This window comes from Pholis gunnellus, assembly GCF_910591455.1.
Source record: "Pholis gunnellus genome assembly, chromosome: 7".
In the NCBI taxonomy this organism is placed as follows: domain Eukaryota; kingdom Metazoa; phylum Chordata; class Actinopteri; order Perciformes; family Pholidae; genus Pholis; species Pholis gunnellus.
The window spans coordinates 92,795-164,883 of NC_136533.1; the positions used below are offsets into that span (position 1 = coordinate 92,795).

Here is a 72,089-nt window from a genome sequence, read left to right on the forward strand (position 1 = left end):
TAAAACCTTAACCCGTGGAGACCCTAATACAAAAAACTGTGTATATAATATTTCATGCAAACAGTGCAATATACAATATGTTGGCGAAACTGGGAATATGCTCTCCACACGCTTTGCCCAGCATAACTATAATATCACCAGGAGGAAGAATATGGCCACACCTTTGGTCAAACACTTCCTCATACATGGACTGGCAGCACTCAGCACCACAGTTATAGAGTGCAATGAGATGTGGACCACAGCCCAGAGAAGATCTGCCGAGAGACGATGGATTGCCAAACTTGGCACCAAGGAACCGCAGGGCCTGAATGAACGTTGAGGGCCTCGGAGCTGAGCTCAGTGATGGACAGTACACCGGGGGGCCGGGCTGTTTTTACAGCACGGTCCTCCAAAACCCTAACCCAACCCTGACCAGTCCGTGCCTCCTGTGCTTGGCTTTGAGTTTCCTTTGATGTTTGTTCTATTTCCTGCATCCCTAACCCTGACTCTAATCTCAACCCGGTCCTGATCTCAACCATGACTCTCAACCGGACCTGACCTCAACCTAACTCTAACCCTAACCATAACCTGACTCTAAACCTAAACCCAACCTAACCCTGGACCTGCCCTAAACTCAACCTAACCCTGGACCTGCCCTAAACTCAACCTAACCCTGGACCTGCCCTAAACTCAACCTAACCCTGGACCTGCCCTAAACTCAACCTAACCCTGGACCTGCCCTAAACTCAACCTAACCCTGGACCTGCCCTAAACTCAACCTAACCCTGGACCTGCCCTAAACTCAACCTAACCCTGGACCTGCCCTAACCTTAACCTAACCCGGACCCTGATTCTAACCTCAACCAGACTCTAACCCTTGCCCTAAACCCAACCTAAGCCCAACCCTGGCCTTTACCACAACCTGACCCTAACCCTGACCTAACCCTAAAACCTAACCCTGAGGTTGACCTCTAACCCTAACCATTATACTTACCGGAAGCCCCACCCAAGGACTCTTCATATATTCAACAAATGTACTATACTTACCTCTCAATATGTTTAAATGCTCTCCATCACTTTTATGGATGAGACATTCGTTCCTGTAAATAACAATGTTGTTCACAAAATGTATGCCTCCTTTTATTTACTTTATTGATTGTATTGATGTACATAAGTTGTTGCCTGTTGCACAACAAAATGGCAAAACATGTTCAATATTTATACATTTGTTAGTTCCATGTTCTTTTTCCTTACTACTACTATGTCATCCATATTTGGACATAGGATGTAAAGCTGGTTACCGTAAAGTAATGTGAACCTGACCTTTTCGCGCCAGGGAGCACGTGGCCTGTGACCCTATGTAAATCCGACACTGGATTCATTTCCTTCTTTTTCCAGCGTGTCTAACGAAGAACGGACTCGAGACATCGCGCTCTTAGTTATCTGTTATTTTTCATGTTTTATCAGCCTGAAGAAGATTTATTATAATCGAAACGTTGCTGTATTTTTCTTTTATTTCATTTGTTCATTGTTTCACTGCTTGACAAATAAAAAAGTCAAAAGTGCTTTTGAAACTTTTTTTGACCGCTACAACGCACGAGGCCATTAGCATCATAGCATGAGCTACCACGGACGCCAACACAGGAGTGAGTGGACCATGGTGACCAGCAGAAGGAGCCGCCAGGGACGGGACCGCAGCGTGGAGCGGTACACCAGACCCACTTCCACACACAGAGGTAGGGATGCATCCCATCACTACCGCGGAGATTTGGCCGAGGAGAGAGGTACGAGAGGAGAGCATAGCGCACGGAGGGCGCGCGCACCTGAACTGCGCCGCGACGCGCCTCGCTCTCCCGACCGTCGTCGAACTCCCTCTCGCCACCGACGAAGAACCTACGCTTCGGTGACCAGGACCGGCCTGCCCATCCACGACCGGGTTTCTCCCCGACGCAACGAGTCTCGCCAGGATCAACGAGACCCATCTCTCCACCGGCGCGTAAGGCGCGCGCCCGACGCGGAGAGCAGACGCCGCCCGGACATTTACAGCGCATCCCAAGACCGCACACATGGACACTACTCGGACTACAGGCCGGAACCCCCACGCAGAGTGGACGTGATCTACAGAGGGGATTCTCCGAGCCGGGTTCACCATGACTACGGCAGACGGATCTCGCCGCGCCGCTTTGACTTCAGGGAAGACGGCTGGAAGCGCGCAGCACCTACGCGGCAGCGGCGGGAGCCCCAGCGCAGAGACGCACAGAGACGGAACTTTACGCAGAGGGGGACATGGAACGACCATCAGCGGACCACAGGGGGTCGACCGGTACAGAGACAGGATGAAAGACCGATGTCTGATGATCCAGACTTTGCCCGCAAATGCCACGTGTTACATCGGATAATCAAGGCATTTCATCACTTCTCAAATGTGAGTACAGATAATACCCCAGTGTCCATCAACAGGATGATCAACCAATTAACAACATTGATTAAACCGGCAATACCGACCCCACAGACACTAGATCTGATTTTAGGTAATGCCAAGAACTGGGCACATACAACACTGGTGATTCTCTGTGACCACTACGAACAGATCATAGAAAAAGAAATCAATGAACTGTATAACTTTGGGACACCCGAGTGGCAGGCCCCATTCCAAATAGCGTCCACCTGGGCCAAGAGGCACTTCGGCCGAAGATTGCTGCCAGAGACACTCACCGAGACGGAGGAAATCATCACGGAGCAGCTGATACGGCTCCAGGTGCAGAGTACACCACCTACACCGGTGGACTCAGCCCCCCGAGACAACACGACGACGGACCCCCCACGACAGGACCTGGGCCTTAGCACAGCTGCAGCTCCGACCCTCACTACAGCGCTGATGCACGCGCCAACCACTGACGGGTCCCCCCTCTCGCTCCACACACCAGCACACACCCCCGTCCCCTCAACACGAGAGGAGGAGCGTACTGCTCGCACTCGGCCTCTCTCCGCAGCAAGGTCGGAGCCATCGCTGTCGGTGATTGAGGACACACCAGAGGAGAATCTCCCCACGACGACTCCTCATCGGGCTCTGCCACTACCCCAGAGAATCCTTAGAAGGGTTCCCACAGGCCCGGGTAACGCAGCGCGGCCCGCCCTGCCTCCCCCGTCCAGCCGCCGCACCCTCACACTGGGGAACGGTTGCGTCGCACACGACGTAGATTCCATTCAGGGACTGTCGCCCACTCACCACACCACCCAACCAGAGGAGGAAACCAGGGTCAGTGAGTCTCGTCCTCTCAGCAGGGGTCCCACCATCCCGACACCCAGTGTAACTGACACGCTGCAGACAGCAGTGCAGTCCACTCTCACCCCTGCAATAGCAACGGCCCCACTTTTCATACCACAACCAGCAGGCCTGTTCCGGCCTTCACGGCACATGACGTCGGCCAGGAAAATTAAAGACTGGCACCTCAACATGTACAGGAAATGGGTCATTATGGGAGACTCCAATGTGCACAGACTGCCACCACACACCATAGCTGATCTGCAGATTGACTCTTTCCCAGGTGCCAACTTCAGGAATGCGGAGGGGATCCTGGAAAACACCACAGAATCCATCCCAGTGGAGGTGATCATCATGTCCTTCGGCATCTGCAATCGGGAGCAGAAGGTCAAAGAGACATCCATCAAGCAACTACAGAGTATGCTGAGAGTGGCGAAGCTGTACTTTCCTCAAGCCAAGATCCTCATCCCAGAGATCAACTTCTCCAACAGCCTGCCGGCCAAGGAGAAGAACAGCCTGACTCACCTGAACTCATATATTGCATTGCTTGGTGAGTATATTCCCATGCTACCCAGCGCTCTATTTAAAACTGATCCAGACAATGTCCACTGGACAAAGGAGACGGCACAAGCCATATTTGACCACTGGTGCCCATATTTAAATTAAATATCCCCACAAGCCTACCATTAGTGGAGGGGAACAAATCGGTTATTAATTTAACAAAAAACTTCAAATTAACGACTGAACAATCATCCCTGCTCTCCCGGGGACTCAATTTTATTCCCACTAAGGGCACAAATAAGGACATCATTCCACAAACTAAATTTGATATACAACAATACCACAGAACACTCAAATTAGCGGCCTACTATGAGCACATGCCTCCTAAAGAACGACTGCCATTTATTTGTAAATCCACTTGGACTCCTCCCATAACGGCTATACCAATAGAAGTGAATAACATCATTAAAGCTGACGAGAGACACTTTGACAGGACATTTAAAGTCCACCGAGTTCCTCCTAATCTGAGCCAATTAGAAATTAAAGCCCTCACACAGTTGCAAAACAATAAACATATTGTTATTAAACCGGCAGATAAAGGAAGTGCCATAGTTATTATGGATAGGGAGCAATATTTGTGGGAAGGCTACAGACAATTAGAGGACACTAAATACTATGTAAAACTGGATAAACCTATATACCTGGACACCATTCCTGTAGTAAATAAAATCATCAAATCTCTGCATGAGAAAAAATTCATCAATTCAAAACAAAAACATTATCTGATGGGGGACTCCACACCCAGAGCCAGAATCTTTTATATGCTCCCAAAGATCCACAAAGATCCCGAGAAATGGAGCTTACCAAACAGAATTCCACCTGGTCGACCCATTGTCTCAGACTGCAGCAGCGAGACCTACCACACGGCGGCGTACTTGGACCACTTTTTAAACCCTCTCTCTACCACACATCCCAGTTATATTAAAGACACTTATCATTTTGTAAACATAGTCAAGACACTTCAGATTCCAGAAGGAGCCATCCTCTTCACTTTGGATATTGACAGTTTGTACACTAACATAGACATTAAGGAGGGTTTACAGGCCATCAAAAACGCCTTTCTACAACAGCGGGACATCAAAAGACCAGACAAAGAATTACTGCAATTATTGGAAGTTAACCTGACCAGAAATGATTTCCAGTTCAACCAGGAGTGGTTTTTACAAATTAAAGGCACAGCCATGGGCAAAAAATTCGCACCAGCGTATGCAAATATATTCATGGCTGAATGGGAGGCTTCAGCACTACAGGCCTGTGAGAAAAAGCCGCTCTATTATTATAGATATTTGGACGATATCTGGGGAGTATGGACCCATGGCAAACAGCAATTTGAGGTATTTTTAAACACACTTAACACACACAGGGACTCTATCAAGATTAAATCCACCAGCAGCCGGAGCTCGGTGGATTTTCTGGATACGACCACCTTTAAAGGAAACAAATTCCAAAACACCCACTGCCTAGATATTAAAGTGTTCTTTAAGGAAACTGACACCCATGCTCTCCTATATAAAACCAGCTTTCATCCAAAGCACACCTACGCTGGCCTAATCAAATCCCAACTTCTTAGATTCCACAGAATTTGCACTGAACAGAGTGATTTCCATGAAGCAGTCCACATCCTATTCCGAGCATTGTCCACCAGGGGGTACTCTAGGTCCTTCTGTAGAAAAGGTCTCAAGACTTTCCTTCATGTGAAACCTACCATACTTACCTCTCATCTTCCGCTCATCACCACCTACTCGCCGTCCACCAGGAACCTGTCAAATCAACTCAGAATTAATTTCAATACACATATTAAGGGGTCTCTCACTCTACAAAACCACAGCATCATCCCAGCATTTAGAAGGAACAAAAATATACAAGACTTTCTAGTTAAAGCCAAAATACAACCACTCTCACAACCAAGGCCCAAAATACAAAAGGAATATTTCAAACACAGAGAGTGGCTTCTAAACAACAATACAGGAGCAATATTTAAAACCTTAACCCGTGGAGACCCTAATACAAAAAACTGTGTATATAATATTTCATGCAAACAGTGCAATATACAATATGTTGGCGAAACTGGGAATATGCTCTCCACACGCTTTGCCCAGCATAACTATAATATCACCAGGAGGAAGAATATGGCCACACCTTTGGTCAAACACTTCCTCATACATGGACTGGCAGCACTCAGCACCACAGTTATAGAGTGCAATGAGATGTGGACCACAGCCCAGAGAAGATCTGCCGAGAGACGATGGATTGCCAAACTTGGCACCAAGGAACCGCAGGGCCTGAATGAACGTTGAGGGCCTCGGAGCTGAGCTCAGTGATGGACAGTACACCGGGGGGCCGGGCTGTTTTTACAGCACGGTCCTCCAAAACCCTAACCCAACCCTGACCAGTCCGTGCCTCCTGTGCTTGGCTTTGAGTTTCCTTTGATGTTTGTTCTATTTCCTGCATCCCTAACCCTGACTCTAATCTCAACCCGGTCCTGATCTCAACCATGACTCTCAACCGGACCTGACCTCAACCTAACTCTAACCCTAACCATAACCTGACTCTAAACCTAAACTCAACCTAACCCTGGACCTGCCCTAAACTCAACCTAACCCTGGACCTGCCCTAAACTCAACCTAACCCTGGACCTGCCCTAAACTCAACCTAACCCTGGACCTGCCCTAAACTCAACCTAACCCTGGACCTGCCCTAAACTCAACCTAACCCTGGACCTGCCCTAAACTCAACCTAACCCTGGACCTGCCCTAAACTCAACCTAACCCTGGACCTGCCCTAACCTTAACCTAACCCGGACCCTGATTCTAACCTCAACCAGACTCTAACCCTTGCCCTAAACCCAACCTAAGCCCAACCCTGGCCTTTACCACAACCTGACCCTAACCCTGACCTAACCCTAAAACCTAACCCTGAGGTTGACCTCTAACCCTAACCATTATACTTACCGGAAGCCCCACCCAAGGACTCTTCATATATTCAACAAATGTACTATACTTACCTCTCAATATGTTTAAATGCTCTCCATCACTTTTATGGATGAGACATTCGTTCCTGTAAATAACAATGTTGTTCACAAAATGTATGCCTCCTTTTATTTACTTTATTGATTGTATTGATGTACATAAGTTGTTGCCTGTTGCACAACAAAATGGCAAAACATGTTCAATATTTATACATTTGTTAGTTCCATGTTCTTTTTCCTTACTACTACTATGTCATCCATATTTGGACATAGGATGTAAAGCTGGTTACCGTAAAGTAATGTGAACCTGACCTTTTCGCGCCAGGGAGCACGTGGCCTGTGACCCTATGTAAATCCGACACTGGATTCATTTCCTTCTTTTTCCAGCGTGTCTAACGAAGAACGGACTCGAGACATCGCGCTCTTAGTTATCTGTTATTTTTCATGTTTTATCAGCCTGAAGAAGATTTATTATAATCGAAACGTTGCTGTATTTTTCTTTTATTTCATTTGTTCATTGTTTCACTGCTTGACAAATAAAAAAGTCAAAAGTGCTTTTGAAACTTTTTTTGACCGCTACAACGCACGAGGCCATTAGCATCATAGCATGAGCTACCACGGACGCCAACACAGGAGTGAGTGGACCATGGTGACCAGCAGAAGGAGCCGCCAGGGACGGGACCGCAGCGTGGAGCGGTACACCAGACCCACTTCCACACACAGAGGTAGGGATGCATCCCATCACTACCGCGGAGATTTGGCCGAGGAGAGAGGTACGAGAGGAGAGCATAGCGCACGGAGGGCGCGCGCACCTGAACTGCGCCGCGACGCGCCTCGCTCTCCCGACCGTCGTCGAACTCCCTCTCGCCACCGACGAAGAACCTACGCTTCGGTGACCAGGACCGGCCTGCCCATCCACGACCGGGTTTCTCCCCGACGCAACGAGTCTCGCCAGGATCAACGAGACCCATCTCTCCACCGGCGCGTAAGGCGCGCGCCCGACGCGGAGAGCAGACGCCGCCCGGACATTTACAGCGCATCCCAAGACCGCACACATGGACACTACTCGGACTACAGGCCGGAACCCCCACGCAGAGTGGACGTGATCTACAGAGGGGATTCTCCGAGCCGGGTTCACCATGACTACGGCAGACGGATCTCGCCGCGCCGCTTTGACTTCAGGGAAGACGGCTGGAAGCGCGCAGCACCTACGCGGCAGCGGCGGGAGCCCCAGCGCAGAGACGCACAGAGACGGAACTTTACGCAGAGGGGGACATGGAACGACCATCAGCGGACCACAGGGGGTCGACCGGTACAGAGACAGGATGAAAGACCGATGTCTGATGATCCAGACTTTGCCCGCAAATGCCACGTGTTACATCGGATAATCAAGGCATTTCATCACTTCTCAAATGTGAGTACAGATAATACCCCAGTGTCCATCAACAGGATGATCAACCAATTAACAACATTGATTAAACCGGCAATACCGACCCCACAGACACTAGATCTGATTTTAGGTAATGCCAAGAACTGGGCACATACAACACTGGTGATTCTCTGTGACCACTACGAACAGATCATAGAAAAAGAAATCAATGAACTGTATAACTTTGGGACACCCGAGTGGCAGGCCCCATTCCAAATAGCGTCCACCTGGGCCAAGAGGCACTTCGGCCGAAGATTGCTGCCAGAGACACTCACCGAGACGGAGGAAATCATCACGGAGCAGCTGATACGGCTCCAGGTGCAGAGTACACCACCTACACCGGTGGACTCAGCCCCCCGAGACAACACGACGACGGACCCCCCACGACAGGACCTGGGCCTTAGCACAGCTGCAGCTCCGACCCTCACTACAGCGCTGATGCACGCGCCAACCACTGACGGGTCCCCCCTCTCGCTCCACACACCAGCACACACCCCCGTCCCCTCAACACGAGAGGAGGAGCGTACTGCTCGCACTCGGCCTCTCTCCGCAGCAAGGTCGGAGCCATCGCTGTCGGTGATTGAGGACACACCAGAGGAGAATCTCCCCACGACGACTCCTCATCGGGCTCTGCCACTACCCCAGAGAATCCTTAGAAGGGTTCCCACAGGCCCGGGTAACGCAGCGCGGCCCGCCCTGCCTCCCCCGTCCAGCCGCCGCACCCTCACACTGGGGAACGGTTGCGTCGCACACGACGTAGACTCCATTCAGGGACTGTCGCCCACTCACCACACCACCCAACCAGAGGAGGAAACCAGGGTCAGTGAGTCTCGTCCTCTCAGCAGGGGTCCCACCATCCCGACACCCAGTGTAACTGACACGCTGCAGACAGCAGTGCAGTCCACTCTCACCCCTGCAATAGCAACGGCCCCACTTTTCATACCACAACCAGCAGGCCTGTTCCGGCCTTCACGGCACATGACGTCGGCCAGGAAAATTAAAGACTGGCACCTCAACATGTACAGGAAATGGGTCATTATGGGAGACTCCAATGTGCACAGACTGCCACCACACACCATAGCTGATCTGCAGATTGACTCTTTCCCAGGTGCCAACTTCAGGAATGCGGAGGGGATCCTGGAAAACACCACAGAATCCATCCCAGTGGAGGTGATCATCATGTCCTTCGGCATCTGCAATCGGGAGCAGAAGGTCAAAGAGACATCCATCAAGCAACTACAGAGTATGCTGAGAGTGGCGAAGCTGTACTTTCCTCAAGCCAAGATCCTCATCCCAGAGATCAACTTCTCCAACAGCCTGCCGGCCAAGGAGAAGAACAGCCTGACTCACCTGAACTCATATATTGCATTGCTTGGTGAGTATATTCCCATGCTACCCAGCGCTCTATTTAAAACTGATCCAGACAATGTCCACTGGACAAAGGAGACGGCACAAGCCATATTTGACCACTGGTGCCCATATTTAAATTAAATATCCCCACAAGCCTACCATTAGTGGAGGGGAACAAATCGGTTATTAATTTAACAAAAAACTTCAAATTAACGACTGAACAATCATCCCTGCTCTCCCGGGGACTCAATTTTATTCCCACTAAGGGCACAAATAAGGACATCATTCCACAAACTAAATTTGATATACAACAATACCACAGAACACTCAAATTAGCGGCCTACTATGAGCACATGCCTCCTAAAGAACGACTGCCATTTATTTGTAAATCCACTTGGACTCCTCCCATAACGGCTATACCAATAGAAGTGAATAACATCATTAAAGCTGACGAGAGACACTTTGACAGGACATTTAAAGTCCACCGAGTTCCTCCTAATCTGAGCCAATTAGAAATTAAAGCCCTCACACAGTTGCAAAACAATAAACATATTGTTATTAAACCGGCAGATAAAGGAAGTGCCATAGTTATTATGGATAGGGAGCAATATTTGTGGGAAGGCTACAGACAATTAGAGGACACTAAATACTATGTAAAACTGGATAAACCTATATACCTGGACACCATTCCTGTAGTAAATAAAATCATCAAATCTCTGCATGAGAAAAAATTCATCAATTCAAAACAAAAACATTATCTGATGGGGGACTCCACACCCAGAGCCAGAATCTTTTATATGCTCCCAAAGATCCACAAAGATCCCGAGAAATGGAGCTTACCAAACAGAATTCCACCTGGTCGACCCATTGTCTCAGACTGCAGCAGCGAGACCTACCACACGGCGGCGTACTTGGACCACTTTTTAAACCCTCTCTCTACCACACATCCCAGTTATATTAAAGACACTTATCATTTTGTAAACATAGTCAAGACACTTCAGATTCCAGAAGGAGCCATCCTCTTCACTTTGGATATTGACAGTTTGTACACTAACATAGACATTAAGGAGGGTTTACAGGCCATCAAAAACGCCTTTCTACAACAGCGGGACATCAAAAGACCAGACAAAGAATTACTGCAATTATTGGAAGTTAACCTGACCAGAAATGATTTCCAGTTCAACCAGGAGTGGTTTTTACAAATTAAAGGCACAGCCATGGGCAAAAAATTCGCACCAGCGTATGCAAATATATTCATGGCTGAATGGGAGGCTTCAGCACTACAGGCCTGTGAGAAAAAGCCGCTCTATTATTATAGATATTTGGACGATATCTGGGGAGTATGGACCCATGGCAAACAGCAATTTGAGGTATTTTTAAACACACTTAACACACACAGGGACTCTATCAAGATTAAATCCACCAGCAGCCTGAGCTCGGTGGATTTTCTGGATACGACCACCTTTAAAGGAAACAAATTCCAAAACACCCACTGCCTAGATATTAAAGTGTTCTTTAAGGAAACTGACACCCATGCTCTCCTATATAAAACCAGCTTTCATCCAAAGCACACCTACGCTGGCCTAATCAAATCCCAACTTCTTAGATTCCACAGAATTTGCACTGAACAGAGTGATTTCCATGAAGCAGTCCACATCCTATTCCGAGCATTGTCCACCAGGGGGTACTCTAGGTCCTTCTGTAGAAAAGGTCTCAAGACTTTCCTTCATGTGAAACCTACCATACTTACCTCTCATCTTCCGCTCATCACCACCTACTCGCCGTCCACCAGGAACCTGTCAAATCAACTCAGAATTAATTTCAATACACATATTAAGGGGTCTCTCACTCTACAAAACCACAGCATCATCCCAGCATTTAGAAGGAACAAAAATATACAAGACTTTCTAGTTAAAGCCAAAATACAACCACTCTCACAACCAAGGCCCAAAATACAAAAGGAATATTTCAAACACAGAGAGTGGCTTCTAAACAACAATACAGGAGCAATATTTAAAACCTTAACCCGTGGAGACCCTAATACAAAAAACTGTGTATATAATATTTCATGCAAACAGTGCAATATACAATATGTTGGCGAAACTGGGAATATGCTCTCCACACGCTTTGCCCAGCATAACTATAATATCACCAGGAGGAAGAATATGGCCACACCTTTGGTCAAACACTTCCTCATACATGGACTGGCAGCACTCAGCACCACAGTTATAGAGTGCAATGAGATGTGGACCACAGCCCAGAGAAGATCTGCCGAGAGACGATGGATTGCCAAACTTGGCACCAAGGAACCGCAGGGCCTGAATGAACGTTGAGGGCCTCGGAGCTGAGCTCAGTGATGGACAGTACACCGGGGGGCCGGGCTGTTTTTACAGCACGGTCCTCCAAAACCCTAACCCAACCCTGACCAGTCCGTGCCTCCTGTGCTTGGCTTTGAGTTTCCTTTGATGTTTGTTCTATTTCCTGCATCCCTAACCCTGACTCTAATCTCAACCCGGTCCTGATCTCAACCATGACTCTCAACCGGACCTGACCTCAACCTAACTCTAACCCTAACCATAACCTGACTCTAAACCTAAACCCAACCTAACCCTGGACCTGCCCTAAACTCAACCTAACCCTGGACCTGCCCTAAACTCAACCTAACCCTGGACCTGCCCTAAACTCAACCTAACCCTGGACCTGCCCTAAACTCAACCTAACCCTGGACCTGCCCTAAACTCAACCTAACCCTGGACCTGCCCTAAACTCAACCTAACCCTGCACCTGCCCTAACCTTAACCTAACCCGGACCCTGATTCTAACCTCAACCAGACTCTAACCCTTGCCCTAAACCCAACCTAAGCCCAACCCTGGCCTTTACCACAACCTGACCCTAACCCTGACCTAACCCTAAAACCTAACCCTGAGGTTGACCTCTAACCCTAACCATTATACTTACCGGAAGCCCCACCCAAGGACTCTTCATATATTCAACAAATGTACTATACTTACCTCTCAATATGTTTAAATGCTCTCCATCACTTTTATGGATGAGACATTCGTTCCTGTAAATAACAATGTTGTTCACAAAATGTATGCCTCCTTTTATTTACTTTATTGATTGTATTGATGTACATAAGTTGTTGCCTGTTGCACAACAAAATGGCAAAACATGTTCAATATTTATACATTTGTTAGTTCCATGTTCTTTTTCCTTACTACTACTATGTCATCCATATTTGGACATAGGATGTAAAGCTGGTTACCGTAAAGTAATGTGAACCTGACCTTTTCGCGCCAGGGAGCACGTGGCCTGTGACCCTATGTAAATCCGACACTGGATTCATTTCCTTCTTTTTCCAGCGTGTCTAACGAAGAACGGACTCGAGACATCGCGCTCTTAGTTATCTGTTATTTTTCATGTTTTATCAGCCTGAAGAAGATTTATTATAATCGAAACGTTGCTGTATTTTTCTTTTATTTCATTTGTTCATTGTTTCACTGCTTGACAAATAAAAAAGTCAAAAGTGCTTTTGAAACTTTTTTTGACCGCTACAACGCACGAGGCCATTAGCATCATAGCATGAGCTACCACGGACGCCAACACAGGAGTGAGTGGACCATGGTGACCAGCAGAAGGAGCCGCCAGGGACGGGACCGCAGCGTGGAGCGGTACACCAGACCCACTTCCACACACAGAGGTAGGGATGCATCCCATCACTACCGCGGAGATTTGGCCGAGGAGAGAGGTACGAGAGGAGAGCATAGCGCACGGAGGGCGCGCGCACCTGAACTGCGCCGCGACGCGCCTCGCTCTCCCGACCGTCGTCGAACTCCCTCTCGCCACCGACGAAGAACCTACGCTTCGGTGACCAGGACCGGCCTGCCCATCCACGACCGGGTTTCTCCCCGACGCAACGAGTCTCGCCAGGATCAACGAGACCCATCTCTCCACCGGCGCGTAAGGCGCGCGCCCGACGCGGAGAGCAGACGCCGCCCGGACATTTACAGCGCATCCCAAGACCGCACACATGGACACTACTCGGACTACAGGCCGGAACCCCCACGCAGAGTGGACGTGATCTACAGAGGGGATTCTCCGAGCCGGGTTCACCATGACTACGGCAGACGGATCTCGCCGCGCCGCTTTGACTTCAGGGAAGACGGCTGGAAGCGCGCAGCACCTACGCGGCAGCGGCGGGAGCCCCAGCGCAGAGACGCACAGAGACGGAACTTTACGCAGAGGGGGACATGGAACGACCATCAGCGGACCACAGGGGGTCGACCGGTACAGAGACAGGATGAAAGACCGATGTCTGATGATCCAGACTTTGCCCGCAAATGCCACGTGTTACATCGGATAATCAAGGCATTTCATCACTTCTCAAATGTGAGTACAGATAATACCCCAGTGTCCATCAACAGGATGATCAACCAATTAACAACATTGATTAAACCGGCAATACCGACCCCACAGACACTAGATCTGATTTTAGGTAATGCCAAGAACTGGGCACATACAACACTGGTGATTCTCTGTGACCACTACGAACAGATCATAGAAAAAGAAATCAATGAACTGTATAACTTTGGGACACCCGAGTGGCAGGCCCCATTCCAAATAGCGTCCACCTGGGCCAAGAGGCACTTCGGCCGAAGATTGCTGCCAGAGACACTCACCGAGACGGAGGAAATCATCACGGAGCAGCTGATACGGCTCCAGGTGCAGAGTACACCACCTACACCGGTGGACTCAGCCCCCCGAGACAACACGACGACGGACCCCCCACGACAGGACCTGGGCCTTAGCACAGCCACGACAGGACCTGGGCCTTAGCACAGCTGCAGCTCCGACCCTCACTACAGCGCTGATGCACGCGCCAACCACTGACGGGTCCCCCCTCTCGCTCCACACACCAGCACACACCCCCGTCCCCTCAACACGAGAGGAGGAGCGTACTGCTCGCACTCGGCCTCTCTCCGCAGCAAGGTCGGAGCCATCGCTGTCGGTGATTGAGGACACACCAGAGGAGAATCTCCCCACGACGACTCCTCATCGGGCTCTGCCACTACCCCAGAGAATCCTTAGAAGGGTTCCCACAGGCCCGGGTAACGCAGCGCGGCCCGCCCTGCCTCCCCCGTCCAGCCGCCGCACCCTCACACTGGGGAACGGTTGCGTCGCACACGACGTAGACTCCATTCAGGGACTGTCGCCCACTCACCACACCACCCAACCAGAGGAGGAAACCAGGGTCAGTGAGTCTCGTCCTCTCAGCAGGGGTCCCACCATCCCGACACCCAGTGTAACTGACACGCTGCAGACAGCAGTGCAGTCCACTCTCACCCCTGCAATAGCAACGGCCCCACTTTTCATACCACAACCAGCAGGCCTGTTCCGGCCTTCACGGCACATGACGTCGGCCAGGAAAATTAAAGACTGGCACCTCAACATGTACAGGAAATGGGTCATTATGGGAGACTCCAATGTGCACAGACTGCCACCACACACCATAGCTGATCTGCAGATTGACTCTTTCCCAGGTGCCAACTTCAGGAATGCGGAGGGGATCCTGGAAAACACCACAGAATCCATCCCAGTGGAGGTGATCATCATGTCCTTCGGCATCTGCAATCGGGAGCAGAAGGTCAAAGAGACATCCATCAAGCAACTACAGAGTATGCTGAGAGTGGCGAAGCTGTACTTTCCTCAAGCCAAGATCCTCATCCCAGAGATCAACTTCTCCAACAGCCTGCCGGCCAAGGAGAAGAACAGCCTGACTCACCTGAACTCATATATTGCATTGCTTGGTGAGTATATTCCCATGCTACCCAGCGCTCTATTTAAAACTGATCCAGACAATGTCCACTGGACAAAGGAGACGGCACAAGCCATATTTGACCACTGGTGCCCATATTTAAATTAAATATCCCCACAAGCCTACCATTAGTGGAGGGGAACAAATCGGTTATTAATTTAACAAAAAACTTCAAATTAACGACTGAACAATCATCCCTGCTCTCCCGGGGACTCAATTTTATTCCCACTAAGGGCACAAATAAGGACATCATTCCACAAACTAAATTTGATATACAACAATACCACAGAACACTCAAATTAGCGGCCTACTATGAGCACATGCCTCCTAAAGAACGACTGCCATTTATTTGTAAATCCACTTGGACTCCTCCCATAACGGCTATACCAATAGAAGTGAATAACATCATTAAAGCTGACGAGAGACACTTTGACAGGACATTTAAAGTCCACCGAGTTCCTCCTAATCTGAGCCAATTAGAAATTAAAGCCCTCACACAGTTGCAAAACAATAAACATATTGTTATTAAACCGGCAGATAAAGGAAGTGCCATAGTTATTATGGATAGGGAACAATATTTGTGGGAAGGCTACAGACAATTAGAGGACACTAAATACTATGTAAAACTGGATAAACCTATATACCTGGACACCATTCCTGTAGTAAATAAAATCATCAAATCTCTGCATGAGAAAAAATTCATCAATTCAAAACAAAAACATTATCTGATGGGGGACTCCACACCCAGAGCCAGAATCTTTTATATGCTCCCAAAGATCCACAAAGATCCCGAGAAATGGAGCTTACCAAACAGAATTCCACCTGGTCGACCCATTGTCTCAGACTGCAGCAGCGAGACCTACCACACGGCGGCGTACTTGGACCACTTTTTAAACCCTCTCTCTACCACACATCCCAGTTATATTAAAGACACTTATCATTTTGTAAACATAGTCAAGACACTTCAGATTCCAGAAGGAGCCATCCTCTTCACTTTGGATATTGACAGTTTGTACACTAACATAGACATTAAGGAGGGTTTACAGGCCATCAAAAACGCCTTTCTACAACAGCGGGACATCAAAAGACCAGACAAAGAATTACTGCAATTATTGGAAGTTAACCTGACCAGAAATGATTTCCAGTTCAACCAGGAGTGGTTTTTACAAATTAAAGGCACAGCCATGGGCAAAAAATTCGCACCAGCGTATGCAAATATATTCATGGCTGAATGGGAGGCTTCAGCACTACAGGCCTGTGAGAAAAAGCCGCTCTATTATTATAGATATTTGGACGATATCTGGGGAGTATGGACCCATGGCAAACAGCAATTTGAGGTATTTTTAAACACACTTAACACACACAGGGACTCTATCAAGATTAAATCCACCAGCAGCCTGAGCTCGGTGGATTTTCTGGATACGACCACCTTTAAAGGAAACAAATTCCAAAACACCCACTGCCTAGATATTAAAGTGTTCTTTAAGGAAACTGACACCCATGCTCTCCTATATAAAACCAGCTTTCATCCAAAGCACACCTACGCTGGCCTAATCAAATCCCAACTTCTTAGATTCCACAGAATTTGCACTGAACAGAGTGATTTCCATGAAGCAGTCCACATCCTATTCCGAGCATTGTCCACCAGGGGGTACTCTAGGTCCTTCTGTAGAAAAGGTCTCAAGACTTTCCTTCATGTGAAACCTACCATACTTACCTCTCATCTTCCGCTCATCACCACCTACTCGCCGTCCACCAGGAACCTGTCAAATCAACTCAGAATTAATTTCAATACACATATTAAGGGGTCTCTCACTCTACAAAACCACAGCATCATCCCAGCATTTAGAAGGAACAAAAATATACAAGACTTTCTAGTTAAAGCCAAAATACAACCACTCTCACAACCAAGGCCCAAAATACAAAAGGAATATTTCAAACACAGAGAGTGGCTTCTAAACAACAATACAGGAGCAATATTTAAAACCTTAACCCGTGGAGACCCTAATACAAAAAACTGTGTATATAATATTTCATGCAAACAGTGCAATATACAATATGTTGGCGAAACTGGGAATATGCTCTCCACACGCTTTGCCCAGCATAACTATAATATCACCAGGAGGAAGAATATGGCCACACCTTTGGTCAAACACTTCCTCATACATGGACTGGCAGCACTCAGCACCACAGTTATAGAGTGCAATGAGATGTGGACCACAGCCCAGAGAAGATCTGCCGAGAGACGATGGATTGCCAAACTTGGCACCAAGGAACCGCAGGGCCTGAATGAACGTTGAGGGCCTCGGAGCTGAGCTCAGTGATGGACAGTACACCGGGGGGCCGGGCTGTTTTTACAGCACGGTCCTCCAAAACCCTAACCCAACCCTGACCAGTCCGTGCCTCCTGTGCTTGGCTTTGAGTTTCCTTTGATGTTTGTTCTATTTCCTGCATCCCTAACCCTGACTCTAATCTCAACCCGGTCCTGATCTCAACCATGACTCTCAACCGGACCTGACCTCAACCTAACTCTAACCCTAACCATAACCTGACTCTAAACCTAAACTCAACCTAACCCTGGACCTGCCCTAAACTCAACCTAACCCTGGACCTGCCCTAAACTCAACCTAACCCTGGACCTGCCCTAAACTCAACCTAACCCTGGACCTGCCCTAAACTCAACCTAACCCTGGACCTGCCCTAAACTCAACCTAACCCTGGACCTGCCCTAAACTCAACCTAACCCTGGACCTGCCCTAAACTCAACCTAACCCTGGACCTGCCCTAACCCTAACCTAACCCGGACCCTGATTCTAACCTCAACCAGACTCTAACCCTTGCCCTAAACCCAACCTAAGCCCAACCCTGGCCTTTACCACAACCTGACCCTAACCCTGACCTAACCCTAAAACCTAACCCTGAGGTTGACCTCTAACCCTAACCATTATACTTACCGGAAGCCCCACCCAAGGACTCTTCATATATTCAACAAATGTACTATACTTACCTCTCAATATGTTTAAATGCTCTCCATCACTTTTATGGATGAGACATTCGTTCCTGTAAATAACAATGTTGTTCACAAAATGTATGCCTCCTTTTATTTACTTTATTGATTGTATTGATGTACATAAGTTGTTGCCTGTTGCACAACAAAATGGCAAAACATGTTCAATATTTATACATTTGTTAGTTCCATGTTCTTTTTCCTTACTACTACTATGTCATCCATATTTGGACATAGGATGTAAAGCTGGTTACCGTAAAGCAATGTGAACCTGACCTTTTCGCGCCAGGGAGCACGTGGCCTGTGACCCTATGTAAATCCGACACTGGATTCATTTCCTTCTTTTTCCAGCGTGTCTAACGAAGAACGGACTCGAGACATCGCGCTCTTAGTTATCTGTTATTTTTCATGTTTTATCAGCCTGAAGAAGATTTATTATAATCGAAACGTTGCTGTATTTTTCTTTTATTTCATTTGTTCATTGTTTCACTGCTTGACAAATAAAAAAGTCAAAAGTGCTTCTGAAACTTTTTTTGACCGCTACAACGCACGAGGCCATTAGCATCATAGCATGAGCTACCACGGACGCCAACACAGGAGTGAGTGGACCATGGTGACCAGCAGAAGGAGCCGCCAGGGACGGGACCGCAGCGTGGAGCGGTACACCAGACCCACTTCCACACACAGAGGTAGGGATGCATCCCATCACTACCGCGGAGATTTGGCCGAGGAGAGAGGTACGAGAGGGGAGCATAGCGCACGGAGGGCGCGCGCACCTGAACTGCGCCGCGACGCGCCTCGCTCTCCCGACCGTCGTCGAACTCCCTCTCGCCACCGACGAAGAACCTACGCTTCGGTGACCAGGACCGGCCTGCCCATCCACGACCGGGTTTCTCCCCGACGCAACGAGTCTCGCCAGGATCAACGAGACCCATCTCTCCACCGGCGCGTAAGGCGCGCGCCCGACGCGGAGAGCAGACGCCGCCCGGACATTTACAGCGCATCCCAAGACCGCACACATGGACACTACTCGGACTACAGGCCGGAACCCCCACGCAGAGTGGACGTGATCTACAGAGGGGATTCTCCGAGCCGGGTTCACCATGACTACGGCAGACGGATCTCGCCGCGCCGCTTTGACTTCAGGGAAGACGGCTGGAAGCGCGCAGCACCTACGCGGCAGCGGCGGGAGCCCCAGCGCAGAGACGCACAGAGACGGAACTTTACGCAGAGGGGGACATGGAACGACCATCAGCGGACCACAGGGGGTCGACCGGTACAGAGACAGGATGAAAGACCGATGTCTGATGATCCAGACTTTGCCCGCAAATGCCACGTGTTACATCGGATAATCAAGGCATTTCATCACTTCTCAAATGTGAGTACAGATAATACCCCAGTGTCCATCAACAGGATGATCAACCAATTAACAACATTGATTAAACCGGCAATACCGACCCCACAGACACTAGATCTGATTTTAGGTAATGCCAAGAACTGGGCACATACAACACTGGTGATTCTCTGTGACCACTACGAACAGATCATAGAAAAAGAAATCAATGAACTGTATAACTTTGGGACACCCGAGTGGCAGGCCCCATTCCAAATAGCGTCCACCTGGGCCAAGAGGCACTTCGGCCGAAGATTGCTGCCAGAGACACTCACCGAGACGGAGGAAATCATCACGGAGCAGCTGATACGGCTCCGGGTGCAGAGTACACCACCTACACCGGTGGACTCAGCCCCCCGTGACAACACGACGACGGACCCCCCACGACAGGACCTGGGCCTTAGCACAGCTGCAGCTCCGACCCTCACTACAGCGCTGATGCACGCGCCAACCACTGACGGGTCCCCCCTCTCGCTCCACACACCAGCACACACCCCCGTCCCCTCAACACGAGAGGAGGAGCGTACTGCTCGCACTCGGCCTCTCTCCGCAGCAAGGTCGGAGCCATCGCTGTCGGTGATTGAGGACACACCAGAGGAGAATCTCCCCACGACGACTCCTCATCGGGCTCTGCCACTACCCCAGAGAATCCTTAGAAGGGTTCCCACAGGCCCGGGTAACGCAGCGCGGCCCGCCCTGCCTCCCCCGTCCAGCCGCCGCACCCTCACACTGGGGAACGGTTGCGTCGCACACGACGTAGACTCCATTCAGGGACTGTCGCCCACTCACCACACCACCCAACCAGAGGAGGAAACCAGGGTCAGTGAGTCTCGTCCTCTCAGCAGGGGTCCCACCATCCCGACACCCAGTGTAACTGACACGCTGCAGACAGCAGTGCAGTCCACTCTCACCCCTGCAATAGCAACGGCCCCACTTTTCATACCACAACCAGCAGGCCTGTTCCGGCCTTCACGGCACATGACGTCGGCCAGGAAAATTAAAGACTGGCACCTCAACATGTACAGGAAATGGGTCATTATGGGAGACTCCAATGTGCACAGACTGCCACCACACACCATAGCTGATCTGCAGATTGACTCTTTCCCAGGTGCCAACTTCAGGAATGCGGAGGGGATCCTGGAAAACACCACAGAATCCATCCCAGTGGAGGTGATCATCATGTCCTTCGGCATCTGCAATCGGGAGCAGAAGGTCAAAGAGACATCCATCAAGCAACTACAGAGTATGCTGAGAGTGGCGAAGCTGTACTTTCCTCAAGCCAAGATCCTCATCCCAGAGATCAACTTCTCCAACAGCCTGCCGGCCAAGGAGAAGAACAGCCTGACTCACCTGAACTCATATATTGCATTGCTTGGTGAGTATATTCCCATGCTACCCAGCGCTCTATTTAAAACTGATCCAGACAATGTCCACTGGACAAAGGAGACGGCACAAGCCATATTTGACCACTGGTGCCCATATTTAAATTAAATATCCCCACAAGCCTACCATTAGTGGAGGGGAACAAATCGGTTATTAATTTAACAAAAAACTTCAAATTAACGACTGAACAATCATCCCTGCTCTCCCGGGGACTCAATTTTATTCCCACTAAGGGCACAAATAAGGACATCATTCCACAAACTAAATTTGATATACAACAATACCACAGAACACTCAAATTAGCGGCCTACTATGAGCACATGCCTCCTAAAGAACGACTGCCATTTATTTGTAAATCCACTTGGACTCCTCCTATAACGGCTATACCAATAGAAGTTAATAACATCATTAAAGCTGACGTGAGACACTTTGACAGGACATTTAAAGTCCACCGAGTTCCTCCCAATCTGAGCAAATTAGAAATTAAAGCCCTCACACAGTTGCAAAACAATAAACATATTGTTATTAAACCGGCAGATAAAGGAAGTGCCATAGTTATTATGGATAGGGAACAATATTTGTGGGAAGGCTACAGACAATTAGAGGACACTAAATACTATGTAAAACTGGATAAACCTATATACCTGGACACCATTCCTGTAGTAAATAAAATCATCAAATCTCTGCATGAGAAAAAATTCATCAATTCAAAACAAAAACATTATCTGATGGGGGACTCCACACCCAGAGCCAGAATCTTTTATATGCTCCCAAAGATCCACAAAGATCCCGAGAAATGGAGCTTACCAAACAGAATTCCACCTGGTCGACCCATTGTCTCAGACTGCAGCAGCGAGACCTACCACACGGCGGCGTACTTGGACCACTTTTTAAACCCTCTCTCTACCACACATCCCAGTTATATTAAAGACACTTATCATTTTGTAAACATAGTCAAGACACTTCATATTCCAGAAGGAGCCATCCTCTTCACTTTGGATATTGACAGTTTGTACACTAACATAGACATTAAGGAGGGTTTACAGGCCATCAAAAACGCCTTTCTACAACAGCGGGACATCAAAAGACCAGACAAAGAATTACTGCAATTATTGGAAGTTAACCTGACCAGAAATGATTTCCAGTTCAACCAGGAGTGGTTTTTACAAATTAAAGGCACAGCCATGGGCAAAAAATTCGCACCAGCGTATGCAAATATATTCATGGCTGAATGGGAGGCTTCAGCACTGCAGGCCTGTGAGAAAAAGCCGCTCTATTATTATAGATATTTGGACGATATCTGGGGAGTATGGACCCATGGCAAACAGCAATTTGAGGTATTTTTAAACACACTTAACACACACAGGGACTCTATCAAGATTAAATCCACCAGCAGCCTGAGCTCGGTGGATTTTCTGGATACGACCACCTTTAAAGGAAACAAATTCCAAAACACCCACTGCCTAGATATTAAAGTGTTCTTTAAGGAAACTGACACCCATGCTCTCCTATATAAAACCAGCTTTCATCCAAAGCACACCTACGCTGGCCTAATCAAATCCCAACTTCTTAGATTCCACAGAATTTGCACTGAACAGAGTGATTTCCATGAAGCAGTCCACATCCTATTCCGAGCATTGTCCACCAGGGGGTACTCTAGGTCCTTCTGTAGAAAGGGTCTCAAGACTTTCCTTCATGTGAAACCTACCATACTTACCTCTCATCTTCCGCTCATCACCACCTACTCGCCGTCCACCAGGAACCTGTCAAATCAACTCAGAATTAATTTCAATACACATATTAAGGGGTCTCTCACTCTACAAAACCACAGCATCATCCCAGCATTTAGAAGGAACAAAAATATACAAGACTTTCTAGTTAAAGCCAAAATACAACCACTCTCACAACCAAGGCCCAAAATACAAAAGGAATATTTCAAACACAGAGAGTGGCTTCTAAACAACAATACAGGAGCAATATTTAAAACCTTAACCCGTGGAGACCCTAATACAAAAAACTGTGTATACAATATTTCATGCAAACAGTGCAATATACAATATGTTGGCGAAACTGGGAATATGCTCTCCACACGCTTTGCCCAGCATAACTATAATATCACCAGGAGGAAGAATATGGCCACACCTTTGGTCAAACACTTCCTCATACATGGACTGGCAGCACTCAGCACCACAGTTATAGAGTGCAATGAGATGTGGACCACAGCCCAGAGAAGATCTGCCGAGAGACGATGGATTGCCAAACTTGGCACCAAGGAACCGCAGGGCCTGAATGAACGTTGAGGGCCTCGGAGCTGAGCTCAGTGATGGACAGTACACCGGGGGGCCGGGCTGTTTTTACAGCACGGTCCTCCAAAACCCTAACCCAACCCTGACCAGTCCGTGCCTCCTGTGCTTGGCTTTGAGTTTCCTTTGATGTTTGTTCTATTTCCTGCATCCCTAACCCTGACTCTAATCTCAACCCGGTCCTGATCTCAACCATGACTCTCAACCGGACCTGACCTCAACCTAACTCTAACCCTAACCATAACCTGACTCTAAACCTAAACTCAACCTAACCCTGGACCTGCCCTAAACTCAACCTAACCCTGGACCTGCCCTAAACTCAACCTAACCCTGGACCTGCCCTAAACTCAACCTAACCCTGGACCTGCCCTAAACTCAACCTAACCGTGGACCTGCCCTAAACTCAACCTAACCCTGGACCTGCCCTAAACTCAACCTAACCCTGGACCTGCCCTAAACTTAACCTAACCCGGACCCTTATTCTAACCTCAACCAGACTCTAACCCTTGCCCTAAACCCAACCTAAGCCCAACCCTGGCCTTTACCATAACCTGACCCTCACCCTGACCTAACCCTAAAACCTAACCCTGAGGTTGACCTCTAACCCTAACCATTATACTTACCTGAAGCCCCACCCAAGGACTCTTCATATATTCAACAAATGTACTATACTTACCTCTCAATATGTTTAAATGCTCTCCATCACTTTTATGGATGAGACATTCGTTCCTGTAAATAACAATGTTCACAAAATGTATGCCTCCTTTTATTTACTTTATTGATTGTATTGATGTACATAAGTTGTTGCCTGTTGCACAACAAAATGGCAAAACATGTTCAATATTTATACATTTGTTAGTTCCATGTTCTTTTACCTTACTACTACTATGTCATCCATATTTGGACATAGGATGTAAAGCTGGTTACCGTAAAGTAATGTGAACCTGACCTTTTCGCGCCAGGGAGCACGTGGCCTGTGACCCTATGTAAATCCGACACTGGATTCATTTCCTTCTTTTTCCAGCGTGTCTAATGAAGAACGGATTCGAGACATCGCGCTCTTAGTTATTTGTTATTTTTCATGTTTTATCAGCCTGAAGAAGATTTATTATAATCGAAACGTTGCTGTATTTTTCTTTTATTTCATTTGTTCATTGTTTCACTGCTTGACAAATAAAAAAGTCAAAAGTGCTTCTGAAACTTTTTTTGACCGCTACAACGCACGAGGCCATTAGCATATTAGCATGAGCTACCACGGACGCCAACACAGGAGTGAGTGGACCATGGTGACCAGCAGAAGGAGCCGCCAGGGACGGGACCGCAGCGTGGAGCGGTATACCAGACCCACTTCCACACACAGAGGTAGGGATGCATCCCATGGCTACCGCGGAGATTTGGCCGAGGAGAGAGGTACGAGAGGGGAGAATAGCGCACGGAGGGCGCGCGCACCTGAACTGCGCCGCGACGCGCCTCGCTCTCCCGACCGTCGTCGAACTCCCTCTCGCCACCGACGGAGAACCTACGCTTCGGTGACCAGGACCGGCCTGCCCATCCACGACCGGGTTTCTCCCCGACGCAACGAGTCTCGCCAGGATCAACGAGACCCATCTCTCCACCGGCGCGTAAGGCGCGCGCCCGACGCGGAGAGCAGACGCCGCCCGGACATTTACAGCGCATCCCAAGACCGCACACATGGACACTACTCGGACTACAGGCCGGAACCCCCACGCAGAGTGGACGTGATCTACAGAGGGGATTCTCCGAGCCGGGTTCACCATGACTACGGCAGACGGATCTCGCCGCGCCGCTTTGACGTCAGGGAGGACGGCTGGAAGCGCGCAGCACCTACGCGGCAGTGGCGGGAGCCCCAGCGCAGAGACGCACAGAGACGGAACTTTACGCAGAGGGGGACATGGAACGACCATCAGCGGACCACAGGGGGTCGACCGGTACAGAGACAGGATGAAAGACCGATGTCTGATGATCCAGACTTTGCCCGCAAATGCCACGTGTTACATCGGATAATCAAGGCATTTCATCACTTCTCAAATGTGAGTACAGATAATACCCCAGTGTCCATCAACAGGATGATCAACCAATTAACAACATTGATTAAACCGGCAATACCGACCCCACAGACACTAGATCTGATTTTAGGTAATGCCAAGAACTGGGCACATACAACACTGGTGATTCTCTGTGACCACTACGAACAGATCATAGAAAAAGAAATCAATGAACTGTATAATAACTTTGGGACACCCGAGTGGCAGGCCCCATTCCAAATAGCGTCCACCTGGGCCAAGAGGCACTTCGGCCGAAGATTGCTGCCAGAGACACTCACCGAGACGGAGGAAATCATCACGGAGCAGCTGATACGGCTCCGGGTGCAGAGTACACCACCTACACCGGTGGACTCAGCCCCCCGAGACAACACGACGACGGACCCCCCACGACAGGACCTGGGCCTTAGCACAGCTGCAGCTCCGACCCTCACTACAGCGCTGATGCACGCGCCAACCACTGACGGGTCCCCTCTCTCGCTCCACACACTAGCACACACCCCCGTCCCCTCAACACGAGAGGAGGAGCGTACTGCTCGCACTCGGCCTCTCTCCGCAGCAAGGTCGGAGCCATCGCTGTCGGTGATTGAGGACACACCAGAGGAGAATCTCCCCACGACGACTCCTCATCGGGCTCTGCCACTACCCCAGAGAATCCTTAGAAGGGTTCCCACAGGCCCGGGTAACGCAGCGCGGCCCGCCCTGCCTCCCCCGTCCAGCCGCCGCACCCTCACACTGGGGAACGGTTGCGTCGCACACGACGCAGACTCCATTCAGGGACTGTCGCCCACACACCACACCACCCAACCAGAGGAGGAAAACAGGGTCAGTGAGTCTCGTCCTCTCAGCAGGGGTCCCACCATCCCGACACCCAGTGTAACTGACACGCTGCAGACAGCAGTGCAGTCCACTCTCACCCCTGCAATAGCAACGGCCCCACTTTTCATACCACAACCAGCAGGCCTGTTCCGGCCTTCACGGCACATGACGTCGGCCAAGAAAATTAAAGACTGGCACCTCAACATGTACAGGAAATGGGTCATTATGGGAGACTCCAATGTGTACAGACTGCCACCACACACCATAGCTGATCTGCAGATTGACTCTTTCCCAGGTGCCAACTTCAGGAATGCGGAGGGGATCCTGGAAAACACCACAGAATCCATCCCAGTGGAGGTGATCATCATGTCCTTCGGCATCTGCAATCGGGAGCAGAAGGTCAAAGAGACATCCATCAAGCAACTACAGAGTATGCTGAGAGTGGCGAAGCTGTACTTTCCTCAAGCCAAGATCCTCATCCCAGAGATCAACTTCTCCAACAGCCTGCCGGCCAAGGAGAAGAACAGCCTGACGCACCTGAACTCATATATTGCATTGCTTGGTGAGTATATTCCCATGCTACCCAGCTCTCTATTTAAAACTGATCCAGACAATGTCCACTGGACAAAGGAGACGGCACAAGCCATATTTGACCACTGGTGCCCATATTTAAATTAAATATCCCCACAAGCCTACCATTAGTGGAGGGGAACAAATCGGTTATTAATTTAACAAAAAACTTCAAATTAACGACTGAACAATCATCCCTGCTCTCCCGGGGACTCAATTTTATTCCCACTAAGGGCACAAATAAGGACATCATTCCACAAACTAAATTTGATATACAACAATACCACAGAACACTCAAATTAGCGGCCTACTATGAGCACATGCCTCCTAAAGAACGACTGCCATTTATTTGTAAATCCACTTGGACTCCTCCCATAACGGCTATACCAATAGAAGTGAATAACATCATCAAAGCTGACGAGAGACACTTTGACAGGACATTTAAAGTCCACCGAGTTCCTCCTAATCTGAGCCAATTAGAAATTAAAGCCCTCACACAGTTGCAAAACAATAAACATATTGTTATTAAACCGGCAGATAAAGGAAGTGCCATAGTTATTATGGATAGGGAGCAATATTTGTGGGAAGGCTACAGACAATTAGAGGACACTAAATACTATGTAAAACTGGATAAACCTATATACCTGGACACCATTCCTGTAGTAAATAAAATCATCAAATCTCTGCATGAGAAAAAATTCATCAATTCAAAACAAAAACATTATCTGATGGGGGACTCCACACCCAGAGCCAGAATCTTTTATATGCTCCCAAAGATCCACAAAGATCCCGAGAAATGGAGCTTACCAAACAGAATTCCACCTGGTCGACCCATTGTCTCAGACTGCAGCAGCGAGACCTACCACACGGCGGCGTACTTGGACCACTTTTTAAACCCTCTCTCTACCACACATCCCAGTTATATTAAAGACACTTAGCATTTTGTAAACATAGTCAAGACACTTCAGATTCCAGAAGGAGCCATCCTCTTCACTTTGGATATTGACAGTTTGTACACTAATATAGACATTAAGGAGGGTTTACAGGCCATCAAAAACGCCTTTCTACAACAGCGGGACATCAAAAGACCAGACAAAGAATTACTGCAATTATTGGAAGTTAACCTGACCAGAAATGATTTCCAGTTCAACCAGGAGTGGTTTTTACAAATTAAAGGCACAGCCATGGGCAAAAAATTCGCACCAGCGTATGCAAATATATTCATGGCTGAATGGGAGGCTTCAGCACTACAGGCCTGTGAGAAAAAGCCGCTCTATTATTATAGATATTTGGACGATATCTGGGGAGTATGGACCCATGGCAAACAGCAATTTGAGGTATTTTTAAACACACTTAACACACACAGGGACTCTATCAAGATTAAATCCACCAGCAGCCTGAGCTCGGTGGATTTTCTGGATACGACCACCTTTAAAGGAAACAAATTCCAAAACACCCACTGCCTAGATATTAAAGTGTTCTTTAAGGAAACTGACACCCATGCTCTCCTATATAAAACCAGCTTTCATCCAAAGCACACCTACGCTGGCCTCATCAAATCCCAACTTCTTAGATTCCACAGAATTTGCACTGAACAGAGTGATTTCCATGAAGCAGTCCACATCCTATTCCGAGCATTGTCCACCAGGGGGTACTCTAGGTCCTTCTGTAGAAAGGGTCTCAAGACTTTCCTTCATGTGAAACCTACCATACTTACCTCTCATCTTCCGCTCATCACCACCTACTCGCCGTCCACCAGGAACCTGTCAAATCAACTCAGAATTAATTTCAATACACATATTAAGGGGTCTCTCACTCTACAAAACCACAGCATCATCCCAGCATTTAGAAGGAACAAAAATATACAAGACTTTCTAGTTAAAGCTAAAATACAACCACTCTCACAACCAAGGCCCAAAATACAAAAGGAATATTTTAAACACAGAGAGTGGCTTCTAAACAACAATACAGGAGCAATATTTAAAACCTTAACCCGTGGAGACCCTCATACAAAAAACTGTGTATACAATATTTCATGCAAACAGTGCAATATACAATATGTTGGCGAAACTGGGAATATGCTCTCCACACGCTTTGCCCAGCATAACTATAATATCACCAGGAGGAAGAATATGGCCACACCTTTGGTCAAACACTTCCTCATACATGGACTGGCAGCACTCAGCACCACAGTTATAGAGTGCAATGAGATGTGGACCACAGCCCAGAGAAGATCTGCCGAGAGACGATGGATTGCCAAACTTGGCACCAAGGAACCGCAGGGCCTGAATGAACGTTGAGGGCCTCGGAGCTGAGCTCAGTGATGGACAGTACACCGGGGGGCCGGGCTGTTTTTACAGCACGGTCCTCCAAAACCCTAACCCAACCCTAACCCTAACCCGGCCTTCACCTCGTCTACTCATCACGGACTGAACTCCTGAAGATGCACATGGGTGCCTTACCTTAAAACCCTTATCACTCACTGCTCACCTCCTGCACTCCTACTTCTTGAATCACCAGAGACGCACACCTGGCTGCGATTATAATACTACACCCCTCTCCACCTCGACTTCAGGACCCACCCTCCATCTCTCCCACTCATCACGGACTGGACCCCTGAAGAAGCACATACGTGCTCTCATCTCAACCCTTAACTTACTTTCATCTCTAACTCTAAACTTTATCATGACCTCTTACCTTTTCTTTCTATAACCCTTACCTAACCTCAACCCTCATTCTAACCCTTATCTTAACCTTTATCCTAACCCTTAACCTTCGCCTTTAACCCTAGACTTAACCATTACTCCCCACTTAACCTTTCTATACCCTTACCTAACCTTAACCCTTTTCTTAGCCCTCCTACTAACCCTTAACCTTCACCTTTAACCCTAAACTTAACCATTACTCCCCACTTAACCTCTATACCCTTACCTAACCTTAACCCTTTTCTTAGCCCTCCTACTAACCCTTAACCTTCACCTTTAACCCTAAACTTAACCATTACCCCCTACTTAACCTTTCTATACACTTACCTTAAATCCTAACCCTTATCTTCAACCCCTAATCTTAAACATGCATATATACATATATATATATATATATATACATATGCATATATATATATATATATATATATATATATATATATATATACACATATACATATATACATACACATATACATACATATATATATATATATATATACATACATATGTATATATATATATATATACATATACATATATATACATATATATATATATACATATATATATATATATATATATATATATATACATATATATATATACATATATATATATATATATACACACACACACACACACACACACACACACACACACACTAAAAACTAATGCAATACACACACACATGAATAACAGACAAACTGTTAGATTGTAAAACCCTCTAGAGGCAAATCTAATATGACTTTAATGAGCTCACATCCTGCTGCTGATTAATGAGACGACATGAAATGCAAGAAGACACTTTTTATTTTCAACACAACTTACATTCTGAAGGAAAAACACGACGATACAAAAGACGATAAAAAACTAAACAAACAGCTGATTGACACTATTTACATCAGGTTCCAGCCGAGAGGCTCCGATTGGTCGAAGTCGTCACGTGACCTGAAGCATCATCGAGTGACGAGTCTGCGTTTGGTCGTCTGCTCCACCAGCTTGTGATAATTGTCCAGTTTGTCTCGAACTTTATTATAAATCTGAAAACAGACGCACACATTCAGCACACTGACTATCACAAACACGGCGAACAGGAAGCGGTGACTCACGCTGCTGTTGGTCGGCGTCTCGTTCAGCGTCTGCAGCAGCTGATCGATGGACGTGTACGGCAGCCAGACGGAGGACGACGTCGCCGACAGAGGCCTCTGAAACATTCAGACGGTTCAGTGTTTCTGTTCAGCGTTTAACGATTCTTAACTTGCTCATTAAAGTATTTCACCTCTATTCCAAAGTACTGGTGTCCTCTCCCCAGCAGAGCGTCCACGTACTCCAGCACCAGCTCAGCCGCAGCCTCCAGGAGGTCAAAGTTCAGGTAGAGACGCAGCAGAGACGCAGCGTCCACTTCCTGGAAGGAAATAACCACTGAGAAACACAGCTGCATCATGGGAAAGTAACGCATCCCTATTGGCTGAAGTCTCACCTTGTAGGACTTGATGAGCCAATCAGGCAGCGGGACGCCGTGTGACAGCAGCTTGTTGATGACGCAGCGGTGATGCTGTCCGTTAGCAGACGGGTACCGGTCCAGGTAAGAGGACAGCAGCTGCCACGCCTCGTCTGTAGCGCTACCACAGAAGAAGAAACAAAGAATATGTACTTTAAACTGGAATAAATGAACAAAGCTCTTTATTTGTGATATTTAAACAGCAGAAGTGAAACCTGGACTCTTTGGTGTTGACGACAGACGACAGCTGGTTAGCAGCCAACCAGCTCCAGGCTTCGTTCTGAGACTCCTCCCCCCCAAACTGAAGCTTAATACACCTGAACACAAACAAACACATTTATTCAGGATTCACTTTATTCAATCTTTTAAGGTTCCTTTTTTATGCACGTGTTAAAGCTGCATTCTCTCTAGTGTCCACCAGGGGGCGACTCCTCTGGTTGTATAGAAGTCTATGAGAAAATGACTCTACTTCTCTCTTGATTTATTACCTCAGTAAACATTGTAAACATGAGTTTATGGTCTCAATCTCTAGTTTCATGTCTTCTTCAATACAGCATGATGTTCATTTAGTAAATGATGGTCCATTTAGAGTCAAACAGACCATAAAGCAGAGGATGCTTTAGACCAGGGGTCTTCAACGTTTTTCAGACCAAGGACCCCCCACAGAGCTGGAGCAGGACCCCCGACTACATGTATCGCTTTATATTAAACTGGGCCTAGTGCCATGTACACACACCTCTTTATTGTGCATTCAACACTGAGCTATTCAAATAACACACAGCTTCATGTGTTCATGTTGTTTAACATGTGAAGGTCCAGTGAGTAGAAACACACCTCACAGCTGATACCAGTGACATCATCACCATCGTCTGTTAATGATGATAATCATACGAGCTGTTCAGACGTTTTCATTTTAAACAGAAATGTGGAAACAGCAGTGAGTGATGTTCTATTAGTGCCACACACACACACACACACACCTGTTATCCTGCAAACAATACTCAATTATTACAATAATGGACACATTCATAATAATAATAATTAAAAAATGGTTTAATCAACCAAAGACTTCGGACCCCTGCAGTACCTCCGCTGACCCCCTAGGGGTCGCGGCCCCCCCGTTGAAGACCTCTGATCTAGAACATAACAGACCATAAACAACAGGAGGTTCTACGCTGGACTGAGGTGAAGTTTGTGAACGTGAGACTCAAACAGATTTAATTGTAAACGTCTCACCGCTCGTTCATACGCTGAGAGAAATAAAACAACTATAACGTTGATATTTTTACTGTTAGCTTGAAAACAGCTTATTTAATCTGTTCATTATTCATTATTCTAACCTTTGCTTTATTGATCTCTGCTCTCAAAATGTCACATTTGGAAATATTTTCTCTTTTAAAAGACATTTTAAAAGAAATGACCAGTCGATGAATACAGTGAGCTCATGATTGAGTGAAGTGGGCCTAAATCTCTTCAGCACATCCACTAAAGGATGATGTCATAATAAAGGATGATCTAAAACAGGATGATGTCATGAAGTAGAAACTCACTTGAAGGTGAGACCCTCGAAGACTGAAGTCAGGTTCAGTTTGAAGGTTTGACAGACGGACAGAGCCGAGTCAAACAGTCCGGTTTGGACCAACAGGGCCACCATCTCTGCTGCTGAGGCGCTTCCTACAGACAGACAGACATGATGAGGATATCTATTCATATATTAGTGCTGAGCAACGATTAACATTTTTAATCGCAGGATTTTTCTGCGATTAATCTCATTGTTCTGTTAAAGTTCATAATGAATCTAAAGTAGTGTGTTAAAGTGCTGCTCTATGAACTAAAGGTCAACAACATTTGGTTTAAACACTTTAAACTCATCAGGTTCTTGTTAACAGCAGGATTCTCTTCACACAGCAGCAGTTATAACACAGTTATAATGATTCTGATCATAGATATTCAGCAGGTGTTCACAACTTTATCTTCATGTGTGTCAGAGATGAATTTAAATATACATCTTAAACCTGAAACCTATCTACGTCACGTGACTATTGTGAAACGAAACTTACAGCAGAGGCTCAGTCGGAGTAGTGAGAGTTCAAATTGAAAGATATGGAAGAAATTATGATTCTTCCATATTTTTTGCATTTTGCTTGGTGTAGATTATTAATTTTTTAACAGAGCTTTGTTTTTAAAAATTGGCTGAAATTGGAAGAGAAACGGATTAGTGAGTTGGGATTAAACTCTCTCAACAAAGAAAGGAGGATGTTTGTCTTTAAGTGATCAGCATTTGGTAAGTAACTGGTTGCTTTTTTACGTCTAATATCTGAATGGCTCTTGAGTGTGTAGCAGAATGCGTGTTGCTGCTGTTGTTTTCCCGTTAAGCTAGTTAGCCTAGCCTCCCAGAACACTTGCGGAGCCCCAGCTGTTTTTTGTTGTGTTTTTGTTGTTCCGGTTCAGAGGTCACAGCCCGCTGTCTCCTAGTGAGCGCAGGAAACATTATATTTACCACAATTTAAGCTTCTGCATTTTCCAAATGCACTAGTATTATTCAAACGTATTGTTCGGTTTGTAAGCCTCGTACCGAACGGTTTAATATGAATACGTAACGTTATATAGTTACAGCCCTAGAAACAAATAATAACCCTAGCTGTGGCGCCATCATGTGGTTATAAGGTGGTATTTCAGCAGTGAAGGCCCAGGTATGAAATGCACGGCCCGCCACTGGTGTAAGGTGTTAAAGGTGTTAAAGGTGTAAAAGGTGTAAAAGGTGTTAAAGGTGTAAAAGGTGTTAAAGGTGTAAAAGGTGTAAAAGGTGTTAAAGGTGTAAAAGGTGTTAAAGGTGTTAAAGGTGTTAAAGGTGTAAAAGGTGTTAAAGGTGTAAAAGGTGTAAAAGGTGTTAAAGGTGTAAAAGGTGTTAAAGGTGTTAAAGGTGTTAAAGGTGTAAAAGGTGTAAAAGGTGTAAAAGGTGTTAAAGGTGTAAAAGGTGTAAAAGGTGTTAAAGGTGTAAAAGGTGTTAAAGGTGTTAAAGGTGTTAAAGGTGTAAAAGGTGTAAAAGGTGTAAAAGGTGTAAAAGGTGTTAAAGGTGTTAAAGGTGTAAAAGGTGTTAAAGGTGTTAAAGGTGTAAAAGGTGTTAAAGGTGTTAAAGGTGTAAAAGGTGTTAAAGGTGTAAAAGGTGTTAAAGGTGTAAAAGGTGTAAAAGGTGTAAAAGGTGTAAAAGGTGTTAAAGGTGTTAAAGGTGTAAAAGGTGTTAAAGGTGTTAAAGGTGTAAAAGGTGTTAAAGGTGTTAAAGGTGTAAAAGGTGTAAAAGGTGTTAAAGGCGTTAAAGGCGTTAAAGGCGTTAAAGGCGTTAAAGGCGTTAAAGGCGTTAAAGGCGTTAAAGGGGTTAAAGGTGTATAATGTGTTAAAGGTGTTAAAGGTGTTAAAGGTGTTAAAGGGGTTAAAGGTGTAAAATGTGTTAAAGGTGTTAAAGGTGTTAAAGGTGTTAAAGGGGTTAAAGGTGTAAAATGTGTTAAAGGTGTTAAAGGGGTTAAAGGGGTTAAAGGTGTAAAATGTGTTAAAGGTGTTAAAGGGGTAAAAGGTGTTAAAGGTGTTAAAGGTGTATAATGTGTTAAAGGTGTTAAAGGGGTTAAAGGTGTTAAAGGGGTTAAAGGTGTATAATGTGTTAAAGGGGTTAAAGGTGTTAAAGGGGTTAAAGGTGTTAAAGGGGTTAAAGGTGTAAAATGTGTTAAAGGTGTTAAAGGGGTAAAAGGTGTTAAAGGTGTTAAAGGTGTATAATGTGTTAAAGGTGTTAAAGGTGTTAAAGGGGTTAAAGGTGTAAAATGTGTTAAAGGTGTTAAAGGTGTTAAAGGTGTTAAAGGGGTTAAAGGTGTAAAATGTGTTAAAGGTGTTAAAGGGGTTAAAGGTGTTAAAGGTGTATAATGTGTTAAAGGTGTTAAAGGGGTAAAAGGTGTTAAAGGGGTTAAAGGTGTTAAAGGGGTTAAAGGTGTATAATGTGTTAAAGGGGTTAAAGGTGTATAATGTGTTAAAGGGGTTAAAGGTGTTAAAGGGGTTAAAGGTGTATAATGTGTTAAAGGTGTTAAAGGGGTTAAAGGGGTTAAAGGTGTAAAATGTGTTAAAGGGGTTAAAGGTGTTAAAGGTGTTAAAGGGGTTAAAGGTGTTAAAGGGGTTAAAGGTGTAAAATGTGTTAAAGGTGTTAAAGGGGTAAAAGGTGTTAAAGGGGTATAATGTGTTAAAGGTGTTAAAGGGGTTAAAGGTGTTAAAGGTGTATAATGTGTTAAAGGTGTTAAAGGGGTAAAAGGTGTTAAAGGGGTTAAAGGTGTTAAAGGGGTTAAAGGTGTTAAAGGTGTATAATGTGTTAAAGGTGTTAAAGGGGTTAAAGGTGTTAAAGGGGTTAAAGGTGTATAATGTGTTAAAGGTGTTAAAGGGGTTAAAGGTGTATAATGTGTTAAAGGTGTTAAAGGTGTTAAAGGTGTTAAAGGGGTTAAAGGGGTTAAAGGGGTTAAAGGTGTATAATGTGTTAAAGGTGTTAAAGGGGTTAAAGGTGTATAATGTGTTAAAGGTGTTAAAGGGGTAAAAGGTGTTAAATGTGTTAAAGGTGTTAAAGGTGTAAAATGTGTTAAAGGTGTTAAAGGGGTAAAAGGTGTTAAAGGTGTAAAAGGTGTTAAAGGCGTACCAGCGATAGCAGCAGACGGTGGGTGGTACTGAGCGAGAGTGAGACGGCTACGAGACAAGATGTATTCCTTCTCCAGGTCCTTCAGTTCCAGAATGTCCACCTGATGTTTGACTGCAGGAGGAAACACAAGAAAAGGTTCAAACATATGAATCGATTTATTATTGTTACTAAAAACCAATGTCCGTCTGTCCACAGTGAGGTTGCTAATAAAGGTTTGTTAGAGACGAGTCACCTGGTTCAGAAGAAAACTCTCCGTCAGAGTTCCTCTTTGGAGAAGCTCCTGGACGTTCGTACTGCAACAGAAACAGATTCATTCACATAAACATACCAAGAATTCAAGATGAGGGACGGGTATCTTCATCTATCATGTGTATTTACCACAGCTCTGGAGGCTGGATGGGTATCTTCATCTATCATGTGTATTTACCACAGCTCCAGAGGCTGGATGGGTATCTTCATCTATCATGTATATTTACCACAGCTCCAGAGGCTGGATGGGTATCTTCATCTATCATGTGTATTTACCACAGCTCTGGAGGCTGGATGGGTATCTTCATCTATCATGTGTATTTATCACAGCTCCAGAGGCTGGATGGGTATCTTCATCTATCATGTGTATTTACCACAGCTCCAGAGGCTGGATGGGTATCTTCATCTATCATGTGTATTTACCACAGCTCCAGAGGCTGGATGGGTATCTTCATCTATCATGTATATTTACCACAGCTCCAGAGGCTGGATGGGTATCTTCATCTATCATGTGTATTTACCACAGCTCCAGAGGCTGGATGGGTATCTTCATCTATCATGTATATTTACCACAGCTCCAGAGGCTGGATGGGTATCTTCATCTATCATGTATATTTACCACAGCTCCAGAGGCTGGCTGGGTATCTTCATCTATCATGTATATTTACCACAGCTCCAGAGGCTGGATGGGTATCTTCATCTATCATGTGTATTTACCACAGCTCCAGAGGCTGGCTGGACGATCCACGCGTACTCTGGTCTGATGAGACGGAGACAGTTGAGAGCAGCCAGGTAACAGTTCACCTGTTTCTGAAGACCAAGACGAGTCCGAACCTCTCGACCGAGACGCATCCCGAACTCAAACATCACTGTTCCTGCTACAGACACACACACACACACGCACGCACACACACACACACACACGCACACACACACACACACACACACACACACACACACACAGTTAGTCAACATGTCTGTAAACACATTCGTAGTTGTTATTATCAAATACTGTGAATATTGACATTTTTCAGATGTTTAAGTTTCATATATTCATGAAAAGATGTATGAATGTTCCAGATGTACTTTAATAATATAAATGTCTCGTTCCAGTCACCAGATGTTTTACCTTTTCTGTAGTTGTGTCTGTTGATGTGGAACGAGTACAGCAGCTCGTAGTAGTTATGAGCCAGAAGGTCCAAACCTCTGGCCCGAGACTCAATGATGCTGACCACCTGGTTCACATCAAACCAATACAGAACTATGAAACTACGCTCTAATACCGTCACTACTACGACCTCATGATATTACAGACGTCAGTTCAACATGTGAGCCGTGGAAACTTTACCTCATCGTGCAGGTTGACGTAGGAGAACTGGACTAAATCCTGGAGCTGAGAACGTTCACAAAGAACCACGACAAGCTGACGGAGACAATCCAGCTGCCTGAGAACACACGAACACACACACACACACACACACACACAATATTTTATAAAAGACAATCACTTTTTAATCATCGCTCTGTTTTACATGTTTAACTGTCAGTCGCTCTGACAAGCTATTCATGTTGAGGTCTTTAGGTAGAAACATCAGTGTTGTACATATATAATATATATGTATACATATATAATATATATATATACATGTATCTATAAATGTGTGTATTTGTACATACATGCTGAGGTCTGGGTTCTGTGTGAGCGCTTCATAAGCTTCACTGTTGTGTCCCAGATCCAGGTGATGCTTGAAGATTCGAGTCCAAAGAGCCGCCTGAAGACAAACATCCCGTCAGTGATGTCATCACGTTTACTAGTGACCTCATATTCATCTGATCACGTTATTATGAGACGTTTATCACAAACCTTTAAGAGTTCGCAAAGAACAATTAAAATATGGTTTAAGTGTTTAATTCTGGTTGTTAGAGGAAAACAAACCAACTTTAATAATGTGAACACATTAATTAGACAAATCGTAGAAATAATGTATAAATACTTTAAACAGCTTTATGTGCTTTAATATATTACAACATGTTTACATTATAGAAGTTATTTATTGCCTGTTTACATTCATTCGTATATCAAATATATATGTTTAAAGGTCTTTCACCTTAAAAGTATTAATATCTTAGTGACCGAACAAACTGACATTCTGAACCAACAATAAGAGGAAACGTGTCATCAAAGCTCGTTTTAAATACAACGTATTAATATAAATGTTAAATAAAATAAGAGCTAAAAGTGACCCCATGTTTAAAAACCACCAACGCCGTCTGTCTACCTGTGTGCTGACTGTTACCCGTCTGTCTACCTGTGTGCTGACTGTTACCTGTCTGTCTACCTGTGTGCTGACTGTTACCCGTCTGTCTACCTGTGTGCTGACTGTTACCCGTCTGTCTACCTGTGTGCTGACTGTTACCCGTCTGTCTACCTGTGTGCTGACTGTTACCCGTCTGTCTACCTGTGTGCTGACTGTTACCCGTCTGTCTACCTGTGTGCTGACTGTTACCCGTCTGTCTACCTGTGTGCTGACTGTTACCCGTCTGTCTACCTGTGTGCTGACTGTTACCTGACTGTCTACCTGTGTGCTGACTGTTACCCGTCTGTCTACCTGTGTGCTGACTGTTACCCGTCTGTCTACCTGTGTGCTGACTGTTACCCGTCTGTCTACCTGTGTGCTGACTGTTACCTGTCTGTCTACCTGTGTGCTGACTGTTACCCGTCTGTCTACCTGTGTGCTGACTGTTACCCGTCTGTCTACCTGTGTGCTGACTGTTACCCGTCTGTCTACCTGTGTGCTGACTGTTACCTGTCTGTCTACCTGTGTGCTGACTGTTACCCGTCTGTCTACCTGTGTGCTGACTGTTACCTGTCTGTCTACCTGTGTGCTGACTGTTACCCGTCTGTCTACCTGTGTGCTGACTGTTACCTGACTGCTGACGTCGCTGACGGCCTCCGTTATGGCCAGAGAGGCCAGCTGGATGACCAGCTCAGGTAGACCCACGTCCTCCAGCAGCCGCAGCACCTGAACATACAAACACATCTATTTATATTCAAACTACAGACGTTGTTCACTGCGTGAGCGTGGACATCACTTCTTCTGTACCTTGTTGTAGTACTGCAGTCTGGGAGTGGAGGCCTCCTCCTCGGTGCCCGTCAGTTTCATCAGGAATTCCTCCTTCTCCACCTCCGTCGCTGCCTCCTGGAAACACTGCAGAGCCTGAAAACAACAACATCATCATCAAGAAGCAGCTCCACCAGGTTTTGGTTCCAGTCTACACATTTTAATGTACAGGTGTAGTTGTTGTGACTCACCTTCTGGCCCTCCCCGTTGGCCAGGTAACACTGACCCAGCATGAAGCGACAGGAGCCGATGTTCACCTGACACCAGGGACCAATCAGACGCACATACTCCTACACACACACACACACACACACACACACACACACACACACACACACACACACACACACACACACACACACACACGAGAAACACCAGAAACAGAATACAGAGCTCGAACAGACCAGTTTGGGGTGTGTGTAATCAGTTACTGATTTAAGGATCAATACAGAGCGTTTGTTTAACTGTTATTGACTCACGACAACATTTATGTAGACTAGAGTTAAGAATAAGTGAGATGAGGATGATGAACAGTCAAACCCACCTGTAGCTGTGTGTACTGACAGTTGGCCATCAGACACTCTGGGAACTGGAAACCAGGGTTACTGGGCCAACTGGGAGACACCGGTTAAGATTCAAGAACAAACTACTACAGAATGGTGAAGACAGGAAGTCACCAGATTAAATGAATTAGATATAAAATGACTTCCTATGTGTGTCGTCAGGTGATCAAAGGATACAGCGACTGAGCCAATAAGACGACCACGTTGGAGATCATGTGACTCCAGTGCAGCAGAGAGTTACTTTGCTGCTGAGAGTAAATCTGAGAGATGATCATCTTTCTGGCTACAGTCTGATAGAATAGCTCCACCACCGTCTGAGGACTCAACACTGCTGGGAAAAAGGGTACTATCATTACCTCATATGGACACTTAACATCACGTCTGGTACTATTATTACCTCATATGGACACTTAACATCACGTCTGGTACTATCATTACCTCATATAAACACTGAACATCATGTCTGGTACTATCATTACCTCATAAATACACTGAACATCATGTCTGGTACTATCATTACCTCATATAAAACACTGAACATCATGTCTGGTACTATCATTACCTCATAAATACACTGAACATCATGTCTGGTACTATCATTACCTCATAAATACACTTAACATCATGTCTGGTACTATCATTACCTCATAAATACACTTAACATCATGTCTGGTACTATCATTACCTCATATAAAACACTGAACATCATGTCTGGTACTATCATTACCTCATAAATACACTTAACATCATGTCTGGTACTATCATTACCTCATATAAAACACTGAACATCATGTCTGGTACTATCATTACCTCATAAATACACTTAACATCATGTCTGGTACTATCATTACCTCATATATACACTGAACATCATGTCTGGTACTATCATTACCTCATAAATACACTGAACATCACGTCTGGTACTATCATTACCTCATATGGACACTGACCTGATCTGTTGGTGGAGAGGGCCGGTGTGTCCGACAGCTCCAACACTGTGAGGTGCTGCAGATTAGCGTCTCTGCAGGAGGTCAGATGTTAGTCAGTTTCTACATCTGCGTGTTTCTCATATTCTCTGTCTTTCTTTGGCCTACTTAACGTTTTGTCGACTAATTATTTATTTGATTTAATCCACAGATCGGTAAAACTGAGATTCTCCACAAAGAATCATACTAAAGTACTTTAAATCTCGTATTGAAGTGTGTCACTCAGCATGAAAAGGATAATTAATAAATAATGAACTAAACCAAATGTGTGTACTAGTACACATGGTTGTGTACTCACATGATGTCGATGGGGACAGAGGAGGCCAGGCTCTGACTGATGTGTTTGAGAAGGTAATAAGAGGAGAGAAGGTTGGAGCTCCGAGGGATCAGGTCCTGCTGGAGCTGGAGAAGCTGAGCCCCCCCACCCAGAAACACCTGAGTGAGTGAGAGAGACAGACAAAGACAGAGCGAGAGAGAGACGCACACACACACCCACACAATCATATTATCAGTTAATTCAAACATCGCCTCACAAAGTTAAGGTGGACCAGCGGCCCAAGTTCAAACTGTAAAATGTGACGTGCGTGTGTGTGTGCGTGTCCGTACGTTGTCTCCAAAACGCAGGTAGAGTTTCTGCAGGATCAGCAGGTCTCTACAGAACAGGGTCCTGGTCATAGTCAGGTGACAGACGGCCTGACAGACCACAGACACCGCTGAACTGCTGCCCAACAGCTGAGACAGGCTGACCCTCAGGTTTAGATCTGCAAGACACAGTGCAGGGTCAACAAACACAACAAGAGGCACATCAGGAACCAGGAGTCCACATGGGTCTGCATATCTGAACCAGAGTCCACATGAGTCTGTATATCTGAACCAGAGTCCACATGGGTCTGTATATCTGAACCAGAGTCCACATGGGTCTGTATATCTGAACCAGAGTCCACATGGGTTTGAACTAGGGCTGCAACTAACGATTATTTTAATAATCGATTAATCTATCGATTATTTCTTAGATTAATCGATGAATCGGATAAAAAAAAAAAAACGAAAAAATGGCGTGACGCTGTGGCGCGATAGATCAGCGTTGAGATGTTTCTCCTGTCATCACTGACTTCCTGCCGTTGTTGAATCAGGAAATTAATATTGTAGCCGCCTGTGTTCACCCAGAGCTCTACGATCCCTCATATCAAAGAGACCAAACTATGTGTGTACATGTGTGTGTGTGTGTGTGTGTGTGTGTGTAAACCATATGGTACAAACAATGAATAGACGCTGCCGTATTTACGTCTAGATGACGTTATTGCGAGTGTTGATGGAGCTGCTACAATGTTAGCATAGCCTAGCACCGATCGATCCGAGCTCCATTGAGAAAACAAGTACAAATCGGCATCATTACGTAGTTATTTCGGAGTCCCTTTTTGTCGGTTTATTGCCGTTAAATCACAGCCAAGTCAGTGTATTGTGTGTTCATACAGCTGTAGTAAACAGCCGACGTGTGGCTCGCTAGACACAGTGAGCTCGATGAAATCCACGGAGCTCCTCTGGACTATGTTATGAACCAGACATGACGGCGTTTAGTTCCCCGTGATATCTGGGACTTCCACAACACCTACTGAGCAGAAATAGAGGTGGTTTTTCTACGGTTGATGGCGGACAGTTGAGCGGCTTTCAGGCCGATAAGCCACGCCCCCTCTCCGGCGCGTCCAGCGCGATGCACGCGAATGAACACAAATAGTCCCCGGCGGGTCCGGCGGCGCACATGACGCGATTTGCGCCGCGTTCATCGCGTTTGGTGTGAACACGGCGTTATTGAGTGGCGGAATAATCGCGCGACACAACGAATCGATAATGAAATTCGTTGCCAACTCTTTTAATAATCGATTATTAGCGATTTTATCGATTCGTTGTTGCAGCCCTAGTCTGAACCAGGAGTCCACATGGGTCTGTATATCTGAACCAGAGTCCACATGGGTCTGCATATCTGAACCAGGAGTCTTAAGGGTCCTACCAGGTATGACGGGTCCTCCCCCCCCCACGTCTGAATCCGTCTCGAGGTCCAGCTCCCTCAGCAGGACCATCATGGCCGCCATCGGGTTCCGAATGTCCTGCAGTTTGTTCTGGATTTCCTCTATGACGTTCTCACTGCAGGAAACACCGGATTAGTCTCCTAAAATACTCTTGATTGATCTCATTAATTGATCGTATTGATAATAGTATTGATCGTAACAGGAGACCACTGACTCGTCATTGGACAGCAGGTTCTCCAGGACCAGGTCTGCTGCCCTTTCAGGTGACTCCAGGTGCTCCAGAGCTTTCTCCATCTCATAGGCCATATCTCCAGAAACCGCATCACTGACCAGCCGCAGACACTGAACCAGCTGCAGGACGTCACGGCCCAGATCGGGGTCTGGGGATCCACATGAAGACCACACATCAACACACAGTCTCGCATCCTGTCTCTGTTGTGTTCCAGTGAACTTATTGATGATTATATTAGATGATTATAAGACCTTCAGTGATGGGGGTCTCGTCCTCTGAGAACAGGTACTCGTCATAAGACAAGTAGAGATGATCCACAGCGAAACACGGCAGGAGGAACGACACGAAACCCTGGAACACAAACAGCAGGTCAGACCCTGATCCTCCTTATCAATAGATCCTGATCAACAGACCCAGATCCCCCTGATCAATAGGATCAATAACGTAGATCACCTTCTTCAGCAGACAGACCAGCCCTGTGTTGTGGTTCACAGTGAGACCCAGAGGAAGAGACTGGACCTCCTGGTACTGAAGACAGCAGGCGTAGAACTTAGACCAGAACTCAACCTGCAGCTGACGGTACTCTTCCTGAGAAAACTCAAACTCTGTCACACTGCTCTGGAGCTAAAGGGAAACAGAGAGACAGACAGGAGGAGGACATTATTATTCATATATTCATTGTGTTGAAAGCAGCAGAGCAAACACTTTTTGACAAATATGACTTAATACATGATTTTTTATGAAACAAACACATTTCATGTATATAAAGTATGTATTCCAGTAAATTTAAATATATATATTATATATATATTAGTGCTGGGCAACGATTAAAATGTTTAATCGCGATTGATCGCATCATTTTTTTGCGATTAATCGTGATTAATCTCATTGTTATGCCCAAAATTCAATAATGAATTCTAAAGTAGTGTATTGAGCACTTTTATGTTAAAGTGCTGCTCTATGAACTAAAGGTCAACAACATTTGGTTTAAACACTTTAAACTCATCAGGTTCTTGTTAACAGCAGGATTCTCTTCACACAGCAGCAGTTATAACACAGTTATAATGATTCTGATCATAGATATTCAGACGTGTTCACAACTTTATCTTCATGTGTGTCAGAGATGAATTTAAATATACATCTTGAAACCTGAAACCTATCTACGTCATGTTTTATGTTTGTTAAAGTCTCAGTAGTGATAACTAAATGATATGATTATTATACATATTACAAACTAAACACTTTAAAAACTCTAAAATAAATAATTTAAATAAATCATTGCTTTTTTTGCGCTGATTAGTGTAATATGTGGTGTTTGTTATAAATGTACGTTGGTACATAGAGGGTGATAAGAAGCTGTACATGGAGGGACTTAGGACCCAGGGGAATGTAGGTGAAGGAAACAGGAAGAGATGGAAGAGACGCCAAACAAACAGCGTCTCTTCCATCGCGATAACGCGATAATAACGCGTTAACTTGCCCAGCACTAATATGCAAATGCTGGGCAGTATATATAAAAACACACACATCGTAAAGTACCTCACTCTCCACAGCCACGGTCACCTCCTTCTTCAGACTGTCCCAGGACAGATCAGTGATCCTCTCTGAGCCTCTGCGGTAGATCTGATACACAAAACACATGTTGACCTTCAGAGCTTTAAAGACGACCCGCAGAGCTTTAACGACAGCCCGCAGAGCTTTAACGATGACCCGCAGAGCTTTAACGACAGCCCGCAGAGCTTTAACGACGACCCGCAGAGCTTTAACGACGAAGACGCAGAGCTTTGACGACGACCCGCAGAGCCGTTTTATTGATTTTCTTTTTTTAAGTTTTATTTTGAAAAATGACCGGATTCTCTCACAATTTCATCCGCCTGTGTTTCTTGACACATGTCAAGATGCTTGTCTCGGTCACGTGATACGTTACCTCAAAAATTAAGCCCACAAACTAGCGAAAATGAGTAAAACACTTTTGGAGAGCTTCTTTGCAAAGGTGTAAAGGCCACTAAGGAGACAGTAGAAGAGCTGACAACTTCCAAGAAAATTGCTTCATTTAACAGACAATATCAGGAGTCTAATTAAATATCAGGAGTCATTCCGACGCGCCAAGCCCGCTCTGCAGAGCTTTAACTACAGAAGGTTGTTTCTCACCTGTAGAGCTTTAACTACAGAAGGTTGTTTCTCACCTGTAGAGCTTTAACTACAGAAGGTACTTTCTCACCTGTAGAGCTTTAACTACAGAAGGTACTTTCTCACCTGTAGAGCTTTAACTACAGAAGGTAATTTCTTACCTGTAGAGCTTTAACTACAGAAGGTTGTTTCTCACCTGTAGAGCTTTAACTACAGAAGGTTGTTTCTCACCTGTAGAGCTTTAACTACAGAAGGTACTTTCTCACCTGTAGAGCTTTAACTACAGAAGGTACTTTCTCACCTGTAGAGCTTTAACTACAGAAGGTAATTTCTTACCTGTAGAGCTTTAACTACAGAAGGTACTTTCTCACCTGTAGAGCTTTAACTACAGAAGGTTGTTTCTCACCTGTAGAGCTTTAACTACAGAAGGTACTTTCTCACCTGTAGAGCTTTAACTACAGAAGGTACTTTCTCACCTGTAGAGCTTTAACTACAGAAGGTAATTTCTTACCTGTAGAGCTTTAACTACAGAAGGTAATTTCTTACCTGTAGAGCTTTAACTACAGAAGGTAATTTCTTACCTATAGAGCTTTAACTATGACCTGTAGAGCTTTAACTACAGAAGGTACTTTCTCACCTGTAGAGCTTTAACTACAGAAGGTAATTTCTTACCTGTAGAGCTTTAACTATGACCTGTAGAGCTTTAACTACAGAAGGTAAATTCTCACCTGTAGAGCTTTAACTACAGAAGGTAATTTCTTACCTGTAGAGCTTTAACTACAGAAGGTAATTTCTTACCTGTAGAGCTTTAACTATGACCTGTAGAGCTTTAACTACAGAAGGTACTTTCTCACCTGTAGAGCTTTAACTACAGAAGGTAATTTCTTACCTGTAGAGCTTTAACTACAGAAGGTAATTTCTTACCTGTAGAGCTTTAACTATGACCTGTAGAGCTTTAACTACAGAAGGTAATTTCTTACCTGTAGAGCTTTAACTACAGAAGGTAATTTCTTACCTGTAGAGCTTTAACTATGACCTGTAGAGCTTTAACTACAGAAGGTACTTTCTCACCTGTAGAGCTTTAACTACAGAAGGTAATTTCTTACCTGTAGAGCTTTAACTATGACCTGTAGAGCTTTAACTACAGAAGGTACTTTCTCACCTGTAGAGCTTTGACTACAGAAGGTAATTTCTCACCTGTAGAGCTTTAACTACAGAAGGTAATTTCTTACCTGTAGAGCTTTAACTACAGAAGGTAATTTCTTACCTGTAGAGCTTTAACTATGACCTGTAGAGCTTTAACTACAGAAGGTACTTTCTCACCTGTAGAGCTTTAACTACAGAAGGTACTTTCTCACCTGTAGAGCTTTAACTACAGAAGGTAGTCTCTTAACTGTAGAGCTTTACCTACAGTGGATAGTTTCTCATCTGTAGAGCTTTAACTAGAGAAGGTAGTCTTACCTGTAGAGCTTTAACTATGGCTGAAGCTGTGAAGTGTAGAGGAGAGAAGAGAACCTCCAGGTACGTCTCCTGTTAACACACAACACAGACAGTATTGGATGGACGCAATGGATGTCAAAACAGTCTGCTCAGTTACCGTGGCAACACACATCATCAAATATACAATTTGTGTTTCTTAATTTTTATCATTTTACTTTATCTAATATTGCATTTTTTAAATTATTTTTTCTTTTATTATATTGTTATTATATTTATTATACTATATTGTATAAAATTCTTATTTATTTTATTACTTTCCTAAAGATACTCTCAATGTAAATGAAAAAATAAACACAACCGCAGTAAATGTACATAAATTATTCTTCCAACTAGAGCTGCAACTTACAATTATTTTCATTACAGATTAATTATGTAATCGTGAACAAAATAGGAAAACATTTTTTAAACTCATTTCAACTAGATTTTAATATCAATTTAGTTGCTGAGAACCTTTCAATAGACTACTTGATTAATTGTTTCAGCTCTAAATTGAGCTGTGTCATAATTGTATTGATCATTCCTTATGTCACAGTCTGACTGGTCTTACTCTGGGGTCCTGGTCCACTCCGATATGGACTTCTTCTTCAGGTGGAGGCTGAACAAACACCTGGTTCCACTGACCTGCTGTGTTACTAGAAAACCCACAAAATCAATATCAAAGGAGGAGGTCCTCTGCCAGTGATGTGCTGCAGAAAAGACTTATTTTAACATTCAAGATGCTAAATTTCAAATCCAAGCATATCTATGATTGAGGGGTTTCTTCCACGCTGCTCTCAACATGCCGACGGCTGACTGTTAACAGTGCTGACAGTGTTTACCTGAGGGGGAACCGGAGAAAGGGAGGGACTTCATTCTCTGCTCATGTAGACATAATTCTAAAGCTGGGCAGTATACCTATTCATCAGGTTTATAGTTAGTCCAGCCCCTATTTATGCTTCCATAGGCCTAGACTGCTGGAGGACTTCCTATGACACACTGAGCTCCTCTCTTGATTCTGTTCCCATTACATCTTTTGACTTCTGTCCATCCTGGATCCTCCTGTTTCTTTCAGGTTTATTCCTTTTTTTTCTGTTAAAGGTTATTTTGGGGAATTCTGATGTGAGGGTCCCGGGACAAAGGATGTCGTATGTTGTACAGATTGTAAAGGAAAAGTTGTGATTTTGGGCTATACAGAAAAAGGGGGGAGTCTGAAGTCTTATTTACCAGCTCAGATTACTGGAGATCATTCGTGTGACTTACTGTTCAAAGTTGATGTATTTGACAACAGTGGTGTTGGAGTCGTCCAGCCAGACGGCCCAGATGTCTGTGGAGGTCAGAGCGAAGTCCACCAGAGTCTCCTGTTGACAGACAGAGTTTAATTACATCTGTTATACAGAAGACAAAGCAGAGACAGACGCACTACATGTCCTGATCTCAGACTGGTTGAGATATTGAATATTTGGTCCTTTATAAAGGGGCCAGAGCAGAAACGAGTGAGGAACGTATTGTTTCTGTAGAGATTATTATGTTTGAGAAGTTACAATACTTGATGTCTCTTCAGCGCCACAAACAAACGGTGAAAAAGTTACTTAAATGTCCACGAAATGTGTTTGCGTGATTTATCTCAACTTTAACATCATATCTTAATGACTTTGAGCATTCCAACACATTTCTGAGGCCTGAACTCAAAAAGTCAGATCAAATCCACGACTAACATCTGCACACATAAGTAACATCACAGCTCACCTGCGTGCTGAACAGAGAGGACAGGTGGTCCAGGCTGTAGCGGTTGTTGTCGGTGGCGACCAGCTGCAGGACGGTGAACTGTCCTCTCTGAGGGACGGACAGGTAGACGCACAGAACGAGGCCGGAGGACGACGAGGAAATCCTCAGACGGTGACCCTGACCCGACTGACGCTTCAGTCCTCTGCAGGCCGGCATGTAGTCCAGCATGTCGGCCTCCAGCAGACACGCCTGCTCCTGAGGGGGGACACGTACTCTTACTGATGTAGTACTTCATCCTGTACACTAATACCTGTATGTACTGGAAGTATTACAGAGTCACCGGCAGCAGGACACCAACATGCAGAACGTGGTCTGGAGGTGTCAGCATGCTGCAGTGCTGTTCGTACTTTAATCATCAAGAGAAGCTTCACAGATAAACTCTGATGCTTTTAGAAGAGGACTCGCTGAAGGACTAAATATCTGATCAAAGAGGAATCAACAGCTTTCTGATGACCTCATGTTAAACTAGTTTGTTTGTTTAATCATCATCTTCATCATGTGGACCTTCACTGTGTCTGTCTCACCCTGAAGGACCACATACGCAGCTTGTGGTCCTGACAGAGAGCGAAGATGAAGGAGTCTTCCTCCAGCTCTCTGACAGCCAGACTGAGGACCAGGTCAGCTGTCTGGTCCCCACGAATCGATGAGGGCATCCAGCCAGACAACCTCTGCATCATGGAGCTCCTCTTCAGCTCCACCAGCGACATGCTGCCTGTAAAACACACACACACACACACACAGTGACCAATACCTAGAAGTGTACAAGTGAAGGCATGTAGCTTTCAGAAGTGAACCGGTTTGAGACCATGTGGGGGACCATATGAGACCACATGAACCCGTCTGAGCCCATGTGAGACCACATGAACCCGTCTGAGCCCATATGAGACCACATGAACCCGTCTCTGAGCCCATATGGGACCACATGAACCCGTCTGAGCCCATATGAGACCACATGAACCCGTCTGAGCCCATATGAGACCACATGAACCCGTCTGAGCCCATATGAGACCACATGAACCCGTCTGAGCCCATATGAGACCACATGAACCCGTCTGAGCCCATATGAGACCACATGAACCCGTCTGAGCCCATATGGGACCACATGAACCCGTCTGAGCCCATGTGAGACCACATGAACCCGTCTGAGCCCATGTGAGACCACATGAACCCGTCTGAGCCCATGTGAGACCACATGAACCCGTCTGAGCCCATGTGAGACCACATGAACCCGTCTGAGCCCATATGAGACCACATGAACCCGTCTGAGCCCATATGAGACCACATGAACCTGTCTGAGCCCATATGGGACCACATGAACCCGTCTGAGCCCATATGAGACCACATGAACCCGTCTGAGCCCATATGGGACCACATGAACCCGTCTGAGCCCATGTGAGACCACATGAACCCGTCTGAGCCCATGTGAGACCACATGAACCCGTCTGAGCCCATATGAGACCACATGAACCCGTCTGAGCCCATATGAGACCACATGAACCCGTCTGAGCCCATGTGAGACCACATGAACCCGTCTGAGCCCATATGAGACCACATGAACCCGTCTGAGCCCATATGAGACCACATGAACCCGTCTGAGCCCATATGGGACCACATGAACCTGTCTGAGCCCATGTGAGACCACATGAACCCGTCTCTGAGCCCATATGAGACCACATGAACCCGTCTCTGAGCCCATATGAGACCACATGAACCTGTCTGAGCCCATGTGAGACCACATGAACCCGTCTCTGAGCCCATATGAGACCACATGAACCCGTCTCTGAGCCCATATGAGACCACATGAACCTGTCTCTGAGCCCATATGAGACCACATGAACCCGTCTCTGAGCCCATATGAGACCACATGAACCCGTCTCTGAGCCCATATGAGACCACATGAACCCGTCTGAGCCCAGTCTTTACCTTGTGTGTCGTGAGGAGGCAGAGAGACCACCATGATGCCTCCAGCAGGTGAAGCCAGAGCGTAGTGAGCCTCTCCGGACTGACTGATCCAGGCTGTGGAGGTCTGCCCCACTGGGCCGGGGACGAGGGCGCTGTGAGACGGGTCATTCAGACTCAGCTTACCTACATCAGTGAAGATGGACTGCATGTGGAGCTCCGTCACCAGCTCCTGTGGAGGACAGACAGGTGAGTGGACAGCTTCTTTAGCTATTGGTTGTTCCTGGAGCTCTTTTATTTTTTCATTTAGCAGTAAATCTGTGTAACAACGGGATCAACCCAACGGTCGCTGCAGCAGTCGGGACCGGCTGGGGGGTCACATGGGATCAGTTCTACCTGCAGTTCACCTGTGAGCCACATGAGGTCCTCATAAACCTGTGTGGTCTAGTATTCAAGACATCTTTGATGTTTTCAAGAACTCAAACGTTTGTCTCTTGTGATCAGCTGACGACTCACAGGACGACATGGATCCGGTTTTACTTCTTCAGTGTTTGTTCTGTCTGTGGGAGTGAGAGGGTTAACTGTGTGTGTGTGTGTGTGGGAGTGAGAGGGTTAACTGTGTGTGTGTGTGTGTGGGAGTGAGAGGGTTAACTGTGTGTGTGTGTGTGGGAGTGAGAGGGTTAACTGTGTGTGTGTGTGTGTGGGAGTGAGAGGGTTAACTGTGTGTCTGTCTGTGGGAGTGAGAGGGTTAACTGTGTGTGTGTGTGTGTGTGTGTGGGAGTGAGAGGGTTAACTGTGTGTGTGTGTGTGTGTGTGTGGGAGTGAGAGGGTTAACTGTGTGTGTGTGTGGGAGTGAGAGGGTTAACTGTGTGTCTGTCTGTGGGAGTGAGAGGGTTAACTGTGTGTGTGTGTGTGTGTGGGAGTGAGAGGGTTAACTGTGTGTGTGTGTGTGTGTGTGGGAGTGAGAGGGTTAACTGTGTGTGTGTGTGTGGGAGTGAGAGGGTTAACTGTGTGTGTGTGTGGGAGTGAGAGGGTTAACTGTGTGTGTGTGTGTGGGAGTGAGAGGGTTAACTGTGTGTGTGTGTGTGTGGGAGTGAGAGGGTTAACTGTGTGTGTGTGTGTGTGTGTGGGAGTGAGAGGGTTAACTGTGTGTGTGTGTGGGAGTGAGAGGGTTAACTGTGTGTCTGTCTGTGGGAGTGAGAGGGTTAACTGTGTGTGTGTGTGTGTGGGAGTGAGAGGGTTAACTGTGTGTGTGTGTGTGTGTGTGGGAGTGAGAGGGTTAACTGTGTGTGTGTGTGGGAGTGAGAGGGTTAACTGTGTGTGTGTGTGTGTGTGTGGGAGTGAGAGGGTTAACTGTGTGTGTGTGTGGGAGTGAGAGGGTTAACTGTGTGTGTGTGTGTGTGGGAGTGAGAGGGTTAACTGTGTGTGTGTGTGTGTGGGAGTGAGAGGGTTAACTGTGTGTGTGTGTGTGGGAGTGAGAGGGTTAACTGTGTGTGTGTGTGGGAGTGAGAGGGTTAACTGTGTGTGTGTGTGTGTGGGAGTGAGAGGGTTAACTGTGTGTGTGTGTGTGTGTGGGAGTGAGAGGGTTAACTGTGTGTGTGTGTGTGTGGGAGTGAGAGGGTTAACTGTGTGTGTGTGTGTGTGTGTGGGAGTGAGAGGGTTAACTGTGTGTGTGTGTGGGAGTGAGAGGGTTAACTGTGTGTGTGTGTGAGTGTCTGTGCGTGTCTGTGTGTAGGAGTCTGTGTGTGTAGGTGTGTGTCACTCACACTGCGGTACATGCGTGTTGGGTGAGGCAGCACCAGTCTGTGGACGCTCTGATTGGTGGAGACCAGGATGATGACGTTGTTCAGGGTCTCGTGAACGTGAACTCCTCCAGGAAGAACGCTGCAGTGAGTCAGCTGGAGTCTGACGGCGTTGTTCAGCAAGTTGGTGTCCAGAGACTGTTCCACCAGGTGAACACTGTCACCTGTAGTACACCTGCACACACACACACACTGTCACCTGTAGTACACCTGCACACACACACACACACTGTCACCTGTAGTACACCTGCGCGCACACACACACACACACACACACACACACACACACACACACACACACACACACACACACACACACACTGTCACCTGTAGTACACACACACACACACACACACTGTCACCTGTAGTACACACACACACATACACTGTCACCTGTAGTACACACACACACACACACACACACACTGTCACCTGTAGTACACACACACACACACAGTCACCTGTAGTACACACACACACACACACACACACACACACACACACACACACACACACACACACACACAGTAGAAGTCTATTCACTAGTGGTGTAACCGATCACGGTTGGCGGATAAATTGACTATTTTTTACAGTGTAATCATCACAGTGTGTAATAACGTGTGTAATAACGTGTTCCTGCTGCTGCTCCTTTTTAATAACACGTCCTGGATATGAAAGCAGTCAGTGAGCAGAGATAAAGCAGTGAGCTCAGTGAACGGAGCAGGTTAGAAGCTTTTCACGGTGAAAGTCTAAAGTCATGGTGAGCGGAGGAGCTGCAGACGCCGCGGCGTCATTTAAGTCTCAAGTTTGGGAGCATTTAGTCTTCCTGTAACTTCTAATGATGAGGGAGGTGGACAAAGACACACGACAACAGCAATACGTGGGCATGTCCACACACATGAAGAGACGCCGTCCCGTCTGTCAGCTGGAAAACAAAGGATTTCTAAATCTGGTTAAAGTGTTTGAGCCACTTCAGTGTGAAGATCGTTCCTCCACGAAGAGCAAAAGACTGACCGCTCACTGCATCATGGAGGAGTGGGAGATTCATGGGGCACATCACAAGTCTCTTAATTGCATCCCCGTTTCCCTCACTTGCATCCTTTCCTTGCGTCCTAGTCCCTCCCACCAGGGATGCATGGAGGAAACCATGCGAGGAGAGAGGAAACGAGGAAATATGTTTTAAGAGACGTGAGACGTCCTTTCCTCAGTTGCGTCACGTGAAGCGACGTCTGTTTCTGATGACGAGGATCAGCTGATCACATCTGGATCAGCTGATCACATCTGGATCAGCTGTCAGTCGGCTTTAACAGCTGGAGAGACTTTAGAGGAGTTTGAGTCTGTTCTCATGATCACTGGACTAATAATAGTAACTAATAACACTAATAACTCATAAACACACAGTGATCATCAGTGGTCTGTTGATGAGATCAGGATCATTTCTACAGCAGAACGTGTTTTACTTGTTTATGATTATCTGCGTCTGAACGTTTTAAACTGTGCCGTCATTTAATAAATGAAGGAAGTTGTTTGTGGTTCTTTTGTTGTTCAGACTACAATGAACATCTATTTAAACCAGAAAACAGATCAAATATAAACTAGAGTTTAATCTGATCTTCACTCTGCTGTTAAACTCAGTCATCAGCTGCAGCGTCCAATCACATGATGAACACTGAGGGGGCGTGGCCACCGTTAACACACTTCCTGGAAGTCCTCGCTCATGACTCCTCAGAGATCTCTCCTCTCTCCTCACTCCTCTCTCCTCTCTCCTCCGAGCTAAATAAGAGCTGAGTCAGTATGGAGGAGCAGAACAACTTCCGGTTGGAGCGAGGAGATGACGGTTGTTAAAATGTGGGCGACTGTGGCTAAGTGATAGCAGGGCCGTCCTTCAATCGACCTTGCGGTTATCGGACAACCCTCTCTACCCATTGAGCCACGGCCTGGTATTAACGTATGACATCATCACATAGGTTATAGATGAATGCATCATATCTACATGAAGATGAGCAGCTCACCAGTGGATGAATCTGTTGCTGGTGACTGAGAGCAGCTTCCCGCTCTCCTCATAATGAAACGCTCCGGCGCTGTCGGGGAACTTCAGTCCTCCAGGGAGAGCATCTGTAGACAGGAAGTCATACTTTAATACAGGAAGTCATACTTTAATACTGGAAATACATGATACTTCTACTTCAGTAACATGAGTACTCTTAACTATAATACTTCAAAGAGATTTCTGATAATACTTCTACTTAGAAGGTATTTTACTCGTTACTAGTTAAGTGAACTGACAACTGGAGCTGCTGTTCTGACATTTAATAACTATGATTATGGTTATTATGGTTATTATGTATCTATTGGAGAGAAGTTAATAATAATATAACAATATGAATATAATAGAAAATATAACACTGACATCATTAACAGTACTCTTGTTCTTAAATTAAACGGAGTATTATAACTTAAGACTTAAACTGGTTAAGAAGTTAAGAAGGCTCCATCACTGAGTGGAGGAGAGGACTCTCCACGGTAACCACGTGACCATATTAACCATATTAACCACATTAACCATATTAACCATGTTACCATGTTGACCAGCTACAGGACAACAGTCCTGCTACCAGACTTTATGGTAAATCATCCACTAGACATACATACATACAACATTGCTACTCTGTTTGGCTAAATCTTTGCCCTACTGTTTAGTTAACTTAATAGTATTCTATTTCATATATTTTGTGCATTTTAATATTTGTACTTTATTGACCTGTAGCATAACTGCTGCTGTAGCGAACATATTTCCCCTCGCGTGATTAATAAAGTAACATCTATCTATCTATCTATCTATCTAGCATTCAGTGCTATGTTAGCTAGCATACAACGTGTTAGCGGTGCTAGCTGTTGTTAGCAGTTGTTAGCATGTCCTGAGTGCTAACAGCAGCAGCCTGAACACAGACAACACGAGAGAGACGGACAGCAGAGCTGACCGGAACGTTTACCGGGGAGGTTTACGGTCACATCTCTGAATCTGTGCAGAGTTTCTCTCTCAAATCCGCAGATCTCGATGAAACTTCGCTCCAACACCGCCGCCATCTTGTTTACCTCATGCGACTGTGACGTCAGCGGGAAAGAGGCCGCGCGCTACTGTTTCAAACATTTAAAGAGACAGTACACACCGGAAGATGGGTTATCTATATACTAATTATCTATATATTTCTGGAGCTAAATCCAGGTCAAAAGTTTTGTTCATTTGAAAACTAAATGTGAACCTGAAAGTTCAAGTTGTCTTGAACAGTGAAAAATACAGCAATGTATTCAAAATAAAAATAAGTGAATGAAACGTTTTTTTAGGTTGAATATAATTTTGATTCAGTTCTGGAATTTTTTTGAATACATTTTCTTTTTTAATTTTTCACTTTCATATATATTTTGATATTTGAGTTCTTATATTTTTCAGTTTCAGATTTGATATTTTCAGAATCAAATTTTTTTTTTTCGGTTTCAAATCTTTTTTTTCAGTTCAGAATTTTGACCCTGATCTAACGTGGGGGGCGTGGCATCAACTGAGAGGGGCGTGTCACCATGAGTGACAGCATAACAAAGAAGGCCGAGGATCCTCAACCACGTTGACTTCAGGTAAAAGAAATGACGCTCGTGCCAAAGTTCTGTTTAGCTAGCTGTGTTAGCCTCTACTTGGCACGAATCACAGTAAAAGAGCAATAAACTGACGTCTTGGGCCGTTCAACTACACACTTTATTATCTGAAGTTTCGCACTTCCACACACCACTGTGAACGCAGCGTAGGATCCTTGCGATGGCGTCCGTTGGCACTTGTGTAAATGCATATTTACTCTGTTTTTCTAAATTTGTTTAGATTAATTAAGATGTAAGTGTTGAGTGTTTTTAATAAAACATGTTTGAATATTACTAATATTACTAATAATATATGAAACAATATTGTCGTTTTAGTGTGCGAGCAGACAGAACAGGAATGAACAACAATACATTGTTTAGTTAGTTTGAGCTCAGCTGATAAATCATAATTCAGATCATTCACATATTTAAATATCACTGTATACGTGATGAAGCAGTACTACTACTACTGATCAGGTGAAGGATTAAAGGTGAACTCAGGTGTTCTGCTGTTGTTCATGGAGCCCCACACACTCTTTGTTAACCCTTTCAAAGAGGCTTTGTGTGTGTGTGTGTGTGTGTGTGTGCTGACTCAGCGCTCTGACACACAAAGCAGTGTGTGAGGCTCAGGTGTATAAAAGCAGTGAGCTCACACAGGTGAGGAGACACACAGCAGCACGTCAACAACACGTCAAGATGTCCGCCACCGACATGAACACCGTCAGCAGGGTAAGTCCCAGCATGCATCTCTTCCTTTGGAACAAGTAGTGAAGATACGAGGCTCTCCAACGGTCGACCAATCACTGTGCAGATAGTTCATGAAACATGATGTCATCATGATGTCATCCGTCTATTGTTTGAAAGACGATCAGTATGAAGGTCATCAAAGTTATTGATTTAACATTTTAACCAATCAACACTCAGGATTCATTGTCACCACCACAGTTTGTTCAAGTGGTCTCCTGTCTCCTTGTCATGTCACCTGTCACCTTCTCCCGTCCTCTGTCCCCTGTCTCCTTTCCCATGTCTCACGTGTCCTGTCTCCTTCTCCTTACTCCTGTGACCCGTCCCATGTCTCCTTCATCATGTGTCCCTTCTCCTTCTCCTGTCTCCTCTCTAATGTCTCCTTACTCCTGTCTCCTTGTCAGGTGGCCTTCTACGAGGACAGGAACTTCCAGGGCCGGTCCTACGAGTGCAGCAGCGACTGTGCCGACATGTCGTCCTACCTGAGCAGGTGTCAGTCCTGCAGGGTGGAGAGAGGCTGCTTCATGGTCTACGACCGCACCAACTTCATGGGGAACCAGTTCTTCCTGAGGAGGGGCGAGTACTCCGACTACCAGAGCATGATGGGAATGAGCGACTGCATCAGGTCCTGTCGTATGATCCCCATGGTAACCACACAACCAATCACAGCACAGAGTTGAAATCTATTTCAGACTACAACTGACCAATTCTATGGATTATCTGCAGACTATTTGAACAGTGCAGGTGTTGTAATAACTGCTGATTGTTGATCGTTGTTTCAGCACCGCGGCTCGTACAGGATGAAGATCTACGAGAGGGAGAACTTCGGAGGCCAGAGTCACGAGATGATGGACGACTGCAACAACGTGATGGATCGTTACCGCATGTCCAACTGCATGTCCTGTCACGTGATGGACGGACACTGGCTGATGTACGAGCAGCCTCAGTACAGAGGCAGGATGATGTACATGAGGCCTGGAGAGTACAGGAACTTCATGAACATGGGCATGAGCAGCATGAGGTTCATGAGCATGAGGCGCATCAGTGACTCCTACTACTGAACACTGTCAACACCAGAGAAACAATAAAGTTTTAGTTTAGATCCATTTACTCTCTGTGTCATTCACCGCAACAACATCCAATTAAAACGGGTCATAAATGATCTGCACTTTAATGTATTGAACAGTACTGTTAACTTTCTAATCAACTTGAATCAATAAGTTCTGATTAATGAAACTAAACACTTCCTTAACGGACACAATAAAATCATAAATATCATAAATATAGTTTTTGAAAAGATAAGAAGTTGTGAGTTAGCTGCATATTCTCAAGTCTGCTTACATACATCCCCTAAAATCACAATTTCCTCCCCAAAGGCTTTTAAAATCTGTTCCACACTTTTTATCCTCATAGTCTCGATTCATGTTCATAAACCTGCTGAGGATCACCAGAAGACGGATATCTCTTGACTACCAAGCTTCTGCCTTAGTCCTGAACCCAGAAACAGTCAATCAGCTTCTATGAGGTTTAAATTCAGATTCATAAACTGTCTTATCGGGATAAACTTGTGATATATTGCTCCTTTTCTGATAAATGTCACCTGTTCATGTCATATCACCTTATGAAGCTGCCTGTTCTTTTCTGTTTGTGGGAAAGTTCCATTCACCATAATGTTACCACAGAAAAGAAAATGATCTCCAACCTGCAGAGCTTCAGGTCCTGAGAAACTAAAGATAGAAGCTCAAGACAACAGAACAGGTTCAGCAATCAGCGGTCGTATTAGTGGAGCTGAAACAATTATTATATTTGATCACAAATATGAAAATATGAAATATATTTATAAGATGTCAGAGCTGATACATAGACATGGTTAATAATAACAAGCAGTTAGCTGGAAATAACAAATCACAATACGACTAGAAAACTACGAACAACAATACTAATAGAAACCTACCAACAGCAATAAGACTACAAACCTACCAACAGCAATAAGACTACAAACCTACCAACAACAATAAGACTACAAACCTACCAACAACAATAAGACTACAAACCTACCAACAACAATACGACTACAAACCTACCAACAACAATACGACTACAAACCTACCAACAACAATACGACTACAAACCTACCAACAACAATACGACTACAAACCTACCAACAACAATACGACTACAAACCTACCAACAACAATACGACTACAAACCTACCAACAACAATACGACTACAAACCTACCAACAACAATACGACTACAAACCTACCAACAACAATACGACTACAAACCTACCAATAACAATACGACTACAAACCAGGTGATTATTTAGTTTTTAAGTTCCTTTTCTTAAATTCATCTGACATCTTTTCACGATATATGTTTCCCTGTAACTCATTTTATTTCCACAAGTGAAAAGAAAAATGGCATCTGATAAATAATTGAAGGATGTCATTAGTTTTTAATAATTATTCTGCCTGCTTGTTTCAGAGTATTTACTGTCGACGTATTTTACATATACATAATATAATATAATATATATACACTATATATACATTTAAATGTATGTATATATTGTTTAATAATAATTTGTTACAATTTAAGATTTTAACTGTATTTGACACATTCTGTCACTTTTGTCTTCAGATTATTTATATTTCCAGATTGTTTGAAATATCTATCAATGTATATCCACGTATATATACAGTGGGGAAAAAAAGTATTTAGTCAGCCACCAATTGTGCAAGGTCTCCCACTTAAAAAGATGAGAGAGGCCTGTAATGTTCATCATAGGTGAACCTCAACTATGAGAGACAAAATGAGAAAAAAAAATCCAGAAAATCACATTGTCTGATTTTTAAAGAATTTATTTGCAAATTATGGTGGAAAATAAGTATTTGGTCACCTATATACAAACAAGATTTCTGGCTTTCACAGACCTGTAACTTCTTCTTTAAGAGGCTCCTCTGTCCTCCACTCGTTACCTGTATTAATGGCGCCTATTTCAACTCGTTATCAGTATAAAAGACACCTGTCCACAACCTCAAACAGTCACACTCCAAACTCCACTATGGCCAAGACCAAAGAGCTGTCAAAGGACACCAGAAACAACATTGTAGACCTGCACCAGGCTGGGAAGACTGAATCTGCAATAGGTAAGCAGCTTGGTGTGAAGAAATCAACTGTGGGAGCAATTATTAGAAAATAGAAGACCTACAAGACCACTGATAATGTCCCTCGATCTGGGGCTCCACGCAAGATCTCACCCTGTGGGGTCAAAATGATCACAAGAACGGTGAGCAAAGATCCCAGAACCACACGGGGGGACCTAGTGAATGACCTGCAGAGAGCTGGGACCAAAGTAACAAAGGCTACCATCAGTAACACACTACGCCGCCAGGGACTCAAATCCTGCAGTGCCAGACGTGTCCCCCTGCTCAAGTCAGTACAGGTCCAGGCCCGTCTGAAGTTTGCTAGAGAGCATTTGGATGATCCAGAAGAGGATTGGGAGAATGTCATATGGTCAGATGAAACCAAAATAGAACGTTTTGGTAGAAACTCAACTAGTCGTGTTTGGAGGACAAAGAATGCTGAGTTGCATCCAAAGAACACCATACCTACTGTGAAGTATGGGGGTGGAAACATCATGCTTTGGGGCTGTTTTTCTGCAAAGGGACCAGGACGACTGATCCGTGTAAAGGAAAGAATGAATGGGGCCATGTATCGTGAGATTTTGAGTGAAAACCTCCTTCCATCAGCAAGGGCATTGAAGATGAAACGTGGCTGGGTCTTTCAGCACGACAATGATCCCAAACACACCGCCCGGGCAACGAAGGAGTGGCTTCGTAAGAAGCATTTCAAGGTCCTGGAGTGGCCTAGCCAGTCTCCAGATCTCAACCCCATAGAACATCTTTGGAGGGAGTTGAAAGTCCGTGTTGCCCAGCGACAGCCCCAAAACATCACTGCTCTAGAGGAGATCTGCATGGAGGAATGGGCCAAAATACCAGCAACAGTGTGTGAAAACCTTGTGAAGACTTACAGCAAACGTTTGACCTCTGCCATTGCCAACAAAGGGTATATAACAAATTATTGAGATGAACTTTTGTTATTGACCAAATACTTATTTTCCACCATAATTTGCAAATAAATTCTTTAAAAATCAGACAATGTGATTTTCTGGATTTTTTTTTCTCATTTTGTCTCTCATAGTTGAGGTTCACCTATGATGAACATTACAGGCCTCTCTCATCTTTTTAAGTGGGAGAACTTGCACAATTGGTGGCTGACTAAATACTTTTTTTCCCCACTGTATATGCGTATATATGTACTGTATGAATGTATGTCATATTGTAACACTTTCCAGAGTGGTGTGTAGAGTGAATCAGGTGAACAGAGGACTGAAGGAGACACACAGTTGCTGTCTGTAGCTCTTTGTCTGTAGTTTCTAAGAGAAACGCCGAACGCTGAGTGTCTCTTTTATGACGCCGTGCTGGCTCAGGCTGTTTGGACAAAAGGCTTCTGCTGCTCAGGTGCTATAAAGAGCAGCAGCTGCTCCACAGGTAACATACAACCACCACAGACAGCAGCAACATCAGCAACCAGCTGAGCAACCAGAGAGGCAACATGACTTCCAGCAGCATGAACATGAGCAGGGTGAGAACGAGCGACCAACACGACAGGAACAGGAACACTGAACACAAACATAAGTCACTGTTTCTAAACGCTTTATAGCTTTTAACTAATGCCTTTATTCATGCATCATACGTTATTTAGTTCATTTAGTTCACATGAACGTCAGCAATAAGAAACATGTTCATGAGATCTTGTAAGAACATCAGGATCAAGTGAAGTCACATCCTCTAAAAAAAGAAAACCTATAAACACTCCAGTTGTGAGGATTTGTTCTTTCATCCTGATAGAAAGATGAGCAGTCATGTCTCCTGTCTCCTTCTTGTTTCTTCCGTCTCCTTACTCCTGTCTCCTTGTCAGGTGGCCTTCTACGAGGACAGGAACTTCCAGGGCCGGTCCTACGAGTGCAGCAGCGACTGTGCCGACATGTCGTCCTACCTGAGCAGGTGTCAGTCCTGCAGGGTGGAGAGAGGCTGCTTCATGGTCTACGACCGCACCAACTTCATGGGGAACCAGTTCTTCCTGAGGAGGGGCGAGTACTCCGACTACCAGAGCATGATGGGAATGAGCGACTGCATCAGGTCCTGTCGTATGATCCCCATGGTAACCACACAACCAATCACAGCACAGAGTTGAAATCTATTTCAGACTACAACTGACCAATTCTATGGATTATCTGCAGACTATTTGAACAGTGCAGGTGTTGTAATAACTGCTGATTATTGATCGTTGTTTCAGCACCGCGGCTCGTACAGGATGAAGATCTACGAGAGGGAGAACTTCGGAGGCCAGAGTCACGAGATGATGGACGACTGCAACAACGTGATGGATCGTTACCGCATGTCCAACTGCATGTCCTGTCACGTGATGGACGGACACTGGCTGATGTACGAGCAGCCTCAGTACAGAGGCAGGATGATGTACATGAGGCCTGGAGAGTACAGGAACTTCATGAACATGGGCATGAGCAGCATGAGGTTCATGAGCATGAGGCGCATCAGTGACTCCTACTACTAGTCACCAAGGAAACACAAATTACAGCATAATAAAGCTCTCTTTGACTTAACACCGTTTACAGTCGTTTCTGTTGGATTCAGGCTGATTTAATTTTCTACCTGAGTCCTACATAAGTCCTACCTGAGTCCTACATAAGTCTTACCTGAGTCCTAAATAAGTCCTACCTGAGTCCTCTATAAGTCTTACCTGAGTCCTCCATAAGTCCTACCTGAGTCCTCCATAAGTCCTACCTGAGTCCTCCATAAGTCTTACCTGAGTCCTCCATAAGTCCTACCTGAGTCCTCCATAAGTCTTACCTGAGTCCTACATAAGTTCTACATAAGTCCTACCTGAGTCCTCTATAAGTCTTACCTGAGTCCTCCATAAGTCCTACCTGAGTCCTCCATAAGTCTTACCTGAGTCCTACATAAGTTCTACATAAGTCCTACCTGAGTCCTCTATAAGTCTTACCTGAGTCCTCCATAAGTCCTACCTGAGTCCTCCATAAGTCTTACCTGAGTCCTCCATAAGTCCTACCTGAGTCCTCCATAAGTCTTACCTGAGTCCTACATAAGTTCTACATAAGTCTTACCTGAGTCCTACATAAGTCTTACCTGAGTCCTACATAAGTCTTACCTGAGTCCTAAATAAGTCCTACCTGAGTCCTACCTGAGTCCTCTATAAGTCCTACCTGAGTCCTCCATAAGTCTTACCTGAGTCCTACATAAGTTCTACATAAGTCTTACCTGAGTCCTACCTGAGTCCTACATAAGTCTTACCTGAGTCCTACCTGAGTCCTACATAAGTCCTACCTGAGTCCTACATAAGTCTAACCTGAGTCCTACATAAGTCTTACCTGAGTCCTACATAAGTCTTACCTGAGTCCTAAATAAGTCCTACCTGAGTCCTACCTGAGTCCTACATAAGTCCTACCTGAGTCCTAAATAAGTCCTACCTGAGTCCTACCTGAGTCCTACATAAGTCCTACTTGAGTCCTACATAAGTCTTACCTGGGTTCTACATAAGTCCTACCTGAGTCCTACCTGAGTCCTACATAAGTCCTACCTGAGTCCTAAATAAGTCCTACCTGAGTCCTACCTGAGTCCAACATGTGGTCCTAACTATAAACCTGAGCCAGCCCTAACTATAAACCTGAGCCAGCCCTAACTATAAACCTGAGCCAGCCCTAACTATAATCCTGAACCAGTCCTAACTATAAACCTGAACCAGTCCTAACTATAAACCTGAACCAGCCCTAACTATAAACCTGAGCCAGTCCTAACTATAAACCTGAACCAGCCCTAACTATAAACCTGAGTCAGCCCTAACTATAAACCTGAACCAGCCCTAACTATAAACCTGAACCAGCCCTAACTATAAACCTGAACCAGCCCTAACTATAAACCTGAGCCAGCCCTAACTATAAACCTGAACCAGCCCTAACTATAAACCTGAACCAGCCCTAACTATAAACCTGAACCAGCCCTAACTATAAACCTGAACCAGCCCTAACTATAAACCTGAACCAGCCCTAACTATAAACCTGAGCCAGCCCTAACTATAAACCTGAACCAGCCCTAACTATAAACCTGAGCCAGCCCTAACTATAAACCTGAACCAGCCCTAACTATAAACCTGAACCAGCCCTAACTATAAACCTGAGCCAGCCCTAACTGTAAACCTGAGCCAGCCCTAACTGTAAACCTGAGCCAGCACTAACTTAAGTCTTAACCCTACTCTTAAATGTGGTGAGTGTTTCTGCCCCCCTCGACTGAAGCTGTAAGCTGGTTCCACAAGAGGAGCTTAATAACTGAAGGTTCTGGTTCCTGTTCTACATCTTGAGACTATAGGAACCACGAGTACACAGAACACTGCAAATAAACTACATTTCTTACATGTATCATCACTGAAGAGGAAAAGCTAAAACATGTGACATACAAAGAGACTAGTGTACGTTTAAATGTATAACTGACATTTAGCCACTGTAATGAAGAATATAACAAAACGAATAGGTTATGCTACAGTAGCTACGCACGCTAACTCAGAAATGCTGACAATGAGAAATGAGAGAACACGCTGACGTCAGCACCTGAGAACCAGCGTCCTCCTGAGTCCAGTTCATATCATGAACTAACAGCATATGTATACTACAGTCACATGATGACCTGTAACGGGAGGTGATGCTCATGTTCAGGTATATGATATAAAACAGATGTACTAACTGGTGTTTAATAAGGAGCAGTGCACTCTGGGATTTTACTAGAAGCATTTATTAAAAATGATTTTGGTTCAAAATTTTGGCCATGTAAAAAAGAAAAAAAAGAAAAAGGAAATACAAAATGAGAAAGTAAAAACATCTGCAGTCACATGGTTTCAACATTCACCGTTTCATAACTTTAGACTTTGATTTTATTACATTCACAAAGACATTCAAAACTCAAAAATACAATTTTTAAAACTTTACTGAAGCTTTGAGAAAGGTTCTGTTTAAATATCAAGATTTATATTTTATAGCTACTTAACGTCTTTAACAGCCCATAAAATACCTTTGGTTTTCATTCAAACACCATCATTAGATTTTGGAATAAACGTTTTTAATTGTTGGTCTCGCTCTTCTCTGATTGGTAAAAGAGGTCTAAAGGAGTAAAGGTCAAAGGTCGAATCATCTATCGGCAACTCGTCAAGAAAAAAAAAAATCTAAATCTACGAAGGACTTTGTGCTCTCGAAAACAATTCAAGCAGAAACACATCTAACATCATCCAACACAGCGAAGCCCACCCTAGAACAGACAGGTGGGGTAGATGGTGACCTAGAACAGACAGGTGGAGTAGATGGTGACCTAGAACAGACAGGTGGAGTAGATGGTGACCTAGAACAGACAGGTGGGGTAGATGGTGACCTAGAACAGACAGGTGGAGTAGATGGTGACCTAGAACAGACAGGTGGAGTAGATGGTGACCTAGAACAGACAGGTGGAGTAGATGGTGACCTAGAACAGACAGGTGGAGTAGATGGTGACCTAGAACAGACAGGTGGAGTAGATGGTGACCTAGAACAGACAGGTGGAGTAGATGGTGACCTAGAACAGACAGGTGGAGTAGATGGTGACCTAGAACAGACAGGTGGAGTAGATGGTGACCTAGAACAGACAGGTGGAGTAGATGGTGACCTAGAACAGACAGGTGGAGTAGATGGTGACCTAGAACAGACAGGTGGAGTAGATGGTGACCTAGAACAGACAGGTGGAGTAGATGGTGACCTAGAACAGACAGGTGGAGTAGATGGTGACCTTGCGGCTGATCTCCTGAAGCAGCTCCTTCACAGCCGCCTCCAGCTCCACCAGCTGCTCCACCTTCACCTCCAGAGTCTGCTGGTTGTCTCCGTAGGACTTCTCCAGGTCTGTAAAAGATAAAGAAAACTAAAACTTTAACACTGGAGTTGGGTGCTTTTTGGGTCTACAAGTTTACACCGGTTAGATTTGAATATTGAAATGGTATTGATGACACGTTCCTCTTTACATCAGCAACCAGTGAGGACGGAGTTACAGCGCTAGCTTGTATAAACCTCTTTTCCTTTAGGAATCATGACTTGGCTAAAAGCAGAATAATGATCAGAACACATTAGTTAACGCTGGCTAGCAAGTGTTGTTGTCTTTTCTTAATAACTGCTGAAGAACTCTGGGCCGCGTGGCCTACTGGTGGCCTACTTGATGGGAGAGGAGACGACAGGAGATCCCGAGAGGATGGCTGGCTAGTTAGCTAGTTAGCCCATCTGCAGAGCTCGCTAGTGCTAGAGTGATGTCAGAGTGATGTCACCTTTGAGCAGCTGCAGTTTGTCGCTGGCCTTCAGCAGCAGCTCTTTAGCTTCCTGCTGCAGTGACTCCGCCCTCTTCTTTGCATTAGCGACGCCCCCGGCCTTCTGACCAATCAGCTGCTCCACTTTGGCATACTTCTCCTTCAGCTCCGAGTCCAGGTCCTACACACACACACACACACACACACACACACACACACACACACACACACACACACACACACACACACACACACACACGATATTAAATGAAGCTTTTTTTCAACAACAATAAAACGGCAATACTATAATATTTATTCTCTCTGTGCGGCCCGGTACCAAATGACCCACGGCCGGTACCGGTCCGCAGCCCGGTAGCGGTCCGGTGGTTGGGGACCACTGCTTTAGGTGAACTCACCTTCTTCACGTCCTCTGCAACCTTTCTGATGCTCGCTGCATGCTGATTGGTGCGTTCGGTGCTCATAGTGACGTTCAGACCTTTGTCTCTCAGCAGCGTCACTTCCTGTTCCAGCCTCTGCAGCCTTTGGGTGGCGTTAGTCAGCTTCAACTCTGCATGTGCCGTCTCCAACTCCACCTGAACGCAGCACAGACAGGCAGCGTGTTATCTTCTTCTTCTAACGTCAGTGTAGCAAACAAAAGTAAACGTCTAGTACACATTGTGACGTGATGTCAGTGAAGTAAACGTCTAGTACACATTGTGACGTGATGTCAGTAAAGTAAACGTCTAGTACACATTGTGACGTGATGTCAGTGAAGTAAACGTCTAGTACACATTGTGACGTGATGTCAGTGAAGTAAACGTCTAGTACACATTGTGACGTGATGTCAGTGAAGTAAACGTCTAGTACACATTGTGACGTGATGTCAGTGAAGTAAACGTCTAGTACACATTGTGACGTGATGTCAGTGAAGTAAACGTCTAGTGCACATTGTGACAGGATGTCAGTGAAGTAAACGTCTAGTACACATTGTGACGTGATGTCAGTGAAGTAAACGTCTAGTACACATTGTGACGTGATGTCAGTGAAGTAAACGTCTAGTACACATTGTGACGTGATGTCAGTGAAGTAAACGTCTAGTACACATTGTGACGTGATGTCAGTGAAGTAAACGTCTAGTACACATTGTGACAGGATGTCAGTGAAGTAAACGTTGGGCAGTACTAACGGAGGACAGTAGCTGATTGGTGGTCTGGATGTGGGCGGCGGTTTGCTGGATCGCATTGCTGGCAGCGGTCTGAGCTCTCTGAGCTTCTTCCAGAGCTCGCTGCACCTTCTCTGCAGAGTACTTCACATCTGCTGCTTCCTCACTGACGAGCACAGGAAGTTACATCATCATCACCACCATCATCACCATCACAACCATCATCATCATCATCAGGCAGGGAGAGATGAGACTTTTTTAAAGTCTAAGGGTCCTGGATGACCCGGTAGGACCCACCTGGCGAGGCGGGCCTGGTCCAGCAGGTCCTCTGCTCTGTGGATTTCGTCGGCGCTCTGCTGCAGGATTCTCTCCACGTGTCCCAGCTCTCCCACCTTCTGCCGGATGTCCTCTGTCAGATTCTGCAGCTGAGCCGGCGTCGTCGGCATCTGCACGGCCAGAACCTCGTCGGCCACCAGCTCGATGCTCTCCAGGTCGGCGGCGTCCTCTGAAACCACAAAGACCGCCAGTTGGATCCAGACTCAGAACCGTCATGAAAAGTCACATGACTCTGAACAGGAAGTGAGCGACATACGTGTGAGGAAGTCTCTGATCTGTCTGATGAGGACTCTCAGATCCTCGTTGCTCTGCTGGACTTTCTGTTTGGTTCTGTTGGTCTTCATCAGGACGTCCTGAGCGCTCAGCTTCGCCTCGTCTGCTCTCACTTTGGCCTCCGACACCTGCAGACAAAACACAGGTAAGAACATCCGGTACAGACCAGGGCCCGTCAGAACCAGCTCAGACCAGGGCCCGTCGGGTCCAGCACAGACCAGGGTCAGTCGGGTCCAGCACAGACCAGGGCCAGTCGGGTCCAGCACAGACCAGGGCCCGTCGGGTCCAGCACAGACCAGGGCCCGTCAGACTCACCATCTTGGAGAGTCTGTCCACTTCCTCCATGGCGCTGATGATTTCCTGCTCAGATTCTCGGGTCTTCTTCCAGATGTTTCTGGCCGCCATCTTCACGCCGTCACATCCTTCACCTCCACACCTGGTCCGACCCTCAGAGTCCACACAGCCCAGACCTCCACAGGGGGAGGACCCGCACGAGTCCTGACCTGATGGTGGACTGCCGCATGTCTGTGAGAACCAGGACCGAGCACAAAATAAAGTCCAGTCCAACTATAATAACATAAACATCTTTAATACTCCTCTGATATAAGTAGAATATATTGAATGAGTATAAATCCTAAATAATGCGCTCATCTGTGTTCATGGTTATGCATGTTTACATTTGTTAATCTCTTTCAAGCTACAAATGAAATCTTTTGTGTTTTTTATGTTTGTACAGTTACAATCAGTCAAAAGGTTTAAAGTGTCATAAATAAATAAGAATAAATCAGGAGAGAGGACGTGATGCCTTCAGGAGCAGCTCTCTAAATCAGAGGAAATCATTCATTGAGATGCAGATTCATCTCTAATAAAGACTGAAGGTCAGAACAAAGAAACACTAAATTAAACGGTCAAAGAAAGTCTGAAAACAAAAGTCCTGATTGAAAATAAAAACAAACAATAATTCAATGAAATGATGAAATGATCACCTTGTGGCTGATCTCTGATAGGTCCAGAGTCTGCAGCTCTCCTGCCAGGTTGTCCATTCTCTGAGCATGCTCAGTGTGTCTCCTCAGGAACTCCTCTCTGGTTTGGTTCAGTTTGTCCTCTGTGAGTTGCCGTAGAGCACTGGAGGTTTGTACAAGGCTGCCGGCATCGATGGTGGACGTGTTCGCTCGAACTTCAGCCGCCAGAGACTGTTGGAAGTATTTAGAGACGCTGTCCGTCGCCCCTGGTGACAGGAAGTACAAATCAGATGAGAGAACTGGTGACCTCACAGGTGACCTCACAGGTGACCTCACAGGTGACCTCACAGGTGATTAACATGATGACAATTTATTCTGTACCCACACAGGAAGCTGCTGATGAAGATGCGGTTGAAAGCTCCAGAATTAGTAAGTAAGTGGCCCTTGAGTAGTTGTTCACATGATCCTCCCCCCCGTTGACCTTTAACCCCTCTCACCTCTGATGTCAGAGTTCTTGATGAACTCAACCTGATCCAACAGCTCTTGAACCGTTCGCTCCAGTTTCTGTGCATCCGACATCACAGAGTCCAGTTTAGTTTCTGCAGCCGAGTCCTCGTCCTCCACCTGGACCAGGATCTGTTCAGTGTGGTTCAACATCCGGCTCAGGGCCCCCATCAGGTCACTGAGGGAAACACACAGGTCAGAGGTCACAGTTTGCATTATTCTGAGCTGCTTTAATCTCCAGATGAAATATATAATCCCACCTGTCCTGTTGCAGCTCGTTTAATCTTTTAACCTCTCAGCCTATTTTGAGGCCTCTGCTCAAACATGTCATACACAAACTCAAAGGGGCGTATCTCTCTAACCACAAGGTCTATTTGAATCATTTCAATGGAATAATAACACTTGTGAGACTCGTTCATATCAGTGTATATGTTACTGGTAAATGCTGAATGAATACAGCACACAGCTCAAATCACAGCTCGCCTGAAAAAAAAAAAGCTCTTTTATTGATGCTATTGATTTGAAATGATGCAGACGAAAACCTAAACTCTCCCAAATCATAGCACAACATGTCAGCAGTCCTTAAAAAAGAACTTAGCTTTGATAAAGTGAAGCAGGCAGAGATATCCATGTTTTTGTACAGGTAGCAGGCAGGAAGCCCTGCACATCCACAAAGGTGGTGATGGGATTATTGAAAGCATCACAGAAGCATACAGAGCTCCTTCACTGAAGAGTTGATGTCCAAACAACCAGAAGTCCCTTTAGGCTGGTTACCCACAATGCCCACAGTGCATCCGTTCATGCGGGCAAAGCCCACCACAATGTTTCTGGCGTAGTTGGGCATGATCTCAAAGAAGTCGCTCTCATCCACTATTGCTTGAACAATGTCCAACATGTCTTCGGCTTTAGTTGTCTCAAGCGGCACGATCGTGTCCAATGAGGACCAGACGATCGCTGCAGTCGTGGCACTCCTCAGCGGCAGGAAGTTGAAGAACTCACTCATGTTAAGCAAGAACTCAACATCATCCTCAAAAGCATAGCGAGCCACTCCAGACACAGTGGGGGGCGTTTTGGCTACACCAAGCTCCTCTTGAGTCTTCGTTGGTGACAGACTTCACAACACCAGCTCCTGTGATGAACAGGTATGACGTGTCCGAGCACTGTGAAGTCCTGAGTAAAAACATTAGCTTGCAATTGATCCTGCCTCGGCCTGTCACAATACTGTCCTGCACCATGCCGAAGACAGAGCAGCACTGATCCACGAACATGTCCGAATCCACAAAGGACTCTGGGTCCAGCACAAGATCCACTTGCTCCCTGGATGTCAATTTACCTTTTTGTGTTTGTATCTATTCTCCTCTGACCTCCGTTTCATGTCACTCCTCTCCTTAACGCTCAGGAGGCTAACAGAATACAGCAGCAGCCCCGTTGCTGGTTCGGCGGTGGCATTGTGGCAGCAACTAATTAATAAAAAAACACCCGGCCTATTGCAGCACGATAGAACTCCAGATTAAATATAATCTCACCTGGCCTGTTGCAGCAGCTCCTGGGTCTCGGTCAGTGGTTGAGAGGCTGGATTCTGGTTCAGAATGACCCAGATGTCGGCGACGCTCCTCTCCATGCTGTCGATGGACTTCTTGTACGGTCCGCTGACTCCGCTGGCTTTCACGGCGTTGACCTTGTTGACGAGGCGGTGCGTCTGATTGGTCAACTGACCAATGACGTTGTCCCAGTCGGCGAAGCACTGGTGGCAGCGGTGGCAGCCGGGGAAGGTTCCAGAGAAGCCGCGGCTGCAGACGTCGCAGCGTGGGCCGGAAACCCCGTCCACACAGACGCAGTGACCGCTGCCTTTGTTACACTGCTGCTCCGATACACCGCGAGGATCACAGTCGCACGCTGAGACAGGAACACACTCAGGGTTAGAAGTTCACACCTGAAACCACACCCACCAGTGATGTCACAGAGTCCTGGAGTACACATGTACATCACAGTTTATCATGGTGTAACCAGCTGTGAACAACATTTGCAGATAATAATGGAAGTCACTAGTCAGACAGTTACGAGGTAACCAAACCCGTCAACGGTAACCAAATCTAACCACGAGGACTTCCATACAGACTCACTACCAAAGAGAACTGAGACTGAAGGGAGACAGAGTCTGAACATTACATTACAGTCATTTAGACGCTTTGATCCAAAGATTCTATCCACCGTGGGCTCAGCTACGGAGCAGTTTGGGGCTCAAGGACACATCGACATGAGACGAGCAGAGCCGGAGTCTGGGATCGAACCACGGATCCTCTGATTGAAGGACGGCCCTGCTCTCCACTTAACTGAAGGTATGTTCACAGTTTACTAGACTGAGGACAGGAAATGAGGGACGGTGGTCTAAAGTCAGACTCAAACCAGGTTCAAAAAGGTTTAGTGTGTCTTCAGAAGTCTGTTTCATAAAGAGACACAAATATGGTGGTTTAATTAAACACAGACACACAAACGGTCCAACTTCCTGTGAGGGTGTGCGTGGGAGTGTGTGTGTATGTGTGTGTATGTGTGTGTGTGCGTGGGAGTGTGTGTGTATGTGTGTGTAACATCTGGTTTGTATTTAACACGGTTGAAACTCCTTCAAGCTGCAGAAACAACAAAAGTGATTCAGACTGAGATTTAACTCTGAACATGAAACAGACAGAGACAGGCTGTGGTGTTAGACGTGGACCCCCCCCCCCCCTCTCAGCAGGTCCAGTTTCTGACCTTCAGCTCTGCTTCACACTAACAAAGCCTCTTTGTGGACTTCAGGAATATTTGGAGGATCAGACAGATCTCTGGTCTCGTCTCCATGGCGACAGGACCGTTGGGCCTCGGGGAACATCTGGACTTAATATAAGTCACAGCAGACCGCAGCAGAGGATGCTCGGGGCAGGAATGTTCCCACGATGCATTGGGGCAGCGGCTGAACGACTGTGTTCATCAACTTTAAACTTTTGTCCTTCACATTCACAATAAAATGAATAT

At 45.6% G+C, this 72,089-nt stretch overlaps 4 protein-coding genes across 5 annotated transcripts in view; 2 read left to right on the forward strand and 2 right to left on the reverse strand.

The window, feature by feature from the left end:
* Positions 1 to 30,406: 30,406 nt before the first annotated feature.
* nup160 (nucleoporin 160) lies at positions 30,407 to 55,147 on the reverse strand. Of its 2 annotated transcripts, none has more exons than XM_079162172.1 (34): positions 55,049 to 55,147; positions 54,068 to 54,170; positions 52,020 to 52,230; positions 50,278 to 50,485; positions 48,879 to 49,066; positions 48,316 to 48,549; positions 47,830 to 47,927; positions 47,138 to 47,222; positions 46,552 to 46,620; positions 44,500 to 44,583; positions 43,414 to 43,584; positions 43,212 to 43,311; positions 42,943 to 43,108; positions 42,710 to 42,843; positions 41,308 to 41,462; positions 41,000 to 41,136; positions 40,666 to 40,736; positions 39,893 to 40,043; positions 39,697 to 39,766; positions 39,344 to 39,442; positions 39,135 to 39,248; positions 38,958 to 39,053; positions 37,708 to 37,802; positions 37,379 to 37,475; positions 37,160 to 37,265; positions 36,748 to 36,908; positions 36,014 to 36,074; positions 35,782 to 35,892; positions 32,666 to 32,789; positions 31,331 to 31,432; positions 31,095 to 31,236; positions 30,894 to 31,019; positions 30,724 to 30,819; positions 30,407 to 30,654 (listed from the first exon to the last, which is right to left on the reverse strand). In XM_079162172.1, exons 1-34 carry the CDS (start codon positions 55,140 to 55,142, stop codon positions 30,571 to 30,573), a joined length of 4,143 nt encoding a protein of 1,380 aa, XP_079018298.1. In that variant the 5' UTR covers positions 55,143 to 55,147; the 3' UTR covers positions 30,407 to 30,570. The 2 variants fall into 2 exon arrangements, with proteins under 2 accessions (XP_079018298.1, XP_079018297.1); XM_079162171.1 differs by having other exon boundaries at positions 39,893 to 40,046.
* Positions 55,148 to 56,378: 1,231 nt separating this feature from the next.
* Positions 56,379 to 57,487, forward strand: LOC306698529 (gamma-crystallin M2-like; the record flags this gene model as incomplete). The annotated part of the gene is made up of 3 exons (XM_079162855.1): positions 56,379 to 56,411; positions 56,831 to 57,073; positions 57,209 to 57,487. 3 exons carry the CDS (start codon positions 56,379 to 56,381, stop codon positions 57,485 to 57,487), a joined length of 555 nt encoding a protein of 184 aa, XP_079018981.1.
* Positions 57,488 to 61,046: 3,559 nt separating this feature from the next.
* LOC306698530 (gamma-crystallin M2-like) lies at positions 61,047 to 62,069 on the forward strand (the record flags this gene model as incomplete). The annotated part of the gene is made up of 3 exons (XM_079162856.1): positions 61,047 to 61,076; positions 61,413 to 61,655; positions 61,791 to 62,069. The coding sequence occupies 3 exons, from the start codon at positions 61,047 to 61,049 to the stop codon at positions 62,067 to 62,069; spliced, it is 552 nt and encodes a 183-aa protein (XP_079018982.1).
* Positions 62,070 to 64,353: 2,284 nt separating this feature from the next.
* lamb1a (laminin, beta 1a) overlaps positions 64,354 to 72,089 on the reverse strand; it is a 39,226-nt gene continuing 31,490 nt past the window's right edge. The window contains exons 24-33 of the mRNA XM_079162237.1: positions 70,607 to 70,976; positions 69,074 to 69,258; positions 68,601 to 68,842; positions 67,930 to 68,139; positions 67,598 to 67,742; positions 67,303 to 67,510; positions 67,030 to 67,171; positions 66,260 to 66,436; positions 65,865 to 66,024; positions 64,354 to 65,448 (exon numbers count right to left, since the gene is read on the reverse strand). Coding sequence (XP_079018363.1) covers positions 65,309 to 65,448; positions 65,865 to 66,024; positions 66,260 to 66,436; positions 67,030 to 67,171; positions 67,303 to 67,510; positions 67,598 to 67,742; positions 67,930 to 68,139; positions 68,601 to 68,842; positions 69,074 to 69,258; positions 70,607 to 70,976 — 1,979 coding nt within the window. The 3' untranslated portion in view covers positions 64,354 to 65,308. The remainder of the gene's footprint in view (positions 65,449 to 65,864; positions 66,025 to 66,259; positions 66,437 to 67,029; positions 67,172 to 67,302; positions 67,511 to 67,597; positions 67,743 to 67,929; positions 68,140 to 68,600; positions 68,843 to 69,073; positions 69,259 to 70,606; positions 70,977 to 72,089) is intronic.

Excerpts from the sequence above, each read along its gene's own strand:
- nup160 (XM_079162171.1), bottom strand. The coding sequence starts at position 55,142 with ATGGCGGCGGTGTTGGAGCGAAGTTTCATCGAGATCTGCGGATTTGAG. Across the intron at positions 37,476-37,707 it reads CAGAACCCAGACCTCAGCAT|GCAGCTGGATTGTCTCCGTC; the intron begins GTATGTACAAAT and ends GTGTGTTCTCAG. Across the intron at positions 36,909-37,159 it reads CAGACACAACTACAGAAAAG|CAGGAACAGTGATGTTTGAG; the intron begins GTAAAACATCTG and ends GTGTGTCTGTAG.